Raw genomic sequence first — 72,089 nt, 5'->3', positions numbered from 1 at the left:
TGTGCCGGTTGGAGACTTGGGCTGCCCTTTATCCCTCACCCCAGAGGGATACCGCTGCTCCCGCAACTTCTCGCCACACCCGCTTTGCGGGTGCCGCTTCGCGGGTTGAAGCGAGGAGCTGTTTGTGCTACTCCTGTGGTGGACCACGGGGGAGAGGAGGAGCATTTATCGACCAACTTCAAGGGCGGTGCGAGACAGGGACTCGCTTATCCAGGAGTCCCTGCAAAGCCCCTGAGATCTTGGCCGCGCCCCCTTGAAACCACGCCCCCACCCGAAACGCTCTCTACTTAACTGTACGTCCGACACGTAGCGGAATGCGAGCGGGATGCCGAGCGAAGCCCGGGCAAAGGGCGGGCAGTCTGTGGCAGACAGGGGCTGTCTAAGGCTGGGCTGGGCCATCCCTCTGACATTGATATCTGATACTCCAGGCCGGTGGACAAACTAACACCAGTAAGGGTATTTGCTCTTTCTCTGCAGTCTGTGCCAATGTCTACCCGCTCGGGGAAGATCTTGAGGGGAGGGGGCGAGGTGGGTCCTAGTAGTGTCACTGGTACTATGGACCAATTTATTACACGGGTTGCAGCCGTCATAGAGAAGGAGATTGTAATGAGGGAGCGGCGTCTTTCGCAGGAACATAACCCGTCTAAAAGATCATCTCTGGGCCTCTTAGCTCAGGCAGTGTCACCTGTATGTAACCCCGCTCCCCTTTTAGCCACACCTCATGTGCTTGACGAACCGCGGGTTGCATCTCTGAGGGCTAGTATTGATAGATTGGAGAGCCTGGCAGTATCATCTATACCTACTTCTGAGGATGGTGGTAATACGGGCTTGTCTCATATTGTATCTCTTGTATCCATAGCTGGCCCTGCCTATCCCCCTCCCATAGTGGAAAACCCCAAGACACTGGGCATTCCGCAGTCGGCTCCTAAGATCCCATTAATTACTAAAAGGAAAAGGATTGCTAGCCCGCTCAAAGGAAGTTCCCTGAAACTGTTTAAGAAACCAAGGAAACAGGGGAGCAAGGGCATAGGTACCAAAACGGGCGAGGGCCTGGGCACGATAAATTCCTCTTCTTCTATTGAGGGGAATGGTCTTACCTTAGAAAAAGTAGGTGCAGTTCCCTTCCCTAGCCATCAGCCACCAGCTTTGCTTTTTGTGTCCCTGTTACTATTGCACAAATTGAAGAGTTGTTGAAAACACTGTTGTCCCCGATTGCTGACAGAGTAATAGGGCTGGGTGATAGGCTAGACAGGTTTGAACAATCAACCCTAGATAGCTTTTTCTCGTTGAAAGCACTCATTAAACTGCACTCTAGACTAAGGGAGGAGGGACAAAGAGGGCCCACAGAAAATAGGAAAACTATGGAACCCCAGCAGGCTTCGCCAGATGTATCCACTGCGCCTATCTTGGTAACTCCACAGTTGACTGACAATGTTCCCTTAGTGCCCCTGTGGCTACTTCTGGGAGCATTGGCCAAAAAGCGCAAGTCCTTTCAAGTATCCCCAAGCCCCCCAAAGCCCCGGGTACGAAGCCGGGCCGGGTTGAGTTCCCGGGAGGGAGTGGTCCGGTTAAACCCAAGGGAACACCAAAGGGGACGGGCAAAGGTAAAGTAATTAGTCAGGCTTGTTCAGCCAAAATCATGAATAATTATACTGCTCTTACCCACCCACAAACACTATTACCAAAAGCTGTCCCAAAAGTTTTATCACCCAAAGCTGCTCCAACATCCCCACCTGTGAACTTGCCCCCTGATTGTCATCCGTATGTTGCCGTCCTCACAAATGTACCCACCCTGAAGGCTGATCAAAATGAATCCCCTCAAGCTTTAAAAAACAAAACTCTGCACTGGCTAGAGTCCAACAGACCCCTTCCTAGGGGCCTTGATGGAACAATTCTAGGAGTTAGAAGGGTAGGATGGGTGGGTTATGGTCACAAGCATTTGGAAGGAGACTGCGTGGTGGTTAATTTTAGGGATAGCAGAGTAGCACAAACCATTTGCAATTATAAACCGAATTCCGGGGGGCCGGGAATAGGTATAGTAGACCTAACCTTTTTTTACCCAAGATCAGTTACTACCCCGATTGGCCAAGAACTCTGCATGGTCTGGAGCAATAGCTCTACCTATTCTGAGTTTTCTGCAAATCCACAATTTTACCCTCAGGCAGTCTGGCCTTCGCCTGGTTGGAGACCACCGGGATATTGAACCGACGTTATCGTTGGGGAGTTCCTCGGGGTCTGCAACTCATGTGATGTCATAGAGCTGAGTGGGCTGGTCATTGATCACGGCACACTCCTCCTTAGTGCAGTAGTCCCCACTCCTACACAGGAGAGTAATCAGCTCCCCGGGAGGCAAGGTGGGGTTGGCAGCCTAACGTCTCAGGACCTGTTGGAGGGCAGAGGAGGCCTCGACTCTGACGGTGATCCAGCTGTGGCGGATCCAGTACTTAGGATTTTCAGCTGGAACATCGCAGGAAGCGATAGGAAGTTGGGTTTGCCTGACTGGAACGCTCTTGTTGAGGGTTATTCCATCTGTAAAGTCCAGGAGACGTGGGGTAGGGAGCCCTGTCATAAGGTGGGATATTCATCCCACTTTGTTCCAGCTGTCCCCCCTCTGTCAGGGAGGGGACGGCCTTCGGGTGGTCTCATTTGGGTTGCTGTCTCCCTAGATTGCAGGGTGGAGGAGCACCCCACAAACTCACCTGATCTCCTTAACATCCCGCTAAAGGATTCTCGGGGATGCTTGCTCCTAGACATCTTTAATATCTATGCTAGAGGTACTAGGGGAGGCGTACAATCGCCCACCATTGCTCTTTTGGAAGATCTTCTTAGGCAGCGGTCAAAAAAATCGTGTATTTTGGTGGCGGGTGACCTAAATTGTACGTTCGAGCCCCAAGGCCTTGGTGATATTCTAGGCATAGTAGAGGAGGATTTGAGAAAGGGGATTCCGGCCCTGGCTCTGCCCCCCATTAAAAGGTGGTCACAAGTGGCGTTGCAGATAAAAGCACTTAATATGGAATTTGATCTGAGGGCGGTTAACAGGAGGTCCAAATCTGACTTAAGTGGTGCACACACTTATAATAGGCCCAATCATACGTCTAGAATAGATTACATTCTTCTGGACGTATGTTTATGGAGTACCCTGAGTGACATGGAGATTATTCAGACCATTGAGAGTGACCACAATCTTCTCTCTCTAGTCTTATCTCCTGAGTGGCTCAAGGGCAAGGCCGGGTCACAACCACCGTCGGCATCCAACTTTCAGATGGTCAGTGTATCTAACTGTGGGAGACGACAGAAGTGGGCCAAGCTCGTCTTATCTGTTGAGAAAGTTGCAGCCATAGGGGCATTGCTGGCTGCAGCCCAGAGCAATCTAGGCTCATTGACTCATGCGCCTGAGGAGGCCACGCAGATTTTTTGTGATCTAATTAGGGCCCTAAGTAAGCTCTTCATTTCCCCTAGTGATTTCTCTGGTGCGATTAACAGGGATAAACCCATGAATAGACAGGGATGGTTTACGACAAAATGCAGGACCATGAAAAAAGCTTTGATAGGGGCAGTCAAATCTAAGTCCCAACTAGCAATTAGGACAGCAAGGAAGGACTACTCCCTCACCTTAAGGGCGGTGAAAAAGGAGTGGGAGGAGAAGTTTTGGAAGACCTTTTGGTAGCAAGTAAGGGAAAGGATGCAAGGGGTTTCTGGAGTTTGGTTAGAACTAGGAAGAGGCCAGATGTATCGCTGGTCACGTGTAATATCTCCGCTCAGAACTGGTACAACCACTTTGAGGCCCTGTACTCTTGACCCGAAGGGGACCTTAGCGAGTCTTTTTCCTTGGGGGATGATGCAAATGTTGGTGTCATAGATGGCTTTACCACGAGGGAGGTGCAGGCCGTAATTAAGTCCCTGGTTCCATTAAAAGCAGCTGGGCCGGATGGGATACCAGGTGACTTGTTATGAGCCGATCCCAAGGAATGGGGGCATCTGGTCGCTACGCTATTAAATGCAATCGTGAGGGGCGCACTAGTACCTGATTCCTGGAAGGGGGCAGAGGTTGTCCCAATATTCAAAAAGGGGTGTCGGGACAACCCCGCTAATTACAGGCCCATTAGTCTCATCGACTCTTCCCAAAAGGTGGTCGGGAAGGTGATTTTGGGGAGGGTCCTTCAATGGGCTGATGACAATAAGATACTGTCTGACTTTCAGGCGGGATTCTGTTCAGGTACTGGGACGATCGAACAGGCCTTTAAGCTGATGCTCCTGTATTGGAAGGTGTTGGTGCTGGGCAAGGGCAGTCTTTACTTGGCCTTCATTGACCTGAAGACTGCCTTTGACCTGGTACCTAGGGAGGAGCTATGGAGGGTTCTGCAGGGGTTGGGGCTGCCACCCTATATCCTGTCGCTCTTGATTAAACTTCATACAGACAACTATGCACAGGTGCGGTGGGGTACGAATGGGGAGAAAACCAATAGGATTCCGGTGTGCAGGGGTGTCCGCCAGGGATGCGTGTTAGCTCCCACACTATTCTCTTTGTATGTGAATGGTGTGGTAGAGCACCTGCTTAAAGAACCAGCAGATGCTCCGTCCCTGGCGGGCATTCGGATCCCCACCCTGCTCTTTGCCAAAGATACCCTTCTCATCGCAAAGACACCCCAGGGTCTCCAAAAGCTCCTCAACCGTTTCCAGGAGTTCTGCTCTCTCAGGGGCTTGACGATCAATGTAGATAAGACCAAATACCTGACCATGAATCCTCCCAAAAAACTAGAGCGCCCCCGGTTTTGAATACTGTCCCCCTGGAGAGGGTCTGTGAGTTTGATTATTTGGGGATCCGCCTTAGCAATTCTATGAGTTGGACCCCACGCATTCACAAGATGCTGCTCAGCCACAAAAGGGTGGCTGGCGTCCTACTCAGGGAACATCGCTCATCTTCTAAACATTGCATTTCCCCGGTTATAGACATTTACAAAGCTAGAGGGGTTTCTGCCGCCCTGTATGGGGCGGAGTTGTGGGGCACCTCTAACCTTGAGGTATTAGCTAAAGCGGAAAGTAAATTCCTGAAAGAACTTATGGCTCTTCCATTGAGCACACCCACAGTTCCGGTGCTTCTCGACTTGGGCTGTAGATCAATCGCGGACCAGGCGCGACTCCGGCCCTTGCTCTTGTGGGCTCGCTTGTGGAGGGTCCCTGAGCTAGCCTCATATGCAGCAGGTCTGTCTGAGGTGATTGCAATGGAGGGATGGCACCGAATAAAATGGCTGAGGGATGTCAAGAGTCTCCTGGGGGAGCTGGGTCTGGATGATTCTTGGGCTACTCGATCCGCTCCTCCCAAGGCCACCCTGAAGAAACTATACTGGGACTGGGTATCTTCCAAACTCATTGGCAACCCACGACACTGCAATTCGACCGCAGCATTCTTAAAAATCAAAGATGTGGTGGCATATGAGCCTTATCTGGACCTCATCTCTATTCCAATGGACAGGGCTCTCTACTTTAAGTTCAGAGTGGGCATTTTACCTCTAGGCAACCTGGTGTCCAGGTGGAAATCATCTTCCCAGTCCTCGCCCTTCTGTGCTTTGTGTTTGACACGGGTGGAGACGGTGGCACACATTCTTTTTGAATGCCCGGACTATTGTGCACCAAGGAGGCGCTGGCTCATACCATTGTGTAGACTTTTAGGTACACGCCAGCACTTGGTGGCCCTCCACATTTTACTGACTGATACATCCTCCCCTATTGTCTGTGGTGTTTAAAAATTTTTAAAATGGTCATGGTTGATTCGTTTAAAAAGGCTCTCCATTTCAATTTAATTATTTTTTAACTATTTATTGTAACAGTCCAATTGTTTTATCCTTTTTAAATTACAAATGTATTTTATTGTTGGCCTTGATAACGTATTTTTTATTAATGTATGTACTGCTTTTAAGATATTTATGTATCGAAATAAAGCACATCAACCAACAACCAACTTTCCAAAATCTAGAGCCAGTCACATAAATAGCTATTTCAATCAATGTTTACTTCCTTTCCCAATGTCTCTTTCATATTCAGTTTTCTCCCTCACTGCTCCTGTGTCACAAATTTGAGAACCACTGGAAGTATGTAGCAATTGAGGACCAAATTATGCTTGTGGTACTAAAAAGGCTCCATGCATGGTTCTTCATAGAGTACACTCCTGCTTCGAGATACCGATTGCAAGTTCTCTAAGATTTTGTCTTTTCACGTTAGCAAACACAACAATCATTCATGTGCACTTAGGGTCCCCTGCAATGCAGAATTAGACCCAGAAGAGGGCTGTGTGGTCTAGAGGGCTACACCAAGCATACCAATCTGTTTCTGAGCATGACTACCATCAACTTACCAGGTTGTTGAAAACCAACAGTGGTGGTGTTAACTTAGTGTAGCAGCAGGACAGGCCTATTTATCTGTCAAGTGCCAGGGAGAGTCACCTACTGGCCTATTCTTTGTTTATAAATGTATCTGCCAGTCCCCTGGACTGGGTTCCTTTTTGCATCCATGATTGCTGTATGTGTTACTCATGTGTGTGTAGAAGGCAGTGCATGTAGTGCTTTTCCTACAAGTGGTTGTGTCCACAGAGGAATCCATTTTGACTTCCTGAACCGAATGAGTACATAGGATGTTGGCTGTAAAGTATCCCATATAGCAGTATGAGGATATGAAACACAGTATCCCCTTTGAAATGTAGGGTAATTCCCCTGACATGACCTGACATAACTCCTGACATTAACTTACTTAAGCTATCACCTCCCTTCACTTGTTGACAGGTAGATAAGTGGGACAGTATCTCCCTCTTTTGTGCAATTATTTTGTATTTTCCATTAAAGGACACTCCCATCTCCACCATATCCCTAAAGACAAACACAATCACTGGATCTGCGCGGAAAAATAAACAAAATGCAAGGTCTGCCTGGAACCAGTCTTCTAGCTGGACCATTTGAAGATGTAACATTTGTGTACAACCTTATTATAAAGGAATAACCCGTCATTGTGCAAAGCTTTTGCTACATAATACAAGGGTTCCATACCCGTTGTGACCAAGAAACACATGTGTGAGCCTTAAAAATTGCCAATAAAAATGTATATAGCATCAGCTAATCCAAGGAAGCAAGGGTGATACTGTTTTAGTAATGTTTGATCTATTTGAGCTAGAAACAATATTTGTGGTTGAAATCTGAAAAGTATGCAGCAAATGGTGGCTTATATGGCACTTATTCTAAATTTAGAATTATCCAGAACATTCTGCAGTCACAAAATTGAATAATTATGGGGGTCCTGATTTGGCATTTTTCTGGGACATAGCCTATTTTTGCTATTTTTTGTGCTTTCAACCTCCTTCCAGTTAATGGGAGAAATTGGTATGTAAGCAATAATGGATCTTGGGAAGCTATACCTTTTAGAACACTAGACAAAATCCTAAATTCAGCAAGGGGTCATTTATGTAGATCCTTCAAGGTTTCTTAATAGAAAATAACAGTTGAATATAGAAAAAATGGAAAATTAGTTAAAAAAAAGCCATTTGTGTCAACATTTTCACCTGTAACTTCTAATTATGACAGCTGTTTGACAGCAATACATTGTTACATCAGCTGGACTTTTCTGGTTGTAGGGATATATAGGACTTGTAGGTTAACCAAGAACCAGGCGAACCCAGAGCCAATAACTGAGCAGCTCTTGCAATGGTTTTTATTATGTACTTGGTATATAGCAATTCATTTGGGAAAATATATACATGGATATGAAAGACACCTATGTATTTCTGAAATTGGAAGAAAATATGGAGTTTGGAAACAGTAGATATTTGCCCATTTCCGAAATTGTGAGTCCCCTATAATAGCATGAGTATTATAGGTCATTTTTCGAAATGACTTCTTTTATACACATTGTCTTTAATTTGGAAGGCAGAAATGCATCAAAAGTCAATAGGTAATAAAATGTGCTCTACAAGTCTGTGTTACCCCAAGTCTCCCAATAAAAATGGTACCTCACGCTGTGGGGTAGGACATTTGTGCCACCACTGTGATTCCACACAAAAATATGTGGAAAATTTGTTTTTTTCAAATTTAAAGGTTTGCAGGGGATGCTGGGTAGGGAAACATTGGGGGATCCACGCAGGACATGCCTCATTGGACTCCCCAGGGTGTCTAGTTTTCAGAAATGTGTGGGTTTGGTAGAATTTCCTAGATGGCGGCAAGTCCGGGGCCAAAACGCCAGATGCCCCCCAACCAGATAGTTTTTTTATAGGTAATTTTTAAATCTGCACAGGACAATTTGGGCCATTTCCTGCTGCATCCACTATGTCTACCCACACAAGTGAGGTACCATTTTTATTGGGAGACCTGGGGGAACTTTGGGTGGTACAAAATTTGTGTGAGCCCGGTGATCCTACAACTTTCCCAGACAGAAATATGAGAAAAAAATTATTTTTTTAACAAAATTTGAGGTTTGTAGGGGATTCTGGGTAGGGAAATGTTGGGGTACCCACGCAAGCTATACCTGTCTGGACTCCCCCAGGTGTCTATTTTTCAGAATTGTGTGGGTTTGGTAGGTTTCTCTAGATGGCCGCCAAGACCAGGTCCAAAAACTCATGGGACCCCCATTGCAAAAGCAGGTTGTTTTGTGATAGGTAATTTTGAAGTTGCCTCAATAGGTTGTGGGCCCTTGCCTGTCGCGGGTACTTGATCCACCCGCACAAGTGAGGTACCATTTTTCTCGGAAGACTTTGGGGACTGCAGGGTGGGTGGAATTTTGTGGATCCACACAGATTCCAGAACTTTCCTCCACAGAAATGTGAGGAAAATTTGTTTTTTGACAGATTGTGAGGTTTGCGAAGGATTCTGGGTAACAGAACCTGGTGAGAATCAGACAAGTCACCGCATCCTGGATTCCCCTGGGTGTCTATTTTTCAAAAATGTATATGTTTGCTAGGTTTCCCCAGGTGCCGTCAAAGCTAGGGTTCAAAGTTCACAGTGTGTTGTGTTCACGTTGTGCTTTGGGCCGTTTCCTGTCACGGGCACTAGGCCTACCCACACAAGTGAGGTACCATTTTTCTTGGAAGACTTTGGGAAATGCAGGGTGGGTGGAATTGTATGTATCCACACAGATTCCAGAACTTTCCAACACAAAAATGTGAGGAAAATGCATTTTGTTTGACAGATTTTGAGGTTTGCAAGGGATTCTGGGTAACAGAACCTGGTGAGAGCCAGACAAGTCACCCCATCCTGGATTCCCCTGGGTGTCTAGGTTTACAAAATGTATAGATTTGCTAGGTTTCAATAGGTTCCGACAGAGTTAGGGTTCAAAAACTACAGCTAGGCACTTTGCAAAAAAATGGTCAGTTTTCACTGTAAAAAAATGTGTTGTGTCCATGTTGCATTTTGGGCCGTTTCCTGTCGCGGGCACTAGATCTACCCACACAAACGAGATACCATTTTTCTCTGAAGACTTTGGGGAATGCATGGTTCATGAAATTTCGTGGATCCACACAGACTCCAGAACCTTCCACCACAGAAATGTGAGGAAAATGTGTTTTTTTGACAAATCTTTAAGTTTGCAAAGGATTCTGTGTAACAGAACCTGGTAAGAGCCAGACAAGTCACCCCATCCTGGATTCCCCTGGGTGTCTAGTTTTAAAAAATGTATAAGTTTGCTAGGTTTCCCTAATTGCCGGCAGAGCTACGGTTCAAAAACTACAGCTAGGCACTTTGCAAAAAAAGGGTCCATTTTAACTGTGAAAATGTGGTGTGTCGACGTTGCGTTTTGGGACGTTTCCTGTCGCGGACACTCGGTCTACCCACACAAGTGTGGCACCATTTTTCTTGGAAGACTTCGGAAAACGCGTGGTAGGTGGAATTTTGTGGATCCACGCAGATTCCAGAACTTTCCACCACAAAAATGTGAGGAAAATGTGTTTTTTTTTTTTTAACTAAGTTTGAGGTTTGCAAAGGATTCTGGGTCACAGAACCTGGTGAGAGTCAGACAAGTCACCCCATCCTGTTTTTCCCTGGGTGTCTAGTTTTAAAAAATGTATAGGTTTGCTAGGTTTCCCTAGGTGCCGGCAGAGCTAGGGTTCAAAATCTACAGCTAGGCACTTTGCAAAAAAAAGGGTCTGTTTTCACAGTGAAAATGTGTTGTGTTCACGTTGTGCTTTGGGTCGTTTCTTGTCAAGGGCACTAGGCCTACCCACACAAGTGAGGTACAATTTTTCTTGTAAGAATTTGGGGAATGCAGGGTGAGTGGAATTTCGTGGATCCACACAGATTCCAGAACTTTCCACCACAGAAACGTGAGGAAAATGTGTTTTGTTTGACAGAATTTGAGGTTTGCAAGGGATTCTGGGTAACAGAACTAACCCTGGGTGTAGTGGGGCTACGCGAAGCACCACAAGTGGGGGGATCTACGCGGACCCCCCACATCGCGTAGCCCCACTACACGCCGCCCGCTTCCTCCCGCCCTCCTCTAAATGCCCTTAATATATTTTAAAACATTCTAAAACTATAAAAAAGACTTACCTGCGATGCGGCGTCCCGGGGCTCCTTCTTCCTGGTATCTCTGCCGACTTCTGCAACACAAATGCGCATGTTTGGGCGACCGCGCATGTGCATTTCTTGCGAGAAATGCGCATGCTTGGGCGACCGCGCATGCCACCCTTGATGCATACACCCCTGCAAGCCGAGTTTAACAAACTTTTGTCTCAAGGGGTCATTGAACCCATAGAAAGTTCACAGTGGTTGGCCCTGGTTGTCCTTACAACTAAATCATCTAGCAAGAAAATCAGATTATGTGTGGACCTCAGAGACTTAAACAGTAATATATGGGTGGACAGGCATTCATTGCCACGCATACATGAAGTCCTCACACTAATCAAGGCACCAGCTGTTTCAGCGTACTGGACCTCTCGTCAGCTTCCCACCAGGTGGAATTGCACTCTGACTCACGCTATTTAACCTAATTCATTACCCCTTTAGGGGCCTTCCAGTACATTTGCATGCCCTTTGGTTTGGCATCAGCTGCCGCTGCCTTCCAGAGGATCATGCAACATGTACTGGAGGACCTCCCTAATACCATGTGCTTTCAGGACGACATCCTCATTTATGGTAAAGATTTGAAGGAACACAATACCATCTTGATGATGGCGTTGAGTAAATTGGAAGCAGCAGGGTTGACACTAAAGAAGGAGAAGTGTCGCATAGGGGTAGGATCCGTGGAATACCTGGGTCATACGATTTCGGAAGATGGTATAAAACCTAAAGTAGACCTGGTTGAGGCCATTCAAGGGACAAAATCCCCAGCGAATGTAGATGATCTGAAATCATTCTTAGGGCTATCCGAATATTACGCAAAGTTTGTGAAAAAGTATGCTAGTATTGTGGAGCCTCTGAGGTCATTACTTAAAACTAGAACCCCTTTTGTATGGAATGAGAACTGTCAAGTGGCGTTCATCACAGTAAAGGAAAGCATTGCTTCCACCCCATTGTTGGGCAGATTTGACCCCACCAAACCTGGGTTGGGGGCCAGCCTCACCCAGATGGCTAATGACAAGGAGCAAGTGGTGGCCTTTGCTTCTCGCGCCCTTAAGGGAGCAGAAGTAACCTACTCTGTGGTGGAAAATGAAGCACTGGCATGCGCATGGGCCATCAAACACTTTCATTTCTTTCTGTGGGGCATTCCCTTCACTGTGAGGACTGACCACAAACCCTTCATGTATGCTTTCACAACGAAAGGGTCTGACAAAACAACGCCACGTATTGTAAGATGGATTTTGGGGCTGGAGGGTTACAACTTCATTGTAAAATACATGCCAGGTTCTAAAAATGTGGTAGCAGATTTTCTTTCCCGCTCACCCACTGATACAAATTAGTGTGCCACTTCAGCCGAATAAGAGGATAGGATCCTTAAATTGTCCTGCCTAAGCAAAGAGGAATGGGATGAGTGCTTACGCAATAACCAGGAAATGCAAACCCTAAAAAATCTCATTGTCAGAGGGTGGCCCAACGAAAAGGGTAAGGTCGCCACCCCGTTGTGTGGGTTCAGGGAGGTGAAATTGGAACTCAACATCCAAGAGGGTATAATTTACAGAGGAGAGAAAATTGTCCCACCGGTATCTCTCAGACAGAAAATTGTAGACCTGGCCCACATTGGTCACTTGGGGCGTAGCCTGACTAAGAACAACATAAGACTGGACAACTGGTGGCCGGGGATGGATACCATGGAGGAATACATGGTGAGAGACTGCCTCGAATGCAGGAAGTCCGACAAAACTCAGCAGGCAAGGAAAAAGCCCTATCCCCGGTCCTGGTACCTGATAATCCTTGGTCTAAGCTAGCTATTGATATAATTGGCCCCCTCAACCTCAAGAGCTTGAAGGAACAGTTCATACTGGTCAAGGTGGATTACCATACAAGGTGGGTGGTATATAAATGTGTCCACCAAATAGACACGAAAATACTCATTAAATTCCTAAAAGATGTGTTCTTTGAGAAAGGTATTCCAGATATCCTGGTCACCGATAACGGTGTGCAGTTCACCTCAGATAACATGAGAGAATTCCTAACTAACATGAGCAGTGCCCACCACAAAACTGCCCTCTATTGACCCCGTGCCAATGGGTTGGTGGAACGCATGAATCGCCTGGTAAAAGAGTGCTTACAGCGTGCAGAGATGTTGGGTAGCTCAGCAGAGGACACATTGCAAGAGACACTCTGGGCTTATCGTACTACACCCAACCTAGTCACAAGGGTATCCCCTTTAAGCTCATTAAAGGGGAGGGACCCCAAAACCAGACTCTCACCTCCTCTAAAATGGAAGAACATGTGTAATGTTGATCAGGAAGAGATTGGTAAGCGAGTAACCGATCACCAAGTCAAGTACAAAGCTAGATATGACGCCAATAAACATGTAAAAGCTTGCATGGTCAGAGAAGGCGATTGGGTCCGGGTGGACCTTCCTAAACCACGCAGAAGGGAGGCCACAATGTTCTTTGATCCCATGAAGGTAACTAAGGTGGGAAGAAAAGTTGTCCAGCTGGCCAACAGACAGACATAGAGCATGGACAGGATTGTCCCCCACAGAGAAGCGTATGTCCCCCAGGCAGAGGTGCAAGGTGGTAATACGATTAATGTGGCCCGAGGGGGTCCCTAAGGCCCACTTCTGCACCCAGGTGGACAAAAGATTACTGTGTCAAACGAGATCACTGTTTTATCATGCTATATTATGGTTATGACCTTGTTATATTGTGGTTCTTCCAACCTTGGTTTTGTGTATTTTGTATGACCATCAGGCAGTATTTTACTGCCCTGCACCCCTGTTTTCCTTCCGTCCCTTTTCCCTTCCCTTGGTAAGGAGATGTGTTGTAATCCCACTTGGTACACCCCGCCACCCCTCTGCCCCTCCTCACCTTGGCACAGCGGAGAATGTGTGAACATTCCACAGCTGACTCCAGCTGACTGGAACCTGTGATGGTGTTGACATTGAATAAAGAAGACTCCTGATGATCTACTTGTATGCCTCTTCTTTGCAACATTTCCCTAGGTGCCGGTTGCACTAGGGCCCAAAATCCACAGGTAGGCACATTGCTAAAAACAAGTCTGTGCCCCCGGGGCAGTCAGAAAGGCTGTAAATTTTGTGGGGGGGCTTTGGCATGCCCATTTTTTGCAGCCCCCACGCCTAATTGTACTTGTCCATAAAAGTCCCCGAGTTCTAGTGGGCTTTCTGCCCCCCCGGTGGGCAGATTGGGGGCTACTGCCCCCCAGGAGGGTAGAAAGACTAATTGTTGCAGGGGGGAGTGGGGGCATTGTCATACCCGTATTTGGCATCCCCACCCTAATACAAATTGCCCCAAAAAAATCCCTGCCATCTAGTGGGCTTTTTGCCCCCGGGGGGGGGGCAGATTGGAGGCTACAGCCCCCATCTTCTCCCCGGGGGCAGAAAGGCTTTAATTTTGACAGGGGGTGGGGGCATTGGCCTGCCCATTTTGTGCAGCCCCCACCCTAAGTAAAAATGCCAACAAAAAAATCCCTGGCGTCTAGTGAGCTTTCTGTCCCCTATGGGGAAGATTGGGGGATACTGCCCCCATCTAGCCTGTAATTGTTGCAGTGGGGTTGTGGGCAGTGACATGCCCATTTTGGGCAGCCCCCACCCTAAAACAAATTGCCCCCAAAAAATCCCTGGCATCTAGTGGGCTTTTTGCTCCCCCAGGCGGCAGATTGGGGGCTACTGCCCCCATATGCCCCCCAGGGGAGGCAGAAGAGCTGTCATTTTGTTAGGGGGTGGGGGCATTGGCATGCCCATTTTGGGCATCCCCCACACTAATTAAAAATGGATCCCTGCTTGGGGATCTCCCCTACCTTACCCGTCTTTCTCCATGCTCCGGGGGCTGAGATAGCCCCCTGAGCACATAGAAAGCGAAACTGAAATGAGCCTTTTGGTTTCTAGGAAATGACATCAGCGCGATGTGCGAGCTGATTGTCATTTCCTAGAAACTTTGGGGGAGGGGCCTCAGGAGCTGGAGAAGCTCCTCCCCAGCTCCCGAGGCTTTGGAGGAGAAAATTAAATCCCTCTGGTGCCTGCGCGGGAGCCGTCCAACGCACATTAGCACTTATGCGTTGGACGGCTCCTGCGTGTCCGACGCATGCAAGGGCTTAGCCATTGTAAACAGAAACAATGTTACCATGATCAAATACTTCACAATTAGCCACTTTCCTGTTGCCATGTTGAAACGCCAACTATACACGTATTAGGCTGAAAGGCCTGCACATCTCCCAATTGTTTGCTTTGGAGGTCATGTGTTTTTCCATTGCAGATGCTGATTTTTTCCAGATGCCATTTGTTAGCTAGTGAATACGTATTTGTTGCGCATTGCACAAATGATAGTGAGGTTCCCATTAAAGAAGATGTCAGTGTGGGAGAGTGACTCTTGTGAAGAGCTGATTGTAGCCGACAGTCTGTCTAGTGTAACAATTCAAGGATATAGCCATGCATAGATCATCGTTCCGACTTGAAAAAAACGAGCAGTATACTTGCTCTCAGAATCTGAAGGGAACTGATTGGTTCCTGAGAGTGGTAACAAGTGAGAATGTTGCAATTAATTTTTATGTCGAAAAATAATAGTGTGTTCCTTAGACTAGCTCAGACTCTCACTTACAGACACACTTGCACCCTTACTCACATGAAAATTGATACTTGTATAGCACACTACTCACCCGCAAGGGTCTCAAGGCGCTTGTACGAATACCGCTGTGGAACCCATCCTGGCTTTCCCTGTGAGGCATCCACTCCTGGGCACCCCCATGGTGGAGGCCAGGCATCCTTAGCGTTGTGGGGGCCGTTGTGGAGATTAAGCAAGCTATTGCCCAGAGTTGCAGAGTGGGACTCAATGATTGGAATAGGCACCAAGGCGAGAATTATCAGGTCCGTGGAATTTTGAGCCCAAGACCCGCCAAGGGGGGGAATTGAACCCTGGTCCCGGGCTAGACCTCTGCATCAGGGTCTGCCGCTCTAACCATTGAGCCACACTTCTCTCTTATTCACAGTCTCTTGTGCTAAGAAGAGATGCTTGATAACTTCGACTGAGAAGACCCTTCTCACCTCTGCAGCTCTCCTCAGTTTGAGTGCACAGGGTGTATGCCTAGGCATTCTTATTCTCTTTTTCAGAAACCTTTATTTGGTTTTCTGGAGCTGATAGATCCCTTACCTTATTTACCCAACTAATTGCCTTTTTCCCTGAACCATATCAGGTAATTTAGATTAGTAACTTCCTTTATGGAACACACATTCTGGATGTGTTGTATTCTTTATGTAATTCTTACTAATATTCTTTTTGACTTGTCCTGCAATAAGGACGTTTGGACTATTTAAATGTGTAACTAATGATGCTTGAATTACAATTCCTAATAGATTAATGTCAATACTTTAATCGAAATATTATTAATAAACCCGTATGAATATATTGACATTTTCCTTGAAGTTTCCTGTGGAGCCTAATGGTTTCACTGTTTATGGTAATGTATGTAAATGCTAGCTCCTAATTACCTCTTTATGTTGACTTGCAAAGGTCCATATGACCAGTGGAGGGTTCTATGATGATTATATGAATAGATTAAGATTAAAAAAACCTCCTCCATCAAGTGGTTTAAGAGTCATGGTTATGTCACAGGAGAGAAGGAGCTACAAAATGTCCAGATAATCTAGACCTGATTGGTTCTTGCCACAGCCCAAATGACGGATGCCCCATAAGTCGATGGCCCAACTTTGAAGTTCAACAGCTTAGATGGTTCCAAAGGTGTTTTCAGTGGCGATGGAGTGAGTATTAATAGGGTTATGAATCTCGCCTGTTTATGTTGAGCTTAAGGTGTTGTGTGGAAGTTGTGTGTTTTTTGTTGGGGTAATGTTAATGGTCTAGTTTTGTAAATATGCACATTCACTTGATTTTGAGCAGTTGAAGTTTCTCTTGGGCTTACCACCATCCAAGATCCCGGGATAGATATGAAGTATACTGTGGTATAACTTGTTTGCTAGGTTTGGTGCTGTTTGTTTGTGAAGTACCATCGACCACACAATTGGGCCCGTAGCTGATTGTTGTGAGTGTCCTAATGGTGACCAGTGCTAGTAGCCTCTATTGCGGAGAGGGGAAGCTACATTAGTTAGGGTGATTATCCATTGGTTGAAATATCATATGTTTTTTGGAAGGTATTATCTTTAGTTGTTTCTTGTGTGAGTGGTTACTTTGACTTCTTCAGCAGAATAAACAATATTTATTTGTTAATTGGGCGTTCTGTAGTGTATGAGGAAGTTGACACAGAAAATTGTAAAGGAGGGTGAACTGCTGCAGAGAGTCAGGATTAGGTCAGAGGGTGGCATGCTGGGATAAGTCAATTGGTGTGAAGTGTTGTACTGGGATTGATTGTTATGTCATTAATTGTCATGCTGTGATAGGTGGAAGGCGAAAAGAATCACGCTGGGATTGGATACAAGTGCTGATCTGTATTGAATTGTGGTTTGGACAAAAATGCTACATATTGTGAACTGAGATTCATTCCTATCATTGCTAAATCGTTGTGCTCATGAAATGGTTCAGAGCCCTTAGAGATTTGATATAGGGTGATATGCGAGTTCCAGTCCTTGGGGGCGAGGAAGCTCCAGTGCAAGGTACGGCAGGTCATCAGGTGGTGCGACAAGTGTAGGGCTTCACCTGTGTTTGTGGCTTCGTCAATGGCATAAACTTATAAAAAAGAAGGATGCTTAAGATTTTCACAATATGGCACATTTAATTTCAGCATTATTGAGAATTTAAGGGGACTATTGTATGACATGAAACCTGCTCCTGTACCAGCACAGGTTGATGCTTTCAATGCTTTTAGCCCTGTACCTACTAATAACACCACTGAGTTTGGGCTCCCAGCAGTAAGGCCAAGACACTGACATGTATCTAACTAAACAACTGCCAATACTGTTACTTTATTTATACTCTCATTTGAACAAACATGTAGAAATTCAAACAACATGTGCCATGGACTTCTAGTTCTGTCTTGAATAAATCTTTTTCTTTTTATTATTATTTTTCATATCAAAATTTTAACATTTCCAAAAATTTTACATTTTTTGACATCACAACTGAAAACAATTATTACATAAAAAATTCACAAATTCATATTCCTAATCGCCCCATTCGATCACTCACTCAACCTTTTCAAACGCTCTAGCATTCATTCACCACATTCAAAGCCGTCACCTTCTATTTACAATTTCATTTTGTTTACTCTCTTTTGTGTCCTTAATTCAGAAAAATGCCATAGTAAACAATATCATCACATTGTATTTTTTCATATACACAATTCAGACTTTTTTGTGCATTCTTATGGCTGAAAAATAACTGGTCTATGCGTTTCGAACTCTTGACGAATGTAGAGTTCTCCTCAGGACCAAATAGCTGCAAGACAAACAAAAATTCTTCTTACACTCACTCTTTAATTCCGAATGCTCTCCACTTTAAGCCTCTTATCTGGCTCTCACCTTCTCTTAATCAAGCTGTTCAAATAAGACAACCCGACGCAGGGCACTTTATCAAAAAGAAAGTGAACACAACTTCACAGCTTCTGACCTTGAGGCTGCCAAGCTCCGTGAGGGATTTTTCTCAGTGGCCCGCTGGATGACAGATAACTACCTTCAATTGAACGCGAAAAAAACCGAGGTGCTCATTGTCGGAAAGCAGAGTCATCTCTGGGGTGATAAATGGTGGCCATCTGAGCTCGTCCGACCCCTACTCCTGTCACCGAGGTTAAAAACCTAGGAGTCTGGCTTGATCCTCAACTTAATTTTGCTACTCACACTAAAAAAGTGGCCGCTACCTGTTTCGGCACTCTTCGCAAACTTAGATCTACTTTTACATTTTTTGATGCTCCTACTAGACAGCTTATTGTACAAGCTACGATTCTGTCTAGGCTGGACTACGCAAGCTCTCTTTTGCTTGGAGCTAATCAGGCTGAACTTTACAGACTCCAACGCGTTCAGAACGCTGCCGCCAGGGCTCAGGTAGGCTTAGCTCGATTCTGTTCGGCCAAAAAAACTATTCAGAAGCTCCACTGGCTCCCTGTGGCTCAGAGAATCAAGTTTAAGTCTCTCTGCCTCTCGTTCAAAATCCTTAAACATTCTTCTCCTCAGATCCTGGAGCATCTCATCTCTCCTTATATACCCACTCGCTCTCTGAGGTCTTCAAGCCTTCATCTGGCTACAGTTCCACGCTTCAAGAGGTCCAGATCCGGCGGCCGCTCCTTTCGTGTGCTTGCTGCCAGGCTATGGAACTCTCTCCCCGTTCATATCCATGCGATTGACAGTCTCTTGGCTTTTAGGAGAGCTGTAAAAATCTTCCTTTTTCCATTGGATTCCTAGTGTTATTGAGTTTGCTTTCTTTGGTATTGCTTTGTCCGGTTTTCTGTTCTATTTGCGCCAGGACGCCCCTTTGCTGGGGCATCTGTGCGCTCTATAAATACGGATAACATAACATAACATAACAACAAAAGCCAGTTGTAACATCCGACTAGAAATGACTCTTAAATAAAATACTTTTTCAACTGATAAATAAAAGGACAGCACTTACACTCATCTCTTTTTTTATAAAAAACACCATCTGACTCGGACCTGTCAAATTTAGCAAGCGGCACCTGAAGAAACACACGACCACAGATCAAAACTCTGCTCTTACTCAGTGCGGGAAGATGTTTTAGAAATTGCGTTATTGGACTTACTCATAATGGAGTTGTGTGATCCCAGGGGTCCTATTCTCTTATTTTCAAGGTTGGCAATGGGAGAAAACATTCTTAGGAAATGGAAGAGCAAAGGGGCTTATTTCGCTGTTCAACGATCTTGGAATCCTACATTAACGGTAGTCGTCATGGTCGGAATCGGGCCCATGGGTTTACCTGTATGTTCTTGAGTCGGCTCAAAATTTACGAGTCGCAGCCCTTAGAGATTTGATATAGGGTGATATGCGAGTTCCAGTCTTTGAAGGCGAGGAAGCTTCAGTGGAAGGTACGTCAGGTCATTAGGTGGTGCGACAAGTGTATGCTTCACCCGTGTTTGTGGCTTCGTCAATGGCATAAACTTATAAAAAAGAAGGATCCTTAAGATTTTCACACTATGGCACATTTAATTTCAGCATAATTGAGAATTTAAGGGGACTATTGTATGACATGAAACCTGCTCCTGTACCAGCACAAGTTGATGCTTTCAATGCTTTTAGCCCTGTACCAGCACAATTGTATGCTTTTAATGCTTGGGAGTGTGCTGCACATGAAGAGGAGAAAGAGAAATACCAGACTAGAGCTAAGAAATTGGTGCATAACTATGCTGATTCTAAATGATATAAAGAACAGCAAAGGTGGAGGAGATGCATAGTTGAAGGAACTACCATATATCCTGCATTAACGACTGAGAAGCCTAAAAAGAAAAGAACACAGAGTGACAAAGATGGAGATGCTGCAGAAAAGTCTAGTACCAATTGTGACTCTAGCGATAATGTCGTAGATGCCTTGTTGTCCTCAGGTCCACCACCATGTGCTGCACAGACCACAGATCAAGCTTATGGTGCTGCCTGTAGTAGCGCTACTGCCACAGCCCGGGTGACCTATATCATAGTCAGATTGGAGGACTACGCAACACTTTCGGTTGTAGCTGCTCTCATTGAGACAGCTACTACTGTGGCATTTCTGTTTTTTTCATTCCCTGTTGTTTCTGTTCCTATTCCGATGCTGCCTGTCGTGCCTTGATTCCTGCAGTTTCAGGAGCTATAGTTGGAGCAGCCACAACAGGGTTTTCCCAAACACTGCAGAATTCATGGATTTTTTCTTGGAGCCCACCATAAAATGTATGTGCTCTGAGAGGTGGCAGGAGACTTGCCTTTATGACACCAATTACTTAAAGTGAGATTGGACATTTCCCCCCGTGATTTGAGGAGACTCCCAATCCTAGAGGGGCAGAAGTAATCTCGCATCATTTACAAACAATTTCCCAAAACTGAGAGCCAATCCTCCCCAATGGAATACCCAGGTTGACATGTTTGTTAATATTTTGAAGGTTTTGTAAACTGATTTGATTACCTTTTTCAACATTTTGGTGCTGAGTGATTTATTAACTGAATATAAGATAGTCATACAGTGGTCTCATACAGAACCCCCAAGGGTTCTATTGATTGATGCACCATCCCCTACGGTGATGACAAAGTATGATGAGGTTATTACATTTAAGAAGCAGAAGGTCCGAGCTAGGGAAATTGATTGGCGTAGGATATACAGAATGACTTAGGAAGCTAAATAATCAATGCATGCCTATTATAATTGGTAGTTGCAGACGCTTAAACCCTATAGTGGTCAAGAAATCTCTGAAAAGGGAGATACAGGGAGTTTTGTGTCACAGTTCATTCTTGGGTTGCGATTAGGGAAGAGATTAGCATGCAAATCCAGCAGAATGTGATTTATTGGCAGTCAAAGCCATTCGATGAGATGTTGAAATATGCTAAATGATGTAATGATGAGCAAGAAATGAAGCAGAAGAGAGTTTATGTTGGCACAAACAAAGCCGGCACAGAACGGTTTCCAAAATCAGCTCAATGTGGGAAATGTCAGTGGAATGCAGGGTAAAGGATTGCAGAGTGGAAATAAGATGGTACAAAGAGGAAGTGGTGTTTCATTCAGTACAGACACAGCGTTTTACTTGATTAAAGTTCTGCCATAGATATCACAACATTGAAGAGAGCAAGTCTGTGTCATTATTGTAACAACTTTAGGCATTGGAAGAGGGAATAAGGATAGAATCCAAAAAGAGTAGTTAGTGACAGGCAAATCCAGAATGTTAATTTGACTCAAATGCAGAATGTCCTGGTACAAAGAATTCAAAATCCGAATCAGTCACAAGCTCCAATGATGCAAGTTCAACAAGCTCCGATGCTACCGCAGAACATGAGTAACTCCAAGGTTCAGTTCAAATAAGGTCCAAGAGCAAACCTGAATTACCCCAGTGATTGAGTCTATGATTAGACAGGGGATTTTGAAACTGATCATGGTAAGTCCATACAACTCGCCAATCCTATGCTTGCAGAAACTTAACTGCAAGTCCTGCATAGAATCTGAAATGCAAGTACCGCATAGTGCAGGACCTAAGAAAGATGAACAAAATGTCATCCCATTTTGTACAGTGGTACCAAATACAGCTGTAATATTATTTCAAATACCATGTGATGCTGAATGCTCCACAGTGGTTGTTCTGTGCCAGACATTAAAGTCAGTTTCTATTTTCATTTTGGTTCCAGAATAAAGTTTTGGCATTGTGCCGAGTCCTACAAGGGTATACAGAGAGCCCTTCAATTTTCAATCAGATCTTGAAGAAAAATCTTGATTCTTTGCAATTGCCTTGCAACTCTGTTCTTGTGCAGTATATTGATGACCTGTTGCTGGTGCCAAATACAGGAGAAGCCTGCAAACATAATGCAAGTGTCTTGTTAAATCATTTGGCTGAGAATGGACACAAAGTGTCCCCAAGTAAAGTGTAATACTGCATATTCAGAAAGAAACAAGGAAGGTGTACCAAATGAGAATTACTGCCATCTTGAATATGAATCTACCCAACATGCAGAGGGAAGTCAGCATGTTTCTAGGAATTGTGGTCCACTGTAGATAGTGGAAACCCACCATTTCTCTAGTGGCAAAGCCTTTACTGAGGCTGACGCACAAAGGTGTGACTCATCTGCTTCAATGGGACAACAATTGCTTAAAAGGGTCCTAGAGATGAGAGAAAGTTTGTGTTGTGCCCTGCCACTAAGAATGCCTGATTACAGTAAAACATGTTCTCTCTTTTGAAGTGAGAGGGAGGACTGCGCTCACTCAGTTACATAGAAACTCCCAAAGACCTGTGGCTCACCTTTTGACTATCCTTGAACCTGTAGTCGCAGGACAGCCTGACTGCCTTAAAGAGATCATGGTGGATGTTGTCAGTATTGAGAGAAGTTAGAGTATAGTCATGGGACATCCTCTTACAGTGATGCTAACACACTCAATTGAGATTTTACTTGCATGCATGAATACAAATAGACAAATAGCAGGATCACAAATTATGAGCAAGTAAAGTTGATTGCTGAAAATGTTACTTTGAAAAGATGTCAAACTGTTATTCACCTACATTAATACTATTGTCTGAAATGAAGTTAATGGGGACGAGGTTGGCCACGAGTGTCACGGCATCCCAGATTTATGCACCAAGCCAAGACCTAACGTTAAGGATGAACCCATTGATGAGCACAAGTATGTACTGTTTGTTAACAGCTCTTCTTTAAGAGATAATATGGGGGAACTATAGCAGCATATGCTGCCTGGACAATTTTTGAAGTAGTGGAATCTTCAGAACAGTGTTTTCGAGTTACATATAGTATCATAACATCAAACAGAACTCCCCAACTTCAAAAAAACAAGAGGCAATTCATTCTGCTTCAGAAAAAAAAAGAGAGAGGTGTCTGGTCGGTAAGGCAGCTTAGGTAGGGATGGTCATGCAAGTCGCCGCATTCGCAGCCCCGTTTAACCATTAGGGAGCCCGCATGTTCACTGACCTCTGCGTGTGTGGTGTTGTGCATTGTGGCGAGGTAGGGATAAGGTATGTGTATGCGGCAGGTGCGATGGACAGCAGTTAAGTCCATCCAGGTGAGGGAAACAGCAATCTCCGAATGGGGGGGACCCCAACAGCAGGCATCGTGCGGAAGAAGGAGGTAAGGACACTAGCCCTGCGCCTCTGAAACAATATGTCGTGATGGGTGCAGGACACATCTGTAGGTGGGGATAGGATCAGAACTAATTGTCCCTGTCAGGTACACAAGGAAGATCCTTAGAGAGCATCCGGGCCGCCCTCCGACGTGTCCGCATCATCAGTGTGTGCTAGCAGATAGGACACTAGCGGGCCCCATATGTCCCTGGGTCGACTGGAGATGGGTAGCAATTCAGCAAATGTAGTATGTTGGTCCTGACAGTAGGTCAAGTCCTCTAACCAGTTCTTGAATTTAGGTGCCCTGCCCCGACCCCATCGACAAGCCACGCGTCTCTTAGCCAATAGGAGCGCAGTGTCTACAAATCTCCGGGAAGAGCTAGGAATCAGTTGAGTATATCCAAGGAGCGTCACCAAGGGGTCAACGGGCACAGCTGCGTTCGTCATTTCCGCAAGAGCAGCCGTCACCTGTTGCCAATATTGTGCCACTTGGGGGCACTCCCATGCCAAGTGTAAAAAGTCCGCGTGTTCTGCTCGGCATCGCAGACATCGATCGTTATCTGCTAAATTATATATATATATATATAATACCTAATCTGCTAAAGGTGTACAATCTGCCACCGGGCCTCCGGGATGCCGGTTAAAAGGCTGTGTTATGATGGTTACGTCATGCTGCCGGCCTCCGGGTTGTGGATACGCAAAGCTGTGTACTTCTTTTCAAATGATGCAATAAAGCAGTGTTGAACTCCCAAAAAAAAAAAAGAAGGTTGTGGAATCTTCCTGGCTCCATGACGTCACCTCTGCTAAAGAAGCAGAACTGGTCACTCTTACCAGAGTATGTTGTCTTTCAGACAAATTGAGGGTGACAATATTTACTGCCAGTATGTTTTTGGTGTGATTCATAATTTTGGACAGTTGTAATCACAAAGGGCAATCATGGATTCACCCAGATATCGCATGCGGAATGGAGAATATGTGGTGTATTTACTGCAACTTTGCGGATGCCACAAGAAATTACAGTGGTTTAATGTGTAGCCCAGAAAAGTGGAGATGATTATGTGACTTCTTGGAAACCGCTATGCAAACGAAGTTGCTCTGTATTGTGCCACTTGACATGAGCATTTAACTGCGAGTGCACAAATGAATATGATGAGTACATCATCTCTGCTTTACTGTTATCTGTAGGTGATATTTGGGAGGAAGATAAGAGACAACAGGGAAAGTGTCAAAAGTTTAAAATCGAGGATGGGTCAGAGCAGGGTATATAAAAAATCCAAATAATACATGGGTCTCAGCTGATGGCGACTTTCCTTTCTGCATGCTGTAACCTGCCAGTCTTCAACTGTAAAACTATGCAAAGGTGTAAGGATTGACAATTATCTGATCATGGAGGTGCCTAAAAAAATGTATAAGCTTTAAAGGATAACCTTTAAAGGAGCAAATTCCTAAATTCCCTATCAGATCCATTTGTTCTCCATTAAGTCTGAAGATATTACATTTAAATAGAGGTTGAATAGGGTAGTATTTCAAATTAATTAATTAAAGTTATTTGCAACACAGGTAAATGCAAAATAGAAAACAATACAAAACAGAGACCATCTGTCTAGGATATCAAAGCAAGCAATATATATATATATATATATATATATGTATATATATATATATATATATGCCACGAAAACCTCCTTTTTCAAGAAGCAGAAGCCACAACGGGGAATTCAGGAAGCAGCTTTTATTTTCCAAAAGGGCGGATGCATTTCGGCTATAGGTGAGCCTCGTCCGCGCCCAAGCAATTGTGCAACTTCCAGCATTGCGAGTGTCCATCTAGTCGCCCTCTTATTGGCTGAGGGCTCGCTCCACCCACTGATGTTGTAATCTCACCTGATGTTGATAACCACTTAGTGTGCATAGACCACAGCACCCAGAATGCACGGTGTCAGGTCCGGTAAGTTATTTGCGGGGGGAGCTAAAAAGAAAGTTCTTGTGGTGATGGCAGGGCAATCTGGAAGTGGTTTACAATTGCTTGCTTGATTCGTTGGTGCAAGCCGCCTCCTCCAGTCCCCAAACTGTTCCAATCTCGGAGCTTCAAGGATACATCCCGCGGGGGCAGTAACGGCAATACGTACTGTCCAGAAGGAGGTTAATAACCCCTCACCGCTTTTTCACCCCAAAGCTCCTCAATGGGTCCCGACTGACCATGTTCATGGAAACAAGCAAGAACCGCCGTGGACGGCAGAAGACCAGTGACGTCAGGACCACTTGCGGAACAGGAGCCTCTGTAGCGTGTCCCTGGCTGACACGCAAATTGTATGCCACGAAAACCTCCTTTTTCAAGAAGCAGAAGCCACAACGGGGAATTCAGGAAGCAGCTTTTATTTTCCAAAAGGGCGGATGCATTTCGGCTATAGGTGAGCCTCGTCAGCGCCCAAGCAATTGTGCAACTTCCAGCATTGCGAGTGTCCATCTAGTCGCCCTCTTATTGGTTGAGGGATCGCTCCACCCACTGATGTTGTAATCTCACCTGATGTTGATAACCACTTAGTGTGCATAGACCACAGCACCCAGAATGCACGGTGTCAGGTCCGGTAAGTTATTTGCGGGGGGAGCTAAAAAGAAAGTTCTTGTGGTGATGGCAGGGCAATCTGGAAGTGGTTTACAATTGCTTGCTTGATTCGTTGGTGCAAGCCGCCTCCTCCAGTCCCCAAACTGTTCCAATCTCGGAGCTTCAAGGATACATCCCGTGGGGGCAGTAACGGCAATACGTACTGTCCAGAAGGAGGTTAATATATATATACACCAACATCAAAAAAGCGCCCGCTATGGAGGGGTCCAACAACAGGTAAAATTCAACTTCACATTTAATCGAAGGTTTGTCAATTACATTCAGAAGGCAGCTGCCTAAATAATCTTCCATTCGTCCAACGCGTTTCATGCTAGGCATTTCATCAGGGACTTCTGGTGAGTGAGCTACACTGCGGCAAACTCGTTTTTTAAACACCTTCAATTCATTTAAGTTCCCGCCTCCATGGGCGTCACCACTCCCATGGCATTCTGGAGCTCGTAGTGTTTATTTCTTACCACAGTGGGTTGTAAGCCGCGTGCAGTCCATATTCAAATTGTTACCCCCGTGGGTTGAGGCATACAGTCTCCTCTCTGCAATGACACCTTGCAACCTTCAAAACTGCTCCTGTTCCAATACCGCCACACCCGATGGTGTAACAGCTGGTCTGCTCTTGCAGCGGGACTCTCTCCACGGCCCAGACGTGGCCGCTAACATCAACATCAAAAAAGCGCCCGCTATGGAGGGGTCCAAGAACAGGTAAAATTCAGCTTCACATTTAATCGAAGGTTTGTCAATTACATTCAGAAGGCAGCTGCCTAAATAATCTTACATTTGTCCGACGCGTTTCATGCTAGGCATTTCATCAGGGACCTCTGGTGAGTGAGCTACACTGCGGCAAACTCGTTTTTTAAACACCTTCAATTCATTTAAGTTCCCGCCTCCAGGGGCGTCACCACTCCCGTGGCATTCTGGAGCTTGTAGTGTTTATTTCTTACCACAGTGGGTTGTAAGCCGCGTGCAGTCCATATTCAAATTGTTACCCCCATGGGTTAAGGCATACAGTCTCCTCTCTGCAATGACACCTTGCAACCTTTAAAACTGCTCCTGTTTCAATACCGCCACACCCGATGGTGTAACAGCTGGTCTGCTCTTGCAGCGGGACTTTTCTCCGTGGCCCAGGCGTGGCCGCTAACATCAACATCAAAAAAGCGCCCGCTATGGAGGGGTCCAACAACAGGTAAAATTCAGCTTCACATTTAACTGAAGGTTTGTCAATTACATTCAGAAGGCAGCTGCCTAAATAATCTTACATTCGTCCGACGCGTTTCATGCTAGGCATTTCATCAGGGACTTCTGGTGAGTGAGCTACACTGGGGCAAACTCGTTTTTTAAACATCTTCAATTCATTTAAGTTACCGCCTCCATGGGCGTCGCCACTCCCGTGGCATTCTGGAGCTTGTCGTGTTTATTTCTTACCACAGTGGGTTGTAAGCCGCGTCTCGCTCTATACATCCATATGACATCAGGATGGTATAGATGCGGTAAATACATTCTTGAAGGAAAGATCAATAAACTTTCTGGAACACTCTGCCATGGTAATCAAGATGTTGACCTACTGCTTGACACACAACATCTTCCTCTTCCAAGGCAATCTCTACCTACAACAACAGGGGACGGCAATGGGAACATCTTTTGCCCCCACGTACGCAAACTTTACCGATGGCCGTCTGTGAAAAAGAGGTTCTGCTGGAAGAGAACAAGAAACATCAAAGGATAAAAAGTTGGTATCGATATATTGATGACCTCTTTCTAGTGTGGGACGGGAACCAGATCGAGTTACAGACCTTCATAGACTCTCTGGAAAACAACCGGTACAATCAACACTTCACATCAACCATCAGCAACACCAGTGTGATTTACTTGGACGTAGAAGTGGAAATACGCAACAACAAACTATGCACCAAAATGTACCGCAAACCCACATCCTGCAATAGTATCCTCCATGCCAACAGCGGTCATCCTTCAAATTTGAAGTGGAGTATACCATATGGAGAAATGCTAAGGGTCAAAAGAAATTGCTCTGAAGAAGAAGATTTGAATGTGGAAATAGAAAGAATGTTTGGCCGATTCCTATCTAAAGGATACCCGTTGGAAGTTCTGATGACAGCAAAATCTCGGATGCACCTGAAGGATAGAGCGGACCTCTTGATCTTTTGCAAAGAACAAGCACACACAACGGGAGTCCAGGAGAAATCAGAAAAAAGAAAATTGGAGGAGTCAGGAAATAAAACACGTCTCATTATGGACTTCAACAACCAGAGTCAGAATCTGAAGAAGGTGATAAAGAAAAATTGGGAAATTCTCCTGTTAGATGAAACTCTTAAGGAACATCTAACACCTCATCCGAGTATCACCTACAGGAAAACAGCGTCCCTAAGAGATATTCTGACACAAAGTCATTTTGAGATCAAGCCGAAGGATAAAACGTCTTGGCTGAATACACCAGGGTTCTGGAAGTGTGTAAAATGCAAAGCTTGCGAGCATGGACAGTACATCAAAGAATACACACTCCAGAGTGGAAAAATTGAAAAGATCACAGATCACATCACCTGCGATTCAAAATTTTTAATTTACAGACTTAAATGCCCATGTGGAAGAGACTATATCGGGAGCAGAATTAACAAACTGAAACTGCGGATCTTACAACACCTTCGTGAGATTAAAAACAACGACCCGAGTTATCCCATGGCGAAACATTTCAACGAACAACATCAAGCAGACTGCAGCAAACTAATATATTCAGGTTTGAAAATCGCTAAGATATCTGAGAGAGGAGTAGACCGCACTTTAAAGCTAAGAAAAATGGAGAGCAGGATGATTCTCGGTATGGGAACGGAATTCCCATATGGACATAATTTGGACGCAGAATTACATGTACATCTGGAAAAGTAATCGAGTAATAGAGATTGTAGTGTAGTTCCTATATTCCCAATAGGCTCTGCGCATTGGAATAATATACTCAGCAGTGTAGACGTAGGACTGAGGTTATCTAGGTCTCTACCGACTATATTAGACTTAAGATTTGCGAGCTAGCTCAGAGGTCACTAGAAACTTTCTCGAATAAACGAGGAGGAGTTTAACCTCCCTGGATAGACAAGAAGGGATTAGCTTCTGACAACCACAAAACATGACAACTTTGCTCTCCCTGAATAAGAGTGTATCTCTAGAGTCGTGTGAAAACAATAGACAGCTATTTCACTCAGTCAAATGTGCGTACTTAGTTTCACCAGAATGCAGAGAAAAGAGAGACGGGCGTTTTCAATAAAAGGTGTTATTTATTGAGCAGTCTTCTTCCTCATACAAGAGAAATGAATTGCCACGATTGTAATGCTCATGGTAAAGTAAAGTGCGTACAGTAAAAGGAGGATTATAAAATAGTACTGTAAAAGCATTGATATGGTTTCTTAGCCATATGATACTTTAAAATAGATAAAATATATACATACATATATACATTGACTAATCGTACTCAACTGGTGCTTCTAAATATGCCTACCCCGGTGTACCTGACCTAAGCCTAATACGTGGGAGGGAGTAAGTAAGTAGCAGTTTAAGTTAAGTTTGTTTTGCCAAGAATCTGACTCAAGAATTCTCTGTAAGGGTTTAGTCAGTTCCGTACCGGGGTAATAGAAAGCAGGAGGTCTGGTATCTCTCTCTCAGGACTCGATATCCCAGAAACCCGCAAGGGAAGGCTGGAAACGCCGGAGCTGGATTTCTTGGCAGGAGAAAAGACAGCGTCTTTCTCAGCGCGTCAAGGAGGAGGGGCAGCGTCCGTGGGCTCTCGCATCAGCTGGGCTCTCGGGCAAGTAGCTAGCTGCTCTGCTCCAGAATCACCACCGTGTGTTTGCTTAAGGCAACGTTGGTATATTTATACCTGAAAGGTGCCTGGGTTTGACGTAAGGTTGGACATAAGACGTCAATAAAGATGTCACTATGAACTGGCCATTCTTACAGTGCTTTACAGGAGTTCTAGGACGAAATCAAAATAAAAGCAAGGGGGATTTCCCAGGTTGCTGGAGGCTTGGTTTTGTTTAGAGAACTCAGTGTGCTTACTAGGGGGCCGGAGAAGTAGCCTTGCTTAATGTGACAGCATGTGCTACGACTGAATTATGGATATGATTATTATGCCGTTGTATGGATATTATTGATTATAGCCGGACAAGGGCATAAAATAGGAATATCGATTTGGGTTCCTAGATAAAACACTACACCCACTCCACGAATTAATGTCCATCATTACTAAAACTTAAGCAATAGTAAACATAAAAGGTGCATGTGTATACCAACCCACCCCAAAATACATGTTTGCATTTGAAATGGTGTATGCGAAATACATGAAAATGATTATAGGTACTGTACGCTTTTCAAGCAGTGTAATCATTCATTAAAAAGGATGCATATATATATCAGCATGAATGATTTGCGAAATTTACACATGAAATGGCTCTTAATACAGAAAAAAGTGCGAGACCATTCCATCACATATAAATACAGTTGCTGTAAATGTGCTAGAGGCTGACGTGATATATTGTCTTTAGAGTTCCTAAAATAGAAGCTCTGTTCTCTAAGAATAGTTCTACTTCAAGCAGAGTACATGTGCCAAAAAAAAGGTAAATATTTTGGAATTGGAAAAAAAATTATTTCGCTTTCAGGGGAGAGAGAAAAAAAATATAGTTCCAAATATGTTCAGTAGCTTTTGTTTATCAAGCCGAAGGCCGAATTCAGAGTTCAGGGAACGCTGTGTACTAGTTTGCTTAAAAGTTATTCTTTTTGTTCGGGGGAAAACATCATTTCAGACAGACTTTCAAAAAACTGGTTTACCGCTTCAGGTGAAAGTTCAAGCAAGTTGGAAAATTCCGCAACTGTGCAGTCATGAGCATGATTGCTATCATCGATGACAGGATCAGCAGTGCTCACAGAAGGTCGTACCTGGGTGATGTTGCTCTCATCTCGTACTTCACTTCCCTTTAATCGCAGTGGTGAAGTCTCAACGAATGCCGTCATCAGGATTGGTAACCGCTGGGGACAACACGATGCATGAGCCGTTACAGGACTTAGCAAAGTATCTGTATCCAATGGTACTGCTGATTGTAGTGTAAGACAGACGTCCAACACGCATTCTTCTCCGCATAGCATACATCGAAGCACAGGTAAGATACAATTCTGCCAGATGGGTCTGAATGAAAGAAACCAGGTCATATTCAGATCTCTTAGCCGGGCTAATCCAAGGACTTTAGTTATGCGGTCCTGATAGCATATAGCTAGGATCGTTTCTTCCATTGTTGCTGGAGTCTTGTCTGCGTTTTGGCTTGCCATAACGAAGCAGAAGTATCAAAAATAAAATGCCTGCTACGAGTCCCAACAGGAGTGGTAGGCCGCCAAAGACAGAATGGACAAAATTAGGAAAAATGCCCAGAACTATTGTGAAGGGTGTTAACAGTCCCGAAAAAATTGTCTTAAATATATGTGGGATACCGCCAGTATCAGACATATTTAGGATTTGGCTTAACATTTCTGCGAAATGTAGGGGGCAATTTGCTGATAAAACGTTATGTATCTCTGCCGTTGTCCTTGCGACTTGCAGATCATACGTTTCTTTTGATGACGTCAAGGGCACAGTTGTCTGTAAAAGAACAGACTTTATTCTGCTTAAAGTATCAATTCGAATAGAAGAGATATTCAAAAATGGCCAAATGTTTTCCTCCCTGTCTGGAGTGCTGTTTGAAAACAATACTTGCATACAGCAAGTGACCATGGAACTAACGCTAACTAGATAAGCTTTTCCTGGCACCATGCCACAACATCTGTGGTCCACTATTAGAATATAACTCCCGTTAGAAAGCCGTCTAAAGAATGGCTCTATTCGAGTTGCAGGTGTGCCATGCTGGTGACATGAAAGGTTATTTGAAGTCCCCTCACTGGCCCCATGCAGGTTAATACCTTGACACAGAAGTATACCGCTTAGTGATCTTTTACAATTATTACCACTAAGAAATACATTCTGTTCCTTTTCACTATAACAAGTGTGTGTAAGGTAATTTCCATGATGACTTAATGTACCCTTTACCCAACCTTTCATACTGACCTGCTGGTATATATTCTTGACAGAATTTAAATTTGAAAGTTGTTATCGGAATAGTTATTATTCCGTGTATTATCCATTCAATGACAGGTCGTTCTGACATTGTCAATGGTAATCTCTCAAGTTTTTCAATGCTCAGAATTGTATATTCCGCTCCTTTCTGTGCCAAGCTGATTTGTGTATCAGTAAGGTTAAAGATAGAGAATAATGATGTTGTGTTGATTAAACGCCATGGCACGTAGCCTGAACGCAGATTTTGTAACGTCCAGCCTAGCTGTACAATAGAACGTAATTGGGACTGACCATGTTGTAACATTAGCAAGTCCTGTTCTATTATATCTATAGCAGATGATACAATGCTGTCCAGTGAATATATTCTGGAAGACAGAGTCATTAACCCATTGTCCACAACAGAAAGTGATTTTTCCAAATTAATACGGTCAATTTCCCGTATTTTTTCTGCTATTTTAATTTGCGTTTCTTTCCAAGCTTCGTTGTAAGCTGCATATATACCGGGCGCTATGAAACGTTTTTGACGCTGTTTGCGTGGTCCCATTATGAAATCACGCAAGTCAGCACCGTCTTTAAGTAAAGTCAAGTGTTGCTTAATTTCTGCCAGTGTGGATTTCTGTAGCCATTCGAGGCAGAGTTTTCCTACACTGTATGTTGTAACTATCCCTGGATGTTGTCTCTGGGAGTATCTAGGGTCTGACCTGGTCAATTTGAACCCCTGTATTTTGTTCAGGAATCTATCTTGACAGTGTTTTGTGTCTGTGGGCCAGATCAACCATTTTTTCCAATCAGGATGTGTTCTGTTTTAGTTAAAAATATGGGATACGTCTATCTCAACATCTGTAGTGCTATTACTGTCAGGTGTTGGCTTTGGAATAGACGGTTTGTTTAAGTCTTTAATTTTGGCTAGGCCAAGACAGGTTGTCTGTTGAATTGTGTCATTCAAGAATATAATTTGTTCTGGGATCATGCAAGCTCTAAATAATGATTCTATACCTTGAACTTGCCAATCTTTGGTACCCCAGATGGTTTTTGTTTCAATATTGTTTTTCCAAAAATCAAAACCAAATGTAGTCATTTGTTCATAAAATGCTTCTGAATAGATTAATTTAGTGTTTGTCAGCATTGTTTTTATTCCTGTCTTATTTAACATTTTGAAATAAAAGGCTTCTGCTTCACTTGTGTTAAACCCTGAGAAGTATGGGAATTCATCATAAAATGTTTTTGAACTGCCTTTTGGTGGAGTTGCACAATGTTCCCATTGAATATAATTTAAAACATTTCTAGGTTGAGCAGATTTATGCAAATAGTGATGTGCAAAGTGGTTGTAGCAGTACATTTGTTCATAATTAGATGAACCCTACAAGTAATCATGTTCTGTAAATTTTGCTGACATTACTAAATCTGACATCATATCATGAATACTTTCAAAGTCCCAATCATCAGAGAATGTGCTCGGTTTTACAAAGTCACTCAATGAAATCTTGAACTGGTGTGGATACTTCAAGAGCTCGACCGGGCCATAAATATCGTAGTCTGTTTTGTCCCAAGCTATCCCACCGGGTATTGGATTGGCTGTGACATTCACGGATGATAGTTCTCTTTTCTCGATGTGAGATGACTTCTGTGGCTTTAGGACCAAGTTGATGTTCTGACTTGCTGTGTCCATTGTACTGTATTTTCCCTCAATGAATTTTCCCAAACAAAGAACCATGATGAGCCAAAGCAGGAGGAAACGTACACCTAACACAATCCAAATTCAATCCATGGAGAAATCAGATAGGTTTCTTTGAGTTGATGAAAGAGTTCTTTTGCTTTGTCTTTAAAAGATTTTGTTGTTGGCTGTTCTTCAGGTTCGCTTGGATCCTCAGAAAAGTCATCGAAATTGATGAAGTAGCCAGATGCAGTTCTATCAATTGTTGGAATTGCTTCCGGATTTTCATTTGCTTTTGGAATTTTCTTTGTTTCATTAGCATAGTCTGTAGCTACATCGTTGTAGACAGGTGTTTCTTGATGAACTGTTTCAATTTTGGCTTCAAGAGGCACAAGTTCCATGGCATTATTGCATAGTCCCTTTTTGATCACTGCTGGTTTTTCAAGTGTGATTAGTCTCTCAGTTTGAACCTCTTGGATTGTAGCAAGATTTGGTCTTCTGCTATTTCTTGGGAGTCCACTGGGCCTACTACTTATTATCGGCCACATGATTGTGGTTTTACCAGGTCGATGGATACAACTCGGTTCTCCTTTTTACCAGCAAGGGGCGGTAGTACAACTGATCTTGTTCCGTTGACAGCTAAGACAGGTACTGCTTTTCTGTAAGAAGGCCCAAATTCCTAATTCACCGCGATCTTCTCTCTGACCAGATCCCCAATCTTTGGAATCCAGACAGGCCTTGCTGGGATAGGTGGTTTCTCTTCAGTGGCTGTTGGCTGCTGTTTTAGCTTTACATTGCTCAGGTCTTTTCTTGTTTCATTTAAGTCCTGTAAAATAGCCAAACGATCTTTGATATCAAAGCATTTTTCTTCTACCACTGAAGTCTGACTATCGAGGTCCTGAATGTGCATTCTAGTCCCGAACAATAGTTCATACGGACTGAAACCTTTTAGAGAATTTCTTGGCAGATTGTTAAGACTACGTTGGACACTTGTTAAATGTTGGACCCACCCATCACCCGTAACTAATACCCTCGCCGTTATAGATTGCTTTATGTCTCGGTTTTTTCTTTCCACAATCCCGTTTCCCTCAGGATGGAAGGGACAAGAATACCGCAATGCAATGCCCATGCTGGTCATGGCCTCCTTATAAGCTCAAGAGCTAAAAGCAGGACCCTGGTCAGAATGTAGCATGCCAATTGCGTATGTGCCGATATAGACTCGCAAATCTTTTATAACAGTTCTGGCGTCAGCCGAGCGCTGGTGTCTACATTTTAAGTTAATCAAGTCTTAAATAATATACATAGGGACGCATGTTTCCTGTTTAATCATGCGAATAGATCGTCTTATGCTCTCTATTAGGTGTTCTGGCACTACTTCGGCCGGTTCGCCACTGCGATCTCTGTTGCAATTTTCACATTTTTTTGCAAATTTGTGATTATCCACGCTCATTCCCGGCCACCAATATTCTGATTGTAATTCTGTCAGAGATTCCTTGATCATCTGATGCCTTAGACCTAATCCCATATGTGCTTCTTGTATTAAGAAGATTCTCCTGTTCGTGTTTGGAATTACTCTATCCCCCACTCCAGGGATTCGAGCAAAAGGAACGGAGTTTGCATTGATTATGTATGTATAATTGAGTGGATAGTTCACGGGTAGTGCTGCACAGTCGCCTTTTGAAGACGTTTTTACCGCCAGCATGGTTTCCCCGTCTATGTATTTTTCTGAATGCTTTTTTGTGGCTACGGAAGCCGGATTAGTTGCTTCCGCTGTGGCTGTCTCAGCCAATGAATTCCCTGCAGCCTGAACGCCATCATGCTGATGACTTAGTGTATGGATCACGTGAGTCTTTTGTAGTTCTTTCTGTAAAAGAACTACTTGTTCCCAAAGCGTTTTATGCTTGATTGTGCCACCTTTTGCGTCTTTGAAACCGTTTTGAACCCAGTTCTGCAAGTATTCATTATAAGACTGGACGCAGTAATATGAATCGCACACTATTAGTGTGGGGAATTCGCGATCGGTATTTTCAAGCGCCATCTTAAATGCTAGTAGTTCAGCTCACTGAGCTGTAAAATCTCCTAGAGATTGTGTTTTAGTGACAAGTGGTCTCAATTTTCCTTCGTGCCAATGACCTTTAACAATCGCGCACGCAGCACTGTAAGCCTGCTTACCCCCAACTGCGGGTTGTGCTGATCCGTCTGTATATATTATACAGCCGTAGTGTTCTAGAGGCAGGATTTCGGTTGGCAGAGGACATTCATATTCATATTGTAGAAATTGTTGTGTTTTCAAATTAGGATCAAATTCGTAAACTACGTCTGTTGCAACAAGAGAATTAACCCATTGGATCCATCTCGGATGTAGCGCTTTAGCATTCGGAATGCTTGCCTTTGTTACCGCTTCTAGGGCTGGTACTGGCGTAACGATAATTATTCGTTTACCTTGGGCTAGAGTTCTTTCTGTTGCTACAGCAGTCTGAACCGCAGTTAGAATTTTTTCCGTTGAACTAAATTTTATTTCAGCTTTTGTGTACAAATGTGATTTGTATGCTATTGGTACCTTTTCTCCCTCATTGGAGGTCAGGTACGTGAATCCGCATCTTCCAGGGATGACTCGGATTACAAGGTTGCGTGTATTATCGCGAGTTTGCAATTTTGTTTTTGCTAACATGTCTGTTTGCAATGATCTCAAAATTTCTGTGTGTTTTTGAGTCCAATTGATTGGTTTAAAATCAGGTTTTATTAATTCATAGAGAAGTTTAACCCTCTCTGCATAATTTAGAATGTAAGTTCTACCGAAATTCAGGAAACCTAGTATTGATTGTAAGTTCCTCAGTGTTTTTGGTGCTTGGAGTACAGCACATTTCTCTAAGAAATTGTCTGCTAGGCTTTTGCCTTCACTTGATAATTCATATCCTAAAAACAGGACAGTTAGATGGGCAATTCGTGACTTTTTAAAGTTGAATTTGTAACCCTCTGCTGCGAACCCAAGGATTATGGTGTTCACTCTTTTCAAGTGAGTATCCAAGTCATCATCTGTTAGATAGATGTCATCGACATAAGATAATGCCTCATCATCATACATTTGTAGTAACTCTATTACTCTTGCTGAGAATAATCCTGGGCTATTCTTGAACCCCTGTGGGAGTCGACAGAAATTTTCCTGCGAGCCCATTATTGAGAAAGCGGTCAAATACCTGCTTTCAGGTGCAATGATTTGACAAAAGAATCCATTAGAGATGTCTAATGTTGTTTTGTATTTTTTGCGCACGATGATATTCATTAGTGCTGCACTGTGTGAGTTTTGTACTGCAAATGTCTTGCAATATGAGTTAAGGTGTCTGTAGTCCAAAACTAGACGATATGAATCGTGTGGCTTGGAGACAGGAAACAAAGGATTGTTCATTTGTGAGGTGCATGTTTCAATCACCCCCTGATATTCAAGTTGATCTAAGATCTCCCTGACCTGTTTTTTAGCTTCTTGCTTAATTGGGTACTGCCTTTATGCAGTTGGTTGACATTTTAATTGGATTTTGTGAGGAGGAGAGTCCTCATCCCATCCTACATGATTTTTATATAATGCAGGAGCTTAGGCTACTGCCCACTTTCTTGCAAGTGTATATTTTTTATGAATTGGAATATGATTTGAGAAGGCAGGTATAATCATTTCTTGGTGGGTGTGCGGTATGTCCGCAGACACTGCAGTGTAAGGAGGTTACAATCTCAGACACATTTGTGTGGCAGCTCAGGAAACACACGAATTGCAACAGCACCAAATGTATCTATATGATCACCTGCCCCTGTGGTAAACATTACATAGGGATGACTATGAGGCAGATCAAAGTGAGAATTATGGAGCACAAAAGTAATATCAGGTGCTCCAAGACACACACAATGTTGTATGAACACTACTCCCAGCATAACCACCCGGCAGACAGTCTCACATGACTTGTCTTGGAATCCCACCCGACCATTTCCAAACAGGCCCTGTTCAGGATTGAACAGAGATGGGTCCACCGTCTTAAACTGGACTCGGTGGGGTTAAATGACTCTGTCCCGTGGGCATCCTTGGGTAGCTAAACTCTAGGTTCCTTCATGCGTGATGATCAGCTGTCATTCGCCGTATTTCACCCCTACATCCATTCTACTGATTAACATGGAGGGTAACTTGCCACCGCGTTCCCAACCCTGGTTCTCCACCCTATGTTAAGTGAGGGTTTACCGCCCTGCCAGTCCCGTTTTACAACCTAGTTTTCTTAGAGTGACGGTTCACACTACTGCTCAGCCACCCCCAAGTGTTACTTTCGTGATTAGCGCATGCACATTCCATAGCCGAATAATGTAAATATATGGAGGCTCAAGTGCGCACACGTTTATACCTGCCACTCTCCCCTCTCTCCAAGATGGCCGCCACCTTCACCACACAACCCTTCCAATTTGGTTGTCCTCGGCCCCGACAGAGTCCGCACATGCGCGGCTGGTGATGGGGGCGTTACACTCACGACAGCGCCGACTCGGCGTATCCAGGATGGCTACTTAGACAATGGTCCTCCCCATGAACTGTTACCAGCTGCTCTGCGCCTTGATCGGACGCTGCTTGTGGGGTAGGTTCAACGGCCAGGACCGTGCGCCGCCGAAGGTAAGCGTCCCAATTTTTAAACTACCTTCGGTCAACATCACAACACTGGTGAGTTGGATAGTTTGACTCTTGCTTGCCTTTGAGTCGAGGGTTCAAGGTAACCATGGGCTTCCGTGTCATGGTAATGTATACGGGACTGGTTGGCTGCCTGGGGTGTCCGCGGTCTGCCGGGCGCCTGTGCATTGCTTGGGCTGCGTTTAATTGTCGTTTCCACGACTTGGACGAGGCGCGGGCGGTGTGTGTTTCCCGGCTGATCGGGTGCTCCTTGGTCGTCCACCAGTTGCCGGCCCATACTACGTTGCGGGGCACTGGTCCAACCGGCACAACCAACACTCCGGTTGCAGGGTTAACTGTCCGCCTCCAAGTGTTGCCCCCGGGGGTTTCCCCAACCCCTTCCTTACGATGACCATTCCACCATATTTTCCCCTCCCTTTAGGTACCATACCTTGACAGCCAGTCCCACGGGAGCAGACTGCGAGGTACCTTAGGGATTTCTCTGGGGTAAGCATTTTTTAACCTGGTCTCCTCCTATTTCTGCAGTATCTTTGCTTCTTCTGACCAATTGCTGCATGACTCTGCATAAACTAGATGATCGCTTCGGATAAATATCCTCACATTAGATCATCTGCTTGTTTTCAAGCATTCACTGTGTTCTGTGTGTGTGTGTATCTGGATGGGACAAGTGCATATACTTCATTGTTTTGTAAATTATCTCTAAAACTTACAGGTCGCAAAACTCCAGCAGGACCAATCGGCCTGCGCCCCGGTATCCGCGACCAAATAAGGTTGTATACCATATCACATTTTTATCAATTATTTTTCACTGTGTGGTACTATTATGACTGAGGTCCTGAGGAATTGCCATTACGGCAAGAACCATGTCGACCTAACCAGAGGGTAGCAGTTAACATGCCCAGATAGTTCAAGGGCATTTATCTCCCCTCCCGCCTTTTAATCAAGGGGGTCTACCACGTGAATAAAATTAGTTTGTGGATTGACCAACCTTTTTTAACATCACCTTTTCACGCCACGACCACACTTCCCCGCCCTCTCACATGCATGCACCATATGGCCGGAACAGAAGATCTCCGATAAAGAGCCCCGGTTTCGGGAGCCCGTCAGACATTGCAGCGCCAGTCTGACGAGGAGCAGAACCCATATGATGAAGCATGACACCTAGCTTGCTGGGTGTGTGAGGGTTTTAGTTCCAACTAGGGGATTCCCCCCTCTTCCTAGCACACACACTTTACCTTTGTCACTCTTCCCGGGGAACTTTGTACCTTCTTGTGCTAATAATCATTTCTTCGCCATGAGGGCACTCCCTGACAAACTCTGGTGGCCAGTCCTTTTCAGCTAAAAGGATGTCATAGCCTTTGGAAAGGTTATCCCAAAATAGACCCCTTACTTTCCTAGTCTTATCTCCCTCTATACGTAATGTTATCTCGTATATTTTATGAGGTTTGCTAACTCTGCTGTCTGCAGTTTCCACTTGAATGTATTCATTCGTGTCCACTGTCTCCAGATGATTCATCAGGATCTTGCGAGCTATGGTCACTTCTGCTGCGCTGTCTAGCACTGTCTGTGCCCGCTCTCCGTTTTTCAGCTGTGTCCTCAGTATCCTCGGCATGTTTGACTATTTTAATGCTGGCTACCTTCTTTCTTGTAATTTGTAATTTTTTACTTTGATGAGCAGGTTCTTTGTCTTTGGACTTGACGTGCTCTTCCCTTTGTTCTGACCGTCCTCTTCTTTCCGTTTTCTGCGAGGAAGTCTGAAAAGATCGAGAGGGACGTGTATCAATATCTTGATATCTATCAGGTTTCTTTAGATTATCCCTATTTCTAAGGTTGTATCTTTTCTCAGAGGGCTCCCTCTGGGGAGACTTGTGTCCTTGGTTCGGAGATCTTTCTCTCCGCCGAGGAGACTTTCCTCTGGACTGGAATCTTTTTTCTTTGGGAGTGGATTGTTTATTTCCATCCCAGCTCTTTTTTGGAGTGTTTAGATTATTTTTAATAAATATCTTTTCAGGATTTTCAGTTAGTTGGGGTTTTACGGGTTTCCCACCCAAACTATCTCTTCCTAGTTCTTCATAGAATTTTTCTATGATTCTGGCAAGTTCAAATGGTTGTTCTGCTATATCTGTTTCTTTCAATTTCTGGCGGATCGCCACAGATGCTGCTTCCCCTTTTATGTTGGCTAATAATATAGCCGAGACCTGCTTGAAGTCTTTTAGTAATTTCATACCCAGAGTTAAAGCAGGTTCTGGACCATATTCATTTTGAATCTGTCTTAGCACATCGGGTATTACCGCCATGGACGGAACACCATGTGTTTTTGTGTAAATGGAAGCAAAGACTGTGCCCCAAGTGTCACAGTCCTCCACATGTGGTGCGATCCCCATTGGAAGGCAGATAGTCAGAATTCTGTGTTTCTCAGTAGGGGTAGTATCCGGAAATACCGCCTCTATTTGAGTGATTTTTTGTGCTAACCAGAATGGAATTTGTTTCTGTTTTATTGGTACTTTACCCAGACATGATTGTATGCTCTGTGGTGTAATTTTGTTTGTGTTCCCCTGATGAGGGATCAGCTGTGGAATGTTAATAGCTGGTTGGACTGTTGAAGTCCGCATTACATATTGGACTAATTGTCTATGAATTTTAATCAGTTGTTTTAGCTGTGCTAAAAGTTCTGGTATTGACATTTTTTCAATGTCTGGATGTGGTGTGTAGCTGGCTAGAACCGGCCACGTTGCTCCTGGTCTACCTAGTGGACCGAGCCTGGTGATGTGATTATTATGTTTTAGGGCACCTTTAAACCAGAGCAGGTGCTCTTGGTATTTTAATGGGATTTCCACCTCCTCGAAAGGAGTGTGCTCATCCGGAGGTTCCTCTATTTTGTAATAGTGGAATTCGTGTGTGACAGTATTTTCTGCTGGAAAGTTTATCCATGAATAGAACACCTCTGTCTGCCGATATTCATGTGCCTTAATTACGAATACGACTATACCACCTCTCGATGTTAGTCCATTTTCTATAAGTTTAAGAGTTATAGTTTTCCTTATGTTGACCGGAATGAGTATAGCATTCGGGTCGGTCTGTAGGAGACTATTGTCATCCTCTAGGAGTCGAGCTGCTATTCTAGCTGTCTCCCTTTCGTCTTCACTTTCTGTCATTTTTACTGACAGAAATTTTTTTGTTGCAGATCAAGTTTCAAGGAAACAAAGATTAGGTGCACAATATTTTTGGAACACTGTATCCTTCAACGTTGACTAAACCAAAAACTATACATAGAAATGTCTTCCTACAAAGTTCCGGCGGATTTTTAACCTTTTACCCACTCCAGACGTCTTTTGGAGTATTTACGGGAAAAAGGGTCTGTGTGAAAAAGCACGACTGAGTTACTCTAACGTCTTGCGTTAGATTTATCGCCTTACCAAACGTTGGGCGCCATGTAGTGTAGTTCCTATATTCCCAATAGGCTCTGCGCATTGGAATAATATACTCAGCAGTGTAGACGTAGGACTGAGGTTATCTAGGTCTCTACTAACTATATTAGACTTAAGGTTTGCCAGCTAGCTCAGAGGTCACTAGAAACTTTCTCGAATAAACGAGGAGGAGTTTAACCTCCCTGGATAGACAAGAAGGGATTAGCTTCTGACAATCATACAACATGACAACTTTGCTCTCCCTGAATAAGAGTGTATCTCTAGAGTCGTGTGAAAACAATAGACAGCTATTTCACTCAGTCAAATGTGCGTACTTAGTTTCACCAGAATGCAGAGAAAAGAGAGACGGGCGTTTTCAATAAAAGGTGTTATTTATTGAGCAGTCTTCTTCCTCATACAAGAGAAATGAATTGCCACGATTGTAATGCTCATGGTAAAGTAAAGTGCGTACAGTAAAAGGAGGATTGTAAAATAGTACTGTAAAAGCATTGATATGGTTTCTTAGCCATATGATACTTTAAAATAGATAAAATATATACATACATATATACATTGACTAATCGTACTCAACTGGTGCTTCTAAATACGCCTACCCCGGTGTACCTGACCTAAGCCTAATACGTGGGAGGGAGTAAGTAAGTAGCAGTTTAAGTTAAGTTTGTTTTGCCAAGAATCTCACTCAAGAATTCTCTGTAAGGGTTTAGTCAGTTCCGTACCTGGGTAATAGAAAGCAGGAGGTCTGGTATCTCTCTCTCAGGACTCGATATCCCAGCAACCCGCAAGGGTAGGCTGGAAACGCCGGAGCTGGATTTCTCGGCAGGAGAAAAGACAGCGTCTTTCTCAGCGCATCAAGGAGGAGGGGCCGCGTCCGTGGGCTCTCGCATCAGCTGGGCTCTCGGGCAAGTAGCTAGCTGCTCTGCTCCAGAATCACCACCGTGTGTTTGCTTAAGGCAACGTTGGTATATTTATACCTGAAAGGTGCCTGGGTTTGACGTAAGGTTGGACATAAGATGTCAATAAAGATGTCACTATGAACTGGCCATTCTTACAGTGCTTTACAGGAGTTCTAGGACGAAATCAAAACAAAAGCAAGGGGGATTTCCCAGGTTGCTGGAGGCTTGGTTTTGTTTAGAGAACTCAGTGTGCTTACTAGGGGGCTGGAGAAGTAGCCTTGTTTAATGTGACAGCATGTGCTACGACTGAATTATGGATATGATTACTATGCCGTTGTATGGATATTATTGATTATAGCCGGACAAGGGCATAAAATATGAATATCGATTCGGGTTCCTAGATAAAACACTACAAGATCAATGATGAGCTTTGAAAATCCAACTTCACAGCAAGCATTGTATGGACATGAACTCACAATTAGTTATGAAACAGCAAGAATTTTAACTTTTGACATTTACAAAGCCCTAGAAGATACGCACATCAAAAGGAGAAAATGGTTGAACCTAAGGGAGCGAATTGATTCACTTAGTTAAGGTAAAAAGTTTGTAAGGTATAGATAAAATAAGATCAACTCTTGTGCAGATGAAGACCCCCTAAAATTGAAAAAGACGCCATCTCTGAGGGAGGATATAAATGAGAATGCAATTATCCTTAAAACAAGGATACATGGTTAACAATACAAAAAAATTTCTTGGTGAGAGGAAGAAGTCTCTCTTTCTGGACATTATTTTCTACTTCAGCACATAGAGCATAAACGGAAAAAGAGAATATGAGAAACAGGGGAGAGCAAGGAAAAAGAAAAAAGAAAAAATAACTGCAAAATCTGCACGTTTGCACATAATGATCTGATCAATCATTGTAACTCTAAAACCTATAACTAATAATGAACTCTTGTCGCTCCTTAGTAACCGATGTAGTAAAAATTTACTTCACAGAAATGTTCTTACTAAGAGGTTCAACCAGCTTTTTGAAATGAACTTTGGAACTATGCACGTAATTTGCACCTTGGTTGATGAACAATCTCATTGTGAATGTAAATAAGCCCCTTTTTTAGGTACTTTACATTATGCACGTTGCACTTTAGAATTTCATTTCTAAAATAGTACTTTACTGAAAACAAAGAGGTGAACAGAGACAAGGTGGAAAAATGGCGACTATAATGTGCCGTGATATCACACTCAGGATTGGTAGTCTAGTTGTTTATAAAGGTATAGAAACTAACGAGGGAACTAAACACAGAGCACAATATAAATTGTCTAGACACAAGGGACTCTATGGTCCAGTTGAAGACTAAGTGTAGTCGAAACGCGTAGGCCGTCCTGTTGCTAATGCACATGGTGTTTGTGGAAAAATAAAGAAATTTGAACTTACCTGCTGCTGTGGTGCCGTGACTTCTGTGGAAACTACGTGAACCCAGGGGGTTCGAGGTGATATATATATGTGATCAAGGCCGGGGCAACCTGGTCGAAACGCGTCATGTTGTGACTTTGTAGAATAAATACTTGCACTTTATAAAAATTCCTCTGTGGTGGTCCGTTCCTGATGATGAAGCGGCGTGGAGGCTCTCGTTAGCTCACAGAAGGACTTGGTTCTCATATATATATATATATATATATATATATATATATATATATATATATATATATATATATATATATATATTTTCATTCACTTCGTTCGACGCTGCTGCATCACAGTCATTCCGCTTGGACCGTTTGACAAACGAACAAGTCAGACCCAAATTCTGGTGCAAATCAGTGTTTTATTCCGTTATATCGAATAACATCCAGCAAGCCCGCATGACGCGTTTCGCCACTAGCCAGAGGCTTGATCACATGATACATTGCTTGACAGTGATGAGGATACTTATGGAGCTCAAAAAAAGGGGGGTGGCGCTAGAAGTTCATGGCCTACCCTCGTTAACCCTTTGATGTTCAAACTTTTTAATCGGTGTCTGTTTGTATTGAATAAATGGCACAGTGCCATATTTCCAAATGACATGACTATCAAAAACTGTGCAACATATATGCTGTGCAAAGATATGCAATAATAAATTAACATTTTATATTCCTTATTATACCGTATAGAAAACTTAGAGGAAAATATATATACAGGAATTTTTTTATCCCATCATTAATTTCATAATATATTCATTATTTACAATAAAAGACAAAATGTCTATATTTAGTAAAACATCCTCTGATTTAAAGTTACAACCTAGCAGCAGATGTAATGTGCAAATTTCAGCAATATAAATACAATTTCTGTTAAAACCTTAATAAAAATTATGTTTAAAAACTGTTCTAGATGCATGTTAATATCCAATTAATAGACACCATTTCTTCTTAAAAAGAGAAAAATAGGGTATGTATAAGAATTCTTATCCAAAACAATTCATATGGGCTACAATAGTATACTCACAATTCTCATTGTGAACCCCAACCATAAGTGCAAAAGAGTGCAAATCTCTATATAATAGATCTAAAATTAAATTTATAAAATCATGGAAGGGTGTGAAAGGAGGTTAATATTCAATTTTGTTGGTCCTCACACCACCTTAAATGTAGAAAATGCTAACATCATCATATTTGACATTGTTCAAGACATACGTGTACGGGTAATGCTTAAATTGCCAGAGATGTGTCTGGTCTAGTGTGCAAAGTTTATGAGTGGTGTTGACACAGTTGTTCAGGTATAATATAGCTACAGAACTAAAGACATGTGTATAGATCTTCACTTGCATTCAGACCCCGCGGGGCCTTGCTGTCCAGTTCTATTATATACCTGGTTTCCAGTAATCGAAGCTTTGCATCTCTATCTCCCCCTCTCTTAAGTGGCATGACACAATCAATCGCATAATACTGTAAAACTGAAGGGTCACTGTTATGCAGACTCTCAAAATGACGGACCACCGGGTATGACTGATCTTTCCCCACGATGGCCCAAATGTGCTGCAATACCCGTTTGTGTACCGGTAGGCGGGTGCTACCCACATACCGTAGTTCACATGGGCACTGCAGCACATAAACTGCAAATTCAGTCCTACATGACATGCGTTTTTTGATTAGTACAGGCTTGTTTTTGAATGGCACTGTATATTGGGTTTTGTTACACCCATTCTTACATGCCTTACAGACAGTGCACCTCTTAAAACCTCCACTGAGGGCCCCCCATGTATCAGAAACCGGCTTCTCAAGGAAGTTGCTTACTAGTTTGTCTGCCATGGATATGGATTTTCTAAATGTTATATTGGGTTTAGTTGTAATGTATTTACCAATAACAGGGTCCCCTGTTATTAAATTCCAATTTTTATAGAAAATCCGCCGGATTTCCTTGTGTTGTTTGCTGTACGTGGTAATAACTCTGGGCTTAATTATTATGTCTTTTGTTAACAACACACTGGGTTTGTCCTTAACAACTAATGCTTATTCCCTCGTAATGGATACTGATCTGTTAATTGCCCGCTGGATGGTTTAGGCAGAATAGCCTCGGGACAAAAAACGTGCCTTACTTTCCTCCTGGGCTTTCTGGCAATCTATGTCTGTGCTGCTTATCTGCCTGATCTGCAGCATTTCCCCAAAGGGAATACTGCTGATCAGGTGGTGAGGATGCTGGCTGGAAGCATGCAATACGGTGTTCCCGGCCGTGGGTTTTCTATGCATTTTAGTGGCTATACCAATATCTGTTATGTAGACTTCAGTGTGGAAAAACACCACTGACCTAGTGCCTATGTGTGAAGTAAATTTCAGGTTTAGGCTATTTTTGTTTAGTTCCTCCACAAAATCATGGACTTCTGTCAGTGACCCTCGCCATACCATAAATAGGTCGTCAATGTACCTTAGATATATAGGTACATGTTCCTGCATCACTGTCCTTAGGGTACCACCAAGGACCTGCTCCTCCCAAAGTCCCATGTGGAGACATGCCAGACTCGGGGAGAAGCAGGCCCCCATGGCAACCCCCCTAACCTGCTGGTACATTTGGTTATTAAACAGGAAATAGTTCTGTTCAAGGCAAATTCGGATCATTGACAACAATATCCTGTTGTGTGCAGAGAAGTTCATAGGCCTCTTATTTAAATAAAATTCTACAGCCTTCATACCATCAGAGTGTTTGATTGATGTATACAACGAAGCTACATCGAGTGTTATTAGTAAACAGTCTGTGCTCCAAACAACATTATTCAGTTTTCTGATAAAGTCAGAGGTGTCCTGTACATATGATTTTAAGCATTTCACCCATTCCTGGAGAACGAAGTCTATATATCGTGAGATGTTCTCAGTTGAGCTATTTATGGCCGATATAATTGGCCGTCCAGGTGGTACATTAATGTCTTTATGTATCTTCGGTATTAAATAGAAAGTCGGGATTACCGGGTGATCTTTTTTCATGAATTTATACTCATCATCAGATAACAATTTGGCGCTTCTCCATGCCATTAGTTTTGAGTTTTGTTCTTGCCAAGAGGCTTTTAAAGCTATCATATTTCTTTTCCTATAACACGAAGCATCCAGCAGTTGACTTTCTGCATCAGCAACATACATCTCTCGTGGCCTTAGCACAATGTTCCCACCTTTATCAGCTTGGCGGACGATCACATTTTTGTCAGATTCAAGTTTTTTAATTAGGTTCTGATAACATAGGTTCTTTTTGTTGGCAACATTGCGTTTCTTGTTAGTGGTTATGTATAGCTGCTTGAGCTCCTTGGTAACTAATTCATGGTAAACATCCAGATTGTCATGTATTAAAGTTGACAAAAAAGTTGACTTGGGTTTAAAAGGAGTATTACTCATAGCTTGGTCCACCCTTGATGTGACTAGGGGCATGTCCATAGATGTTTCTCCTTCCTGTTGTATATCCCAAATTTCATCAAAAACAAAACGATCCCCAACTTCCAACAATGAGGGACTGGTCTGTGCCCCTATCTGTTTTTTTCTCTTTGGTTGGAGGAGAAAGAATTTGTTCAGTTTCAACGTTCGTACAAAACGGTATGAGTCCATCCTTGCATCCACGTAATTAAAGTCAGATGGCGGACAGTAAGATAACCCTAAGCCTAGGATCATTTCGTCTTTGGATGACAGGTTGATATTCGTGAGGTTAATAATTGATTTTTCTTTCAACTTAGGGTCGCCTTCCTGTTCGATTTGTTCCAACGGCCCCTGGCTGCTTGATTTTTGTTGGTTTGTTTTGTACCTGCGGCATTTCCTCCTTGCGAGCCGCTTTTGATTAGCCCGGTGTTGTTTGCCAGTGCTCCCCCTTGGACTCTTTCTCTTAAAGTGTCGCACCGGTCTTGACACATCCAACTTACTTCCTGCGCCAACGAAAGCTTCACCGACCCCACCGTGGAGGGTCCTGAAGCCTCGTTTTCCGCCTCACTACCTGATGTTAAGCTTACGTCTGTGGAGGAAATTGAAACAGTTTTGTTTCCCACATTTGCCTGCCTTATTTTCCTCGCACGAGCTTTCACATTCTCATATTTTTTTGCATATGTGAAAATCTGACCATTCTGGTAGTCTAGGCGGTCCCGTTCAAACTTGTACGTTTTTCTTTTCTTTATTATTTCCTCATCTTTCTTCACCCTCTGCATCATTTCAGTTCTGAATTTGTCCGCCTGCTCACAGTCCTGCTATTTCCGTTTCAAGTTGTTCTATTTCTGCTTGTATTTTTAAATGGTCACCAGTACCAGGCACGCTGCCAGATTTCATGCCAGCCAGCACGGCCAAGATTTCCTCTGCGTCCAATGGCCGCAAAAGGTATTCTTGATGGGTATTTGTCAACAAGGGAGTTTGATGTGCGCCAAATAGTCTAATATTTCAGCGTCGAAGCCCGCACCTCTGGACGTGTATAGAGATGAGTAATACTGCTTAAACCTGTCAACTATTTTTGTGGGTTCTGACAGAGGGGCACCCTCCGTATCATCTATCACCGCCACTCCAACTGACTCCCTACGCTTCCTCAGCAATGAGGCCAACACTGAGCCCGGCCGCTCACGCTCCCTGTATGTGTGGGCCGTGGTGTATTTACCCATGTGTTTTAATTCAGAGTCAACTGTCTTATGATATTCTTGCAGTAGGGCTTGAAACTCTTTGTTTGCACCTTCATCTGTACCTGACTGTAGCCTGCCTTCAAATGACTTCAAGTCACATTCCAAATTAGATAGACGCTTACGCGACGCTTACGCAACGCTCGCAGCACAACTGACTGTTTAGCCACAGCTATCCCCCTTATATTTACTTTAGAAGCCTCCCAGGCCACCGCAAGTGTGTCCACTGATCCGATGTTGCACTCAAAGTAAGTGTCAATCGCTTCATCTATCTCCGTTTAGAAGACTGTGTCAATGAGTGAAAAAGGTGGAAACCGGCATGTGAAGCGGGGGTTTCGCTTATGAGGACAGGTTAGAACTAGCAAGATCGGTGAATGGTCCAAGAAAGCACGAGGTAGGACAGTGCAGTTACTAATTTGGGCAAATAAGTCCCCGGAGGCTAGCCAGTAGTCGATCCTAGTGTGCAGGTTATGGTAAGCAGAGTAGTGGATATACCCTCCCCTACCAGGGTTCCACATTCTCCACACATCGCAGAGTTCAAGATGCGTCACTGCGTCTATTATAGTTCGCGCAGTCGCTGTTGGTCATTGGGCCGGGCCCTCCATCTGTCTAGCTGCGGGTCTAATACGCTGTTGAAGTCGCTGCCCCATAGTTGGCACCCCCCGTAGCTTTGCATCTTCTGAAGCAGGGAAGCATAAAACCCCAGGTTATCATAGATCAGGCCATATATGTTAGCTAGGATTAAGTTCAGTCCCTTCCCACTACACCGCGAGATTGCATATCTCCCTTCTGGGTCCATTTCTAATGGAGCTAATTTTAATTCCTTTTTGGGATTGACCCAAGTGATTACCCCTCTGGCGAGAGTCGTGAACCCCACTGCATGCGTGCATCCCTTCAGACCTCTGTTGTTAAACATACTACTGCGGAGTGGCAAGTGCAATTCCTGTAGTAATCCTATATCAATGTCGTGTCTGGACAAATATGACAGGGGTTTCCTAAACTTCCTAAAAACGTTCAGGCCTCGGACACTCCAGGTAACACTGTTAAGCTTGCTAGTCTGAGTTTGTCTCATGCATTGTGTTTAGGAAAATCAAGCCAAAAACACCGGTGACTCGGCTATCTTTCTGTGTAGCCCTGCCGGCTAGTGAGTCGCATGCATTGTGTACAATTAACTTTGCCGTCTTATTGGAACATTTCTTAGGTCTCGGTCCCTTCCCACCCCCCACCCACGCCATGCCCGCCCCAACTCGGCTATGACGATTACCCCCTATCCAACCCTCTGCTAGAAAGTTAAAAAAAAACATAGATAACTACGTCTAACCCCAAAGAAAAAGTCAAGATGTGGGATACACTTGTGGGCAGATGTTGCCTGCACCTGCACCTGCAGACCACTTCCCTCAGTAGTCTGCTCGTACCCTCCATCCAGCGTCTAACTAATAGTATGCTTCAAACTTAACGCCCAGCCTAGGCAACAAATTACATATCAACATAGGTCGCAGGGGCGTAACATGGCGCCCCTGCGAGAACCCGACGCATGCTACGCACTTCCATCGTCAGACCGATGTACAGCAAGTAAGTAAGATACCCCACACGTGCATCGTCCTCCCATACATGGACACGCTCCAGGCATCCATTAATTCCAGCCCTTCTACTCTCAGGTTCAGGTCCCTAAGACGCCCTGACGCACATCTTCCCGCCACGTCCTCCGTCCCATGTGGGCCTTCTAAGTAAGTGGTGCAAAGACCCTCACACATCTAACCGTTTAACAACCTCACTTCAGAACTCCCTACTATCCTCCATTTCTCCCTTTGATCACTTATACGGACGCAAATTTTTCCGAAGCGTGCAAGGAACCGACTGAGCTACGTGCATTGACTAAACATCATACACTGCCAAAATTGATCCAATAGATCTCCCAATATTGAGAAACCGGCCAGTGACGCTTCTGGCCTCGAGCCCCCTCTCGGGCATGCTGCAATACATTGCTACTTAACACTTGGTAAGCCACCGTTATGCTTGTCATGGCGCAGCCATTTCTAGTATAAGGCATGCATGATTAGTATCTTTCACAGCTTTCCTTACCGACCACACGCCTTAGGTTAATATCATTATTCGCACCGCTTCTAGGCACTGATAACACTCCACTACCAGTGTCCCGCAAAATAGCTTCATGTATTGAGTGGATAATTTCCAGACTCATTAACCAAAAAATCTGATCACAACCCACCACTGGCTGTCTTATCTATCCCGGGTAACTGTCCTTCCAGACAGTGCATGATTATGCTAAGATTCAAGCAGGAGTCATTAATTTCCTCTGTGGAGAACACTGTTTCCATAATTGTTTTTCTTATATAGTTTTTTTATGACTATCTAACCATGTGCGTAAGAATTATCACCTCACGTATCTTTTTACCATACTCATCACGCACTAAACCTTCCCTCTTAATTAGGTATTCATAGTGTACTGAATGTATGTATGTACATCCTCATGGGCCAAAGTTCTAAATACACTTTCTCCTCCTCTAGATTCTAATTGCTCACAGGCTCACGCCCTGATGATGATGACCTCACTAACTTGAGATCGAAACGCCGTCGACCTATTGAACAAAAACTCCATTGCCACTTTCATTTAATTGTGGAGTTTTGAAAACTACTATTGTTGTTCAATGCAATGTATTTTTTTAAATGTCACCTTCACACCTACACTTCACGCACTTCTAAGCCCTATGTGGGCACTAGAAACACTACGTAAATTTATGATAGTTCATTTATGAAGATAATAAATGTGTTGTCGTATCAAACAAAACCTTGTGTCTATGTATACTAAACAACCTAGTCCTCCCAGGACTCTTATGAAATTGTTAGTCTGATTTAATCTATTGTGAAACTATTTATCCTAGGCTACCAGAGGACTCTTCGGGCCTCTCCTAGAACATTTTTCATAAAAATATCGTATTCCACCCCTGGTCTCAGTGCTGGGGTCCCCTTGTTCTTTAAAACAGACAGAGTGCCAAGACTTAGAAGCAGTCTGGGGAAGAGGTGAGCAATAAGTTACTCCTCGCTGGTGAACGTGTGCTCGGCGCTGTCTCCCACGTCTTTGAGCAGCTTGCGGCTCATGCTCCCCTCTGCAGATGGGCCCGCCGGCTTGTTACCCTCGCTGGCAATTGGGTCAGAGCTGTGCAGTCGAATGCCCTACTCTAACTCACAGTCTTGCCGGAGGCAGTAGGGATGTTTCACATGTGTGGTGGGCAGGTTAGGCCATCAGGCGTCCGGGGCAGTCGGGACAGGGTCTCGGTGCCGCGACGCACTCTGCTGATCACATTGCCACTCTAGGGCACTCCATCCATCTCACTCCAAGCCACGGCGTGGGACCTCCATGCTCTCCCCAGTCCAACATGGTCTCAGGAGGCACCAGCTCTCCCGAAATGGCTCAGGCTGCAAGCGACCGCTTCCGCACCAGGAACCAGGGTGAATTCAGGGCTGTGCAGTCAGTTTCAAGCAGGATACCTTCCGGATAGTTCACTAGCTGGACGAAGCTCTCCGCTTATGCGGCCATCTTGGTCACAGGCAAGCTCCGTCCCCGTTGAATAGGGTAGTTAGTCTCCACTGCAGTGAAACAATTCTAGTCTAAGTTATCTGAAGCTCCCACAGCAGAAAGACAAACTACTAATGACTACTTTATTTGTATTTATATCTGTGGCTTTCCATATAACCAGGCCTGACCACAACAACATACTTTTGTGTATTTGTAATAACAGCTTTCTGTTGGCATAGATATCACCCCATTCTGCTTCTTGTCAGTTTGTGTATATGTTGCCTATGTATGCACAGCTACCGTCGCCACTATTTCGTGCGGCTGGAATTTCACTATATATGTTGTGCACCTTTTCACGAGATGATGGGTGTTTCTTAACTCTCAATATATGTTGTGTATGTGTGGTTGGTTTATTAGTGTGTTTTGGTGTTTATTATTTTGTTTTTGCTCATGTTTCTCTTTCTGTGAATGGGGAAGGTTTAAGAAATGTTGCCTTTCCATCATGTATCTGCCTGACTCTGTAAAGCTTAGGCCGAAGTTGTCGAAGTTGTTATCCAATATTGAATGTCACCTATGTAACTTGGTGTCATTGTGTGATTTGGAAGATAATCTGTTAGGCTGTAGAGTCTGAGCACTGTATCCCATTGCTCCTTGTGTGGCTCCTTTGTCACCCTTATTGCTTCATGTAACTTGCGAGCTTTCCCAAATTAAATCAATTTTAAATATGCAATATTACATCTAATCTTACGATTGTGAAACTACATCAAGCATGTAATATGCCGACTCTTCGTGTCTGTTATTTGACAATGTTGGATGTCTTGCTTACCAGAGAAGAATTTGATGAGTGTTGAATCCTATATTGCACAGCCACATCGGGGATCAGGTCTCCCTTCTATATCATCAATCTTGTAATATGATGTGTTAGATGTGTGATGAGAAGTTAGAGTTTACTTTCAGAGAAACCCATGTGGCCTGTGTATCTTGGCTTTTTCTCCCGTCTTGGTTTGCAGAGTGACATTGCCTGCTTAGGGTTTCTCTATCTTCAGAGCCTTGTAACTGAGTAAAGTCTTGCAATCTTCCAAAACACTCATTTAGATCTGAATAGTAACTTCTCAGCATGGGTAGAATTGTACCCAGTTCTAGACTCAGTGGATCCCTAACCCGGTGCCACTGATTCCTTGTGTCAGTCTATTTCCATCCACATATTACATGAGTTAGCCTTCTCTCCCTTCATATGAACACCGAATTGTATCCTTGAAAACCCACCTCTTTTGTTTCAATTTGGAGGTGGGTGGTGAGTGTAGAAGAAAGCTGGCATGATCATGGCCAGTGCATTCAAATTGCTCTTGAATGGAAGTACATGACAATCAGGAAACCCATTCTGAGGGTGATGAGTTATAGAAAGTAGAAGGGTCCTATTGTGCATCCATCTTTGGTGACAGAAAAGGGGAGATGTAATTGAGTGACAAATATCAAGGGGATTGGTGGAAGATATAGATCTGGAATGCACATGTTAGATGATATGGCAGTAGGAACGAATAGTGAACCTTTTGTGGAGTGGAGACACAGGAAGAAGTGCATGTAATATATTTTATGGCAGTGAAATTGTTAGATCAGGGTAGAGCGGTTAGACATTTTTTTTAGTAGGTGTCTATGTGGGTTGAATGGGTAGATGTTCAATATTTGTGAGTTGAAATTTTAAAAAACAATGGGAGAACCAAGGGTTCCGGCCCTTGGACCTTTTGTGTTCTAAAATTGCAAAATTGTGTTTACTCCTAGATTTCTTGCCCACTTTCTAGGACATTTGGAAAGGGACACTTAGATGGGATTAAAGGACAGATTATGAGGGGTGTCATAAGACCTTCACCTATCAATCCCAAGGACTTGCTCTTTGTAGGCAGAGCTGAGTTCAGCAGTGGGGGTAGGGGGAATGAGTGGGCTGTGAAGGTATTCTGTACACAACACGTTTTTAATCAATTCCCCAACTCAGTGTCAATCTGCATCTCTAAACCTTAAGTCATTTGCACTTTAATTGTATAGTCTACCAAATCAGCTATATTTAGCATTGGGACGCAGCAGTCTTGTGCACACACATGGCATTGTTTCCCCTAACTCAACTAATGAGGCTATACCTCCAGTCGTAAGACATGGTCCTCTAATGACTCTTGACTTAGGCCTGCACTTTAGGGAATGGCAAGCAGGACCTGGTGAAGTCGTAGCTGAAGAGGTTGGACATAGATGAAGACAGCGAGGGAACGAAGGCTGTAGCAGGAAAGAGGGGATAGAGCAGAGTAAGAAGGCACAGAGAGGAATTGTGACCTCAATTTCAGGGTGAACAGTCCCATAAATGCCCTCCATTAAGTTTGGAAACCAAAACACCACCATTACTTAGGTTTTGGAGCAGAGAAACAGAGCTTATTTTCCAGCTTAATACTGGAAACGTCCATGATTTTACAAAAAAATCAGCAGAGGCTTTCAAGCTACCCTTCCAATCCGGAAACTCACACATTCACACGCTCGCACATACATGCACACCCATTTTATACAAAAAATGAGACAGGGCCCTGAATCCTAACATCACACAGTACTGCAGATGCAGGTGGCCTCTACTTTATCAAGGGAAGTGTTATAATGTAGGGTGACTGTGGCCGAGTCATCCCGATCCGCTTGCTCGCCAGAGGTATTTTTGAACTGTGCCTTGTGCTGTGCCTAAAAACGAACGCTGTGCTCAGGGAATTGCTTCTCGCAGAATTTCTTTTATCTGCCGTTGATTTAAAAACGGATTTTTAATAATTGAATTGAAGTGTGCAAATGTACAATTTTTAAAACCTAAAGCATTTCAGTGCAACATAATTATTTTGTGCTACCTTTTCCTCAGTCCTGATTTAATATGAGGAGGACGGTACTGCCGATCAGCGGGGGAAGCCTGAGGTCGATTCCTACTCCTGCCCGCCCCGGTCCGATGTGGTAGCTAGTACCGTTGCGCGGAGGGCGGGTCAGGGAGAGCCAGGCGCTTCCTGTCGGCTGATTGCTGGAGCGGTTAGCGCTCTAGTGCCCGATTCTTCTGTGCTATTTAGGCGGAGCCCCTTCCACCTGCGAGCCGCGGTAGGGTGACTGTGGCAGAGTCATCCCGATCCGCTTGTTCGCCAGAGGTATTTTTGAACTTTGCCTTGTGCTGTGCCTAAATACGAACGCTGTGCTCAGGGAATTGCTTCTCGCAGAATTTCTTTTATCTGCCGTTGATTTAAAAACTGATTTTTAATAATTGAATCGAAGTGTGCAAATGTACAATTTTTAAAACCTAAAGCATTTCTGTGCAACATAATTATTTTGTGCTACCTTTTCCCCAGTCCTGATTTAATAGGAGGAGGACGGTACTGCCGATCAGCGGGGGAAGCCTCAGCTCGATTCCTACTCCTGACCGCCCCGGTCCGATGCGGTAGCTAGTACCATTGCGCGGAGGGGGGGTCAGGGAAAGCCAGGCACTTCCTGTTGGCTGATTGCTGGAGCGGTTAGCGCTCTAGTGCCTGATTCTTCTGTGCTATTTAGCCCTCGCCCCTTCTTGAGCGCGCAGCGGTCGCGCGCAGAGGAGCCGAAGCTACGCCGAAGAGTAGCCAAAGAGAAGCCCGTCTGCGCCCGTTTGCGACAGGACGGGGCTAGGGGCCACAAACTCTGATGGAAATTGACATGGATCAGACGGCGGACACCCAAACTAGGTACACCTCCCAAGCCTTATTTGACCTGCAACCTCAGGGGGCGGTGGGCTGTGTTCGTAATCAATGGCCATGTCTTGAAGGCCAAGTCTCATGCATTCAGTGCAGATTCCAGGCATCTCACATCGCCAATTGTATTGGAGGCACTGTAAGGAGAACTTCAGCGCCCAAGGGCTGGAAAAGTTTTCTTCTCAATGTCCGCTCACTACCTAAACACCATCTTGAGGTATGGGACCTCATTAACACAGCCAATCCAGAAATCTGTTTTTAAACAGAAACCTGGCTAAAACCACACCGACCCCTGCTATTACATAAGGAATTCCTGCAGGATACAAAATTCTAAGGCTGGACCGCCCGATTAAAACTGAAGGCGGAATAGCCATTATATATAAGGAAGGTTTAAAAGTTTCTATAATTGAACAGATTAGTTACCCCCGATGGAAGTGATGATATTTATGATTAGCTCAGGTCCTAAATAAGCATGGGCGTAAAATCCGCTCCGATCGCGGATTTTTCGGATTTTCGGCAAATTCCCAATCCGTGAACTCTCGCGAATTTGTTGAAAATCCGTGAATCCGCTCGCGGCGGATTTTTTGCTTGGTTGCGGCGCGCGGCGTGGTGCACGGCGTTCACTTTCCGTCATTTAGCGTTTGCCGAGTTGTTTTTCTTTGCGAGTGCCGCGCCATTTTGGATCTTGCTGCTTGATCCCGCGGGAGTTTGGCGCCCGCGAATACGTAATCGCGGCTTGCCACCTTGCACAGCACACCTCGCGAGAGTTCGCAATTGCGAACACGTAGTTGCGGCGGAAAGGAACAATCTCGCACTCGCGAAATAGAGCTTTTGCAATTCTGCACAAGAAAATCACCAGCAAACAGGATAAACCTTCAGAAAATTATGATTTTTATCAGAATCACTCCTCAGGTTGACATTTGCATGGCCTTTTTTTTTGCAAGGAGTCCATTTTGGGGGGGGGGGAGGAAGGAAGTGCCCCACAGTCTCCAACTTCCTGTTCCTGTCCAGCAGGCTCCTCCCAGTGCTTTGTCCATCTCCTGGTCACTTTCATTTGGATCTGGAGCTGGAAGGATTACTTTTTGTGGGTGCTGCTGGATATTTGGATTTGAGGCCTTTTTGACTGTCTTTGGATCACTTTTGGATTAGAAATCAACTTTTACAAGTAAGTTTGTTTGGGGCATTACAGTTGCTGCAAGTAAAATTTTGGAACTTGTTCAGAACATTAAATAAATTATATTGTGGGTAGCCACAGTATCCAGTAGGACCAGGGTTGGTTAGGGGTGCATGATACAACTGTTGTGTTGAATTTAAACACCATTGAGGCCATGGATGGGCTGGGATTGTGCTGATTTTTGTCGTTTTTTTGGGCCTGCTGGTGGGGCCCTTTGCCCAGGGGTGGTGAGTGTTGCATGGGCCTAGTCTTTCTGTGGGGTGTCTTCTTGAATTTAAACATAATTGAGGCCATGGATGGGCTGGGATTGTGCTTATTTTATTGTTTTTTGTCGTTTTTTGGGGGCTGCTGGTGTGGCCTTTTGCCCAGGGGTGGTGGTGCATGGACTGAGTGTGCCTGTGGTGTGGTCTCACTCTCTTTAATGTAAACATCATGGATGGCATTGGATTGTGGTGATTTCTGGCTGTTTTTCTGTTTTTGGGGGGTGTACTGTTGATGTGGACTGGCCATGTGGGTGGTGGTGGTGGCCATCTTGAGTGCTGGCTGGTACAGGCAACATGTGCTTGGGGTGTAAGGGGCCATTTTGAGGAGAGGCAGTGTCTGAGGCCTGCACTTATTTTGCCTACTTTTCATCCATTATGCCCAGGGGTAGTGAGTGTTGCATGGGCCTAGTGTTTCTGAGGGGTGTCTTCTTGAATTTAAACACCATTGAGGCCATGGATGGGCTTGGATTGTGCCGATTTGATTGTTTTTTGTCGTTTTTTTGGGCCTGCTGGTGGGGCCCTTTGCCCAGGGGTGGTGAGTGTTGCATGGGCCTAGTCTTTCTGTGGGGTGTCTTCTTGAATTTAAACATAATTGAGGCCATGGATGGGCTGGGATTGTGCTTATTTTATTGTTTTTGGTCGTTTTTTTGGGCCTGCTGGTAGGGCCCTTTGCCCAGGGGTGGTGAGTGTTGCATGGGCCTAGTCTTTCTGTGGGGTGTCTTCTTGAATTTAAACATAATTGAGGCCATGGATGGGCTGGGATTGTGCTTATTTTATTGTTTTTTGTCGTTTTTTGGGGGCTGCTGGTGTGGCCTTTTGCCCAGGGGTGGTGGTGCATGGACTGAGTGTGCCTGTGGTGTGGTCTCACTCTCTTTAATGTAAACATCATGGATGGCATTGGATTGTGGTGATTTCTGGCTGTTTTTCTGTTTTTGGGGGGTGTACTGTTGATGTGGACTGGCCATGTGGGTGGTGGTGGTGGCCATCTTGAGTGCTGGCTGGTACAGGCAACATGTGCTTGGGGTGTAAGGGGCCATTTTGAGGAGAGGCAGTGTCTGAGGCCTGCACTTATTTTGCCTACTTTTCATCCATTATGCCCAGGGGTAGTGAGTGTTGCATGGGCCTAGTGTTTCTGAGGGGTGTCTTCTTGAATTTAAACACCATTGAGGCCATGGATGGGCTGGGATTGCGCTGATTTGATTGTTTTTTGTCGTTTTTTGGGCCTGCTGGTGGGGCCCTTTGCCCAGGGGTGGTGAGTGTTGCATGGGCCTAGTCTTTCTGTGGGGTGTCTTCTTGAATTTAAACATAATTGAGGCCATGGATGGGCTGGGATTGTGCTTATTTTATTGTTTTTGGTCATTTTTTTGGGCCTGCTGGTAGGGCCCTTTGCCCAGGGGTGGTGAGTGTTGCATGGGCCTAGTCTTTCTGTGGGGTGTCTTCTTGAATTTAAACATAATTGAGGCCATGGATGGGCTGGGATTGTGCTTATTTTATTGTTTTTTGTCGTTTTTTGGGGGCTGCTGGTGTGGCCTTTTGCCCAGGGGTGGTGGTGCATGGACTGAGTGTGCCTGTGGTGTGGTCTCACTCTCTTTAATGTAAACATCATGGATGGCATTGGATTGTGGTGATTTCTGTCTGTTTTTCTGTTTTTGGGGGGTGTACTGTTGATGTGGACTGGCCATGTGGGTGGTGGTGGTGGCCATCTTGAGTGCTGGCTGGTACAGGCAACATGTGCTTGGGGTGTAAGGGGCCATTTTGAGGAGAGGCAGTGTCTGAGGCCTGCACTTATTTTGCCTACTTTTCATCCATTATGCCCAGGGGTAGTGAGTGTTGCATACTTGCATGTCCCTAGTCTTTCTGTGGGGTGTCTTCAATGTAAACATCATGGATGGCATGGGATTGTGCTCATTTTTCTGTGTTTTGTCGATTTTTTGGGGTGTATAACTGAACTGATGTTCCTCTGTCTTCCATTGCTTTTAGGTGCACAAGAAGACTCAAGAGAACCACCAGTGCCAGGAAGAAGTCCTGCAGCGGTGTGTGTGTGCAGCATAACGTCACGCGACGTCACGTCTGGACACAGAACCCTCTGCAACTCGTGCAACTGCTGCCTGCTGACCTGCTCTGAAGAAGATGGCCCCAAAAAAAGTAACCCGTAGCTCCTCTAGCAAGAAAGGTGCCAGTAAGGAGCAGAAGAAGCAAGTTACCAAGGACACTGGTGTGCCGCCCGCCCCTTTTTTTGGGAGTAAAAAAAAAGTATGCCTGCAGCAGCAGCGGGATCTGCTGGGGACCAAGCTGGCAGCAGCACCCCCGCTCCATTGGGCTCAGTGCCACCACCACCACCACGCCAACTTCAGTCCAAGCCCTTGAGTGCTGCAGAGGCAGCCAGTATAGTTCTTCAATCACCATCGACCAGTGATGTTGGCTCATCGCAAGAAAGCAGCAGCAATGTCCCTCAATCAACACAGGTTGTTGTAGCTCATCTGACGAGTGTTGAACAACCACAGCCGCAACAACAATCACATGTGCAAGTACAAGCCCAAGTACATGTGGAAGGAGAGGCAGCGCAAGGAGATGCGCAAGCAGAGGTGCATGGAGGGTCACAAGTGCCCACAATAGTTGTTCCTCCCGAAGTAGGGGCACATCAGGAAATCGACAATCAAGGCGAGGTATCATTTGAGGAAGCCACTCCTCCTGATGATCCTTCATTGTCTTCCACAACCCTAGCAAGGAAGAGATCAAGGGTGGTGTCTACATCTTCTTCAAGCACACCTCCTTCTGATGATACGGATCAAACTTGGGAACCAACACCACAGCCGTCTGAGAGTGAGGCACACCATGATCCAACAAAGGTAGTTAAGCGTAAAAGGAAGCTCATCCAAAGTCTCAGAGTTATGGAGTGTGATGAGGCTCAACAAGAAGTGGCGGATACTGCTGCTGATGAAGACTCTGCCAACGACGACCCAGTCATCATAAAGGTCACTGCAGCCCCAGCGGGCATGCAGCAAACAGACATTTTGACCCTAGCCCGAAGAGCTGCTGAGCGTGATGATGATGATGATGTTGTCGATGAGGAGGCAGTGGGAACACCACAATCATTGGAGTTAAGTAGTACACCAACTCGTCCCGCTTCCATATTTCTTTCTGGCAAGAAGAGACCTCCGTCAACCTCGACCTTAACTAGTGGCGGTGAAAGTGCAAAACGTACAAAAGTTGGGCAATCCAGATCCTCCACTTCATCTGGCATTAGCTTCATGACCACCACCACCAGTATCGCCGCCTCCTCCAGGTCCCACAGACACTTCAAGTCCCCAGTTTGGGACTTCTTTACTGTTTGTCAAAAAAATCCAAAGTTTGCCATTTGTACCCTTTGTAAGGTTGCAGTTAGTCGTGGTAAGCCAGGTACCAACTATGGTACCGGAGGCCAGAGAGGTCATCTTAGGAGACAGCACACTGTCAAATGGTTTGCGCACCTAGATGCGATCAAGAAAGGCCGAATTCAAGGAAACGTTGATGTTTCATCTGATGATGACGAGGAGGAAGAAGACGTGTCAAACACTTCCCTTACACCCAGTACCCCTGTCAGCAGCACACCCAATGTGAGGCACACTAAGAGTGTTGGAGCGAGTGAGACACCAACGCACAAAAGTTCACCAGCGAGCAAAATTGGGTCAACGAAGTCATTATCAGCCCGTAAATGCTTGGTCCAGGGCAACATTAGAACAATGCTTACTTCAGACGTGCCATATGAACGCAACCACCCACTGACGCGTCTGTATAACACTAAGCTGGCTAAAATGCTAGCTGTGGACCTTCTCCCTTTTTCTTTTGTAGAAGCGGTAGATTTTCTAGAATTAGTGGCAACGCTCTGCCCTAAATGGAAGGTTCCTAGCCGGTTCTATTTTGCCAGAGTTGCGGTTCCAGCACTACATGAAGATGTGCTGGAGGCGATTGGGGCAGCTTTGCAGAAGAGTGCTGTTCACACAATACATCTGACAACAGACATGTGGACCAGTGGCGCAGGCGCTGATTACATGTGCATCACTGCACACTGGGTCTCTTTTTCAGGTGTTAAAGCAAAGCTAAACGCAGGTGTTGACCCGGACAAAGTTTTCAAAGCTGCTCGGAAACATGCAACACTAGCCATGTTTGGCTTGGAGAAAAGTCACACAGCAGAAAACCTTTTGGAAGAGTTTGACAAAAAGGTCTTGAAAATGCTATCCCCCCAAAAACGCAAGATTGGTTATGTTTCCACGGATAATGGCGCCAATGTAGTTAAGGCCATGTGGCAGGGTGACTATTTTAGAGTGACGTGTTTGGCGCACTGTATCAACCTGGTAGTTCAAAAATTCTTGAGTGATAAACACAGTCCAGCGTTCGAGGTAATGGCCACCTGCCGCAAAATGTGCAACCATTTCAGCCATTCTTTTAAGGCCCGGAAGCATCTGAGGAGACTGCTACTTGAACGTCAAATGCCAGTGAAAGCACTCATCCAGGAGGTGGCAACACGTTGGAACTCAACCTTCTACATGCTTGAGCGTCTGTATGAGCAGTATACGGTACTCGATCCCTATTTCTTCACAGAGGGTACATCTCAGAAGTAGGACATGCGGTTGGGTGCGGCGCAATGGGACATAGTTAAAAGCCTGACAGACATGCTTCGTCCTTTTGAGTTCTTCACGCGTGCAGTCAGCCAGGAGGACTGTAATTTGGGAAAAGCTATCCCATTGTTGTGCATGCTGGAGCACCAACTGATGGCGGTGTCTTCTGAGTTTGAAAAAGATGAAAAAAAAAAAGACCATTTTATTTTGTCTGAGAAATTATTAGAGCGCCCACGTGGTGATGAACGTCTTCAAAAAATCAAGTCAGAACAGCATTACATTTGTGCTACTATTCTGGATCCACGCTACAAAAGGCGCTGGCAGGCGAAGCATTCTTTCCTTTTGCTGATGCAGATGTTCAAAAGTACAAACATTGGTTAGCCTTGTCAGCCAAGAGGTTTGAAAAAGAACGGCAGGTTATTGAAGGAGAAGCAGCATCAGCAGGCCATCCCCAGTCACAAGAATCCACTTCTGCACCTGTGGCTGGGGCACAAGTGACCTCTCAGCCGTTAAAGACACCGGCAACTGGATCATCTTCTGTACCACACACAACACTAACAGTGGCTGCTGAGGAGGATTGGCTAAGTTTGCTTGGGTATGGTTCTCGAAAAAATGTCAAAGGCACAGCAAAAAGTAAGCAAAGTGGAGGAACCGTTGATGACCTTGAGTCGATGGTGCAGGACTATATGAATGACTCAACAGAGGTCTTTCTTAATGATGAGCCATTGCAGTATTGGCATGGCAAAAAACAATTGTGGCCACAGCTCTCCAACCTGGCTATAAACTATTTGTCTTGCCCACTCGCTAGTGTGTCTTCTGAACGTGTTTTCAGTGCTGCTGGTGGCATTGTAACTCCCAAACGGTACCGCCTCTCGCCCAAAAATGTGGAGCGGCTGACAATGATCAAGATGAATCAGCACCTCATACCACCAGATTACAAAGTACGAGAAAGCACGCCGCATGAAGACGAGGAGGACGGCAATGTAGATGAGGGGATTTGTTCTCTGTTCGGTGGCACTGACCTCATCCTGCCTGAATTCACAGAGTATGATGACGAAATCTTGTTCTTATTCCCTGACACCGAGCCCTGAAAATGAGACAATCAATCAAGAACTTTCTTATTCACTTTTATTCCTGTGTGCTGTGTGTCTCTCTTTCTTTGTTTTGCACAGTTAATTTAATTCAAACTTTAATCACCTAATCCCAAAAACAAGACCATCATCAGAACTGTCTTCACTTGTTTGCTTATTGATTTGAAGGTGCCGCAGTCTACATTCCTCAGGTTCACAAGTTCTGAAGAACATGCTCCTCTCTCCTCCTCCTCCAGACTGCGATTTCCCTCAAAGCAGAGTGTTGGATTACGCCCAATGAAGAAAGACTCAGCACTTGTGGGGGTGTTGTACTTCTTTGCGGGTGAGTTGACGGATTTGGGCCCATTGCTGTGAAGCTCTAATAATGGACAAACGTGTTTTGGACCAAATATGAGGTGGAAATTTCTTGCCGTTTTTGCTGACTTGCTTGCCTTTGGGGTGCTCTTTGGCGGGGTTCCGGGTGTTTGTGGGTGATTTTTGGTGTCTGGGAGCACTGCTGCGACAGTCTAATCTTGATTGCATTTGCTTTTCAGGAAATCCGTGGTGGAAAACAGGAGTTATGATGATTGATGATGATGACCTAGCTGCACAGCGGCGCGTTTGGACCGAAGGCCGAGAGATATTGTAAGTATGAGATTTAGCTTTTTCGCTGTTTGGGGGTGTTGTCGGGTGGTTTTTTCCGGGTGGGTTGGCGGGTCTTGCCTGGGGCATTCCTGGGAAGGTCTAATACCGGATAGAAGTGTTTTGGACAAAATCCTTAAGGAACAGCCTTTTTTTTGCTATTTCTTCTGTCATCTTGCTCAATGTAGCGTTTTGGGGGGCTTCCTGCTGTTCGTGGGTGGGTTGCGGCCGGGGTCTCTGTCGAAGCACTGCTGCGACAATCTAATCTTGATTGCATTTGCTTTTCAGGAAATCCGTGGTGGAAAACAGGAGTTATGATGATTGATGATGATGACCTAGCTGCACAGCGGCGCGTTTGGACCGAATGCCGAGAGATATTGTAAGTATGAGATTTAGCTTTTTCGCTGTTTGGGGGTGTTGTCGGGTGGTTTTTTCCGGGTGGGTTGGCGGGTCTTGCCTGGGGCATTCCTGGGAAGGTCTAATACCGGATAGAAGTGTTTTGGACAAAATCCTTAAGGAACAGCCTTTTTTTTGCTATTTCTTCTGTCATCTTGCTCAATGTAGCGTTTTGGGGGGCTTCCTGCTGTTCGTGGGTGGGTTGCGGCCGGGGTCTCTGTCGAAGCACTGCTGCGACAATCTAATCTTGATTGCATTTGCTTTTCAGGAAATGCGTGGTGGAAAAACAGGAGTTATGATGATTGATGATGATGACCTAGCTGCACAGCGCCGCGTTTGGACCGAAGGCCGAGAGATATTGTAAGTATGAGATTTAGCTTTTTCGCTGTTTGGGGGTGTTGTCGGGTGGTTTTTTTCGGGTGGGTTGGCGGGTCTTGCCTGGGGCATTCCTGGGAAGGTCTAATACCGGATAGAAGTGTTTTGGACAAAATCCATAAGGAAACACCAGTTTTGGCACTTTTTGTAAGTTAGGGTTCGTTAGGGTTAGCCCTAGCAGCAGGATTGCATGTGTTTCGGGGGGTTCTATTGCAACGCAGTTCTGGTGTTGTAGAGCACTGTTGGAGCGATGCTGGCTATGGATACTTTTGCTTGCTTGCAAGTGGTTTGAATACAATCCACGGTCTGTATTTGGGCCTACTGTTACTTTCAAAGTACGTTTTGTAACCATTTTTCTGCTAGGCATCGTTTTTGGAGATCTGGTTGGGGTTCTTCTACATTTTTGCGACTGGCTTTAGTAAGGGTCTTGGTGGGAGCATTGCTGGGAAGGTCAAATTTTGTTCTAAAACACAGTTTACAGTACACCTACCTTGAGGGGAAAGATCCGCTATAATATTTTGGCCATACTTATTTATCCTTAAAAAGGTGACTCAGACAGAGCACGCAATTTCAAAAATATTGTACTGTCTATTAGGGAAATCAAAGTGTCACTTTTTGAACCACACAGCGTACATACCTTTTATTTATTTATCAGTGGTATTGTAATAGCACTTCCTGTTTTCCGTTCAATAATTACAGGCCGGGTTTCAGTCAACATCCACCAGGCAGGCAGTGGACAGGGTGTCTTCTGTCAGTGGTCACCAACATTGATGGACGAAGCGTCAGCTGGAATGGAGGAGTGCCGCCAATAAGAGGAATTGTTTGCTGCATGCAACTTACTTACCAAATTCAACAGGACAACTCCAACAACATACGCAATACAGATACAGTATCCATTGTTTTATTCTATGAGTGTGACTGCATGTGCTTAGCTTTAGTTTGTAACCAAAGATTGTCTTTATCTTCAATTATTGTTTGTCCATGCTCTGCTTTTTTTTTCTTCTCTCAACAAAACCTACCCAAAAAGAAACCCCCATTCCCATCCATTTTACAAACCCTAACCCTCTTCCCCCGGGCTGTGTTGTTTTGCTTGATGTCTGACTAAAATGACATCAATAATTCCACACACTTGCTGGGGAGGATAAGGTCATAGCAACAGGCTGGTGAAGGAATACGAGGATATCTTCTAGACTTACTCAGCTTCAGTACTATATCTTCTAGTAGTAGTAGCCAATGTCAAATAAATTCAACGCAAGTACTAGTTATACTTGCAAGCAAATACTTTACCATTTGTTAGGCTACATTATGGCACTGTTCTAGTGTACTGTCACCTGCTATATTCTCGATCGTACCGTAACCGTTGTAATGCTACAGTAAGGACAAACAAGGTTTCGTTTTCTTTTTTTCCATAGGCATGCAACTGCCACTTTGTCACACCACTAGTACCACCGCAATGAGGAAATGTCACCCGCCCAGGATTGACAACGTTAATCCCCATTTCACGTGGAGCCAGCCCTGGGCCTAGCCCTAATTTCTAACACAAATTACAGGTAAGATAAGCGTTTGGTGGGAGGTAGTATAATGGAGTATTATTTCGGAGTAGACAAGAGATTGACGGTTGTACTACTAAAGTCCTACGACTGTTCAGGAAAACAAAGTTACTGTTACACCCCCGTCCCCCACCCACCAGACTGAAAAGCAGTAAAAAACAGGTATGGTCAGATAAAGTTTAAAAATGTATATTTATGTAGCCCTAACAAAATAATCTCCCTCAAGACCCACCCTAACCCCAACGATTGTCTTTGAAACGTCCCAAAATGATCCCAACTCCCAAATCCCACCCCCCAAAAGTCTATAAAAAAAGGGCAAGGGACACTCCACTACTGGAGGGTGCTGGTGCATTTTGCGGCATGGGCATCATACTCCTTGCGGAGGGTGGCAAGCTCGGAGCGGAGGCCCTTCACCAAGTTCTTATACTTCTGGACCTCCTGCTCCAGGTTGGACATTCGGACTCGTAGGCGGCGTTGGCGTTCCTTGCAGCTCCTGTGGGGGGCAGCTGGTCTTTCTGTTGCTTGGCGGTGGCGGTTGGCTTTGTTAGCCCGGCTCGGTCCCGCTGGAGCACTGCGCATGCTGGCGTCCCGTGGGGTCACGGAGGAGGATGCAGCGGTCCCAGTCGAGGTTGTTGTTGTTGCACTGCTCGACTGCGTGTCCTCCTCCTCCTCCAGGGCCACCAGCCGCCGATATTCGGCGACAGTGGCATCCAGCCTCCGTTGCCGGGCCATTCTAGCCTGCTCCCTCCGTGTTGTTGATTTGGAAGGAGCAACTATATGAAGAAAGAAAGACATAGTCTGTAACCAATGCTCCTTAGCATTAATAACACAAAGTGATTGAGCCGAAAGTTGGGTCACAGTACAAGTAGCAAATTGAAAGCACAGTACATAACTATTGAGGACAGTATCTATGTAACCTCCCACTTCTGCATCCTTGCTCTAACATTAGTGGTAGTTTAATGAACAAATTCTACGACCACTATGGACTTCCATTACAGTCGACTATGACAGTACACCAGTCTTATTCTTCTTCTTCTCTCTTGTTTAGGAAAATTGGTACGTTATCTTATGCAAGCCGGCAGAATGACATGGACAGCACAGTGAACTTGCACCCGAGAAAAAAAGTTGCACACCATGATGAGTGAGACAGACTTGCGTTACTGTACCGGTCCAGTACATGCAGGTGGTGAAGCTATTACTTTTCTATTACGGGTGGCACTGAGAATACTCTGTTACAAGGGCTACTGCTTAATTAATTTACCTTTCACCCTACAGTGCAAATGAGTACTAGAAAAGGAAAATGAAGAAGCTAACTAATTTGATTATCTATCACTTCACATGGGACGTATTTGATGACATATGGGATGACTTTAGGTGCTTTGCTTAATATTGAGTGAACAGTGATACACCCACACATGAATGACGTACTACAAGTAAACTAAAGTTATTAAGAGAGGTACGGAGTGTCCACCGTAATAACCAGATATATGCTGTGATTGCAGACGCAATACAAAGTACTGCTACTATTCATGGTAGTATTGGACACATTTACAATTTCTTTTCCTTGCCTTCCCTGCACTGGAACGGACGTGCGGGTGCGGTGGTACATGCTCTTCAAGGTAACACTTAGTTCATCCAGCGACCATCTACTCTCTCTAGATACACATGTGCTATCTAAGAGTCAGAGAATACCATGCTCCAGGCATCCATTCAGTCAAAGTATACGCACACATACAGTTTCTGTTTCACCCACCCAGGCTGCTGTCCTTCCACCCATCCTTGCTTCATCATTGACCCGGCCATGCACCATACCATATTCTTCCCTTCCCAGCCACCTCGGGGGCCAAGCAAACACATATCGTTCTTCTTTGCCAGCCATCATACAATTTCGCGTCCCACTTACTTACACCCTTCTTTCGCTTTTCGTTCATCCCATCCATCACGTTCGTCTAAGAACTTATTGGGATTCTTCTCACCAAAAACTTCACAGCTAAGTCGAAGTACATTTCGAGGAGGCTACTACCTGGTTGATTTGTAATACACCCGTGCAGAAAGCACACTATGCAGTCTTCAATCTCAATAAGTAAGGAATATATAGCTTACCTGTTTCCGCCACCACCGTTTGAACCCCCACAGGACCGTCCGCCGTCTCTTGCACCGCCTCCTCCCCAGAGTCCTCCGAGTCCTCGCCCAACACAGCCACCTCCGCGCTGGCCCCGTCACCAGATGTTACACCTACAAAGTACATTTAAGAATGTTAGAATACACCACTCACTACTATATAATATTTGGTCTAGGAGAAATGTTAAAAAAACAGAATACAATGTAATAATTTGTGACTGTCTACTCCAAAGTAAAAATGTCCCTTTTTCCAGGGAAGGCTGTTGTCTTGCTGCACTTTTATGCACAACTGATGAATGCTTGCTTTTTATTTTTAACACGCACCACTTTTTCTCCTAACAGACAGAAGCTTGACTCCTAAGAACACGACCAGGATCAAGTTCAAACCAGGTGAGAGCTCGGCTCGACCACAAGAAATGTGTCCAATTATTCGTCAGCACTAACCACTTTTCCGTTTTCAGTTAAATAGTTTTATGACAAAGTAGATTTTAATAAATGTGTTTACTTTTAATAAAGCTTTTAAACTTAAATAGACTCTGTGGTTTTTGGTCCTCCAGACTAGAGTGGATGAGCTAAAGGTTTTGGAATTTTTGCAAGCATGAGTGCCTCTGACACTTCTTGACTGTGCTGTGACTACGTACTCTCTTGTCCTGCGTACGATAATCTACAGATCATTGGGGATCAATAATCGGTGACTTCGGGAGCTGAATGACTCTGCCACACTATCTAGTCAGTAAGGAGACAGTGCATAGAGCTATTGCTGAATAGAATGGGAGTCCAATGGAATTGCCAAATGTCCAATCTTAGTTAGCTACACAGACAGACTAATAAGAATAATCTAGTAATACCACAGGGAGTCATATTAGAGCCAGGATAAGAATTTATATCCAGTCTACAAGAAGATCAAAGACGATTTAGAAAAAATCGAATGAGGAACGCTAGGAAAAAATAGGTACTCTTTATTACAATTAAAACTTACTGGGGCCGGCAAAGGAGCCCTCGCCTGCCCGATCCTGGCCTGCATCCACAGCACCCTCCTCCTCCTGTGTCCTCTTGCCCTTGGGGGGAGCTGATGTACAACATGAAAGAAAGAAAGACCAGAAAACATGGATGAGATTTGTCAACCAAATCAACCATTTCAAAAGAACAATAACAACATTTTTTGGAGAAATAGCAAATAGATAGACAACTATTCCACGGGATCTATCTCATGTGGTATACTACGTTATTCGTATTGCCTGATTTGCGGACCGTTGACTTAGAAAGTTCCTATGTAACTCAATAAACAGACTACTAAAGAGGTATGCCTAGGCCTGGCACTGCAGGCAGCAGTCCGCAGCACGCGAAGTGACAGACAAAGTCCATCCTGCTTGCAGATCAGTGAATACTCAAACTATCAATCCACCCACCACCACCACCACTATTTCTTCTTATAGCCATGTGTCTAAAGGAAGGAGTGGACTTCAGTCTGTTGGGGCTGATTTAGAAGTCCCTTGCGGCTCATTTTCCTCCATTGTTGCGTGACTTTTGTGACGCTGCGGCAGAACAAAAGACTCGCCATGGTGTTGGTGCGGCGTATATATTAAAAAAAAAGAAATTATGGGCGATGCATCACGTTGTAAAGCCCTGCGCCATCAGGGGGCGTTCCGGCGCAAGGGAGGGCGTACCTGCGCAGGGACGAATCCTAAAAGTGGCTGAGGGAAATCTACAAGATGTCAATCAGTCACTTTTAAGACAATGATGCATGAGTCAAACCCTGCGCGCTTGAAGCCGACGTACGGCTTGATGCAGCATTGGGGAGATAGGGTACCCCAGAGCATTGCTGGAGCTGCGCCATCGTTGGCACGCAACTCCAGCAATGCGCCGCCTTTACGGCACAGATGCGTAAGGCTTCTGTGACGTTTTGGGCCAATGGGTGGTGGTGGCATGGCACACAATTACTGCCGCATCCCTGCTACTTTGCAGGGATGCGCCGGTAATTGAAAATATGACCCTTAGTGTCTAGCATTACGCAGTTCTTATCTTTACACTACACTCATACATAATTTCTCAGGCCAATGAAATGAACACAATGTACAAAACAAATAAGCATAGTAGCAAGCAAGGCTACTGAGAAGGAGAGCAGTGCACCTGAAATGCATAGAAGATTTTGAAATATAATGTACCTACAATGTAATCGGCAGCATTATTGCTCTTGGTAAAGAACAAAGATTTGCAAATAACAGAGCCGGATAAAACAGAGTAGTGATGAATAGCTACTACTACTCACCAAGCCCGGGGACCTCTACGCCGAGCGCGTCCAGCAAGTCCCGTTCCCGGTCCATGACATCGGTCCAGCGGTGGGTGGCCTGGTTATATGTGCGCCGGACCCCAGAGAGCTTATACATGGCCCGGCACACCTTCTCCCACCGCTTCCGGCGCTCCCGGATGCCATAGCCAGTCGTGATCTTGCCGCCTCCCAGGATCGTCTTGGGGAGGCGGCGCTGGACGTGGAAGATGAGTGCCGCCACTTCCTCCGCGCTGAAGATCTCCCGCGGCACCACTTGCTCCCCCCTCAAACGCCCGCACGGGAGCCGGGCACAGGGTGCGGGACCCTTCCCCTTCTCAGGGTGCTTCCCGGCTCCCTTTACCATGGTCTGGGCAGAAATAAACTTAAATGATAAAGAAGAAATAGAATAGTGAAGAAGAAAAGAAAAGAGTTTAAAAAAGTAGTTTAAAAGTAACTAAAAGTAGCAGAAAACACAAAAATATACAGCTAGAAAAATAGAGGGATAGATAATAAGTAAAATAGATTAAATAAACTTCAAACAAGCAAAGGATGGCAGAGATTTAGAGAGGATACAGAAAGCATGCCCAGAACCATAGCAATGAATGAGAAACAAGATGGCCGCACCCGTTCACAACCGCGTGGGTAAGTTCGCGCGAGATTTTCCTCGCGAGCACGCGCGAAATTGTACTAGCGAGCAGCACAGTTTGCGAGATTACACATAGCGGCCGGAAACGGAATTACGTCACGCAAACAAGATGGCCGCGCCCGTGTACGACCGCTAGGGTAACTTGGCAAACGTATAGCTACAAGCGCCTCGCGAACACGCGCAAAAGCACGCGAACATACACGTCGCAAAAAAAAAATAAGTGTATTCGCAAGCATTCGCGGCTCCCGAAATCGATCTCGCACGGATTCGCGCCCCAAAAAACGCGCGAAATTGCAGAAAAAACGTTTTTTGCTAAACTGAAAGCAATGAGCAGGTGCAAAAGTTCAAACTTAACATTTGTAACATTCACTGTAGTGCTTCCTGAGGGGCCCCTCCAGAGTTTGCAACTATTCTATGACCCTGCTATGACCCAAACAGCAAGCTCATAGAATAGCTACAAGTAGACCATAAAGGTCCTGTGAAAAAAAATTTCACTGCAACAGAAAGCAAATTACAGATAAGGAAGGAAGCAGGTGCCAGCCAGACTGGAACTTTCTAAATAACTGACACATTAATCAACCCCCAATTAATTCATGGCAGTTGAAGTAGGGGAGGTGTGCTTGCTTTTTTCACCCCCCATAAACTACAGTGATAAACAAACCTAATGGGTGGCAGTGAGGATGTACCAGAGGGTGGCATGGGTGTCCCAGAGGGTGGCAGTGGTGAAACAGAGGGTGCTGTGAACCTGTGATGATAAACCAGACGTAGAAACAACATAGTCGCGGCCGTTGCGTGCCGAAAAGTAAGTTCGCAATTGCAAAATTGTCCCAAAATCGTCGCGAACGCGCGCCAACACAAAAAACGGGAAAATCCGCAAATCCGCGAGAGTTCGCGTATCTTTGCGGATTGCGAATCCGTAAATCCGCAATTTCGCGTACGCGAGATCCGCTAGATCCGCCCATGCTTAGTCCTAAACAACACAGGAAAGGAGCCCTGATCTATCGCCCGCCTGGGCCAAGTACAGGATTTAC

Source organism: Lissotriton helveticus, chromosome 1_1 (genome assembly GCF_964261635.1).
Source record: "Lissotriton helveticus chromosome 1_1, aLisHel1.1, whole genome shotgun sequence".
NCBI classification, from domain to species: domain Eukaryota; kingdom Metazoa; phylum Chordata; class Amphibia; order Caudata; family Salamandridae; genus Lissotriton; species Lissotriton helveticus.
Note: the sequence above shows the minus strand (reverse complement) of the source record.